Below are 72089 nucleotides of genomic sequence, written 5' to 3' on the forward strand. Positions count from 1 at the left end.
CCTGAAATATTCTAATGCAAATAGCCTCATAGGCACATACCTAGGCAACTTGAATGGGCATAATTCACATCCATATATTCTAATTTTAGTGTGATTCTGGTAGAGGTAACAATCACCTATCCTGTACTGTTTGGATAGCTGTAAAATTTTCCTCATATCACTAGAAATTCTAGGAAAAGGATCTCCTATCAGCAGAGTGGAGGCTAGGTGTACAAACAAATCAATGAATTCACCATAGGTATAAGGGGAGTCATAGTTATGGAAGACTGAGCTCCAAAAAATCATAGACCTCCGATTTCCTTTTGAGTCTAATTTCCTGATGGGAAATGGGAAACTGTCTGGGTGATAATATAACAATAGATGGTATATGAAAGATGTATATTTAAACACTCATTCCCTTTCCAAATTCATGAATTGAGTATGGATTTTGTCAGCAATGAAAGTGGCATAGTCATACTTGATAGCAGGGGGTTGTCCTGGAGTAAAGATAGATAACAGAACTAGGGTGATATCATCCACATATTCACTGGACCTAAATCCCAAGATCAAGGATATCATGTCAAGAATGAGTTTTCCAGTCTCAGTGAACCAGACATGAAAATAGGGAGGTGGGCCTTGGGGTTGATAGTTTGGTTTCATGAACATCTGGGCAATACGAGTTATTTCTGAGCTAGGAAATTGAGAGGCCTTTTCAAGAAAAAATCCCATGGAAAGATGAGTGAGAGGCTCAGTGGAATGAAAATGTATCATCTCATTGATGGATTCAGTAATTATGTAAAAAAGGATAGTGTTGGAAGGAGACATAACAGCTCTTTGAACAGGGTCATAATTGGCATAGCACTGGTGAATGATGTCTGGGAAAACATGGACTGAGGGCAGGAAATACATGGGAAGGTTTGATTCCCACAGTCCAAAAATGTCAAAGTTGCTTAAATAGCTATCCCTTATCTGGCAGAAGGTCTGAAGATGATTCCTGTCACCAGATGGGTCTTTTATTTGGAAATCTCTGTCGACCAAAGGTAGATAATTCAAGTCATTATGAGGTGCATTCACAGGCGCGACATTCAGGGCTATGGGGGCTTCCATGTTTGGTTCTTGTGTTTTCAAATAGGAATTTGGGCTTTCTGTGGTAAATTGGACTAAACAGTAGGTTTGGGAGTCTTTTTGTGGGCTAAACAGAGTGTTCTCAACTTGAATTTGGTTTTCACAGGTGGAATTTTCAGTGAAAAAGAGGAATTTATAGGGTTACAGGTAAAACGAGTAAATACCTGGATTAAGGACACAAATTGAGTAATTGTAGGTTGAATAACGGAGTATAGAGCACGTTGTTGGTGGTTTCCTCGGCCAGGTGGTAGTTGAAAGCAGGTACAATAGCTTTAGTTTTTATTTTGCATGGGAACATGAACAAAGATATTTTACAGCGAAAATGACATTTCGTCGCTTTTTAACAAAATTTCGGGTTGGCAGGTAATTTTTTGGCATTGATTGGCAGATGATGTCAGCATGACGGGATAGTTTGTTATTCAGCAGAGAGTACGGGATGGTGACGTGGCAGTGACGTTAGCGAGGGATCGGTGGGAGGGTGGTAAGTGGTTTTGGCCCGCACTGCTTATTGGCTAAAGTGGTTTCGGTCGAGAGGGCCGTGAGTAGCGTGGGAGGTTGACACGCGTCCATGGTACGAGCGCAATACTGTCAAACTCCCGGGCGTTAAAATGCAGCGGCAGAGGGGGTCGCGATATGCATATTGACCGTTGGATGAGCGGGCCCAGATCTGACAGTCGGCGCTCTGCGAAGATAGTGGAGAGTTAATGCGCGGGGCCCGATATAATAAACGTTAATTAAACATATCGGGGTTGTGTTTATTGGTTGGCGGGGTGATTTGTTATTAATTAACGTGGGGTTAATTAATCCCATGGTTTGTGCGTGGTGGGTTATGGTTCTTAACAGGTTCCAAATAAACCTGCTAATCCATATTTGAACAACGATTTAACAGTTTTATGGTTATAATAAACCGGGGCGGGGATATTAAAATATAAGGGTCTTTGTTATATATACATATTTACGGGGAAGGGTATTATTTCACAAGGGATTTATATAATAAAGTTAGAGTTTAATTAATGTGATTTATGAAATGGGAAGCGCTAAGTGATGAACTTAGGCTATAGGGAAAAGAGGGGTTTTTGTGATATTTGTACATTTTCCTAAGTAAAAAAGGTTTTACTTAGGTTTGTTATGAAATGAGATGGATGGAAGGAGTTGTTTTGTGATATTAAGAAAATCTTAATATCACTAGGGAAATTAGTAAATTATTTCAGGGAAACATGAGGGAAGTTAGTCATGCCTCTGCCATAGTACCTGTGATAATAGCAAGATGAACATCTTGAGAGAGAAGAACCTATCACAAGTTTCTTTCAGCAAGACCAAAACTTCCTACCCAGCCTATTGTACCTAACATTTTTTCTTCTTTCTTTTGTGGGTGCATTTAGACTAGCAAACCCTTTCAACTTTTCTTTTCTTTACCTTGTAAGCCTATCTAAATCTACACTTATTTCTTCCACGGGCTCAGTTTAAACAATTGAGCTCCTTTGCTTCTCTACCTATCTACTTATCTGCCAAGTTTAAACAGTTTGGACAAATTTTTATTCTCTATCTCTAAACAGGAAATTCAAACATGAACTGGCCAAGATTAAGCTTTTTGGCCATTCATCAACTACAGTATAAAGTTCAACAAACTGCACATGATACTTTATTTACAGAAAATGAAATAGTAGTGGCATTTGGACTTGCACACTTTCCTGGTCCTTTTTATTTGGGGTTCATTTCTTTTGATCTTTTCCTTTGACCATTTATATTTTCACCCTTTGATTTTTCTTTTAGGGTATACCCTCTTTTAATTTTTTAATTTTTTGACATCTTCATAATATGGAAACCTTTATAACAAGTAAAGGTATGAACATATTGCAGAGCTGATCAAGTCAATCATGAAATATGACACCTATTGGTATAGGAGCATAACACTTCCCATGGTGGGAAGAAGTTTGACAAATTGAAAGTGTGATGTTTTCATTGTCATGAGGTGGGCCATTTTGTTTCAAATTGTCGACTAAGGAAATCCAAGAAGGGATCTGGGGAAGGATCTGAAAGTGAGGCACTTGCTTCACAGTTCAAGTTGGAACACTCTTTGCATGCATGGTTTCATCCATGGTGGGAAGTGGTTGGTTTCTTGACAGTGGAGCTTCTTTCCACATGACCAGTGACAAGAGTTTGTTTAGTACTTTGGAGGAGAAAGATCTCCAAATACTCATAGCGATGGGTAATGATGAAAAGTATAGTGTCTCAGGTGTAGGCACGGTTATTTTTTAGAGGGAGCATGGAGCTCGCCTTACCTTGATCGATGTCAAGTATGTACCAGGACTGAAGAGAAACTTGGTGTCGATCACGATGCTGGAAGACAGAGGCTATGATGTAGTCTTTAGTAAGGGAAAGGTTTTCCTTAGACACATCATCACTAGACAGGTGAAGTAGATCAGTTCACAGGTCAAGAACCTGTCTTAAGGTTCAAGATGCATGCAAAGCCTTGAGCAGCAAGGCAATTGATGGAGACTTGGTGGTTGAGAGGGTGAATATATTACCTCTCAACATGCAACGCCAAAAGAAGTCTCAGACGATTGTGGACGAGCCACGATTGGTGCAATAGCTTCTGGAGGTTGTGGAGCAGCCACAACAGGGGAAGCTGAGTGGAGATAGAGTAAAGACATCTACTCATGCAAAGACCTCCAGTAAGGGGAAACTTCAAACCAGGTGGGTTGAGGGATCACATGCAACCATACCACTAGGTAGGAGATGGGGCGATGTAGAGTGATCGTCCCAAGGATGAGGGGCAGGATCCTTGAGGTACCCAACCTCTTGGATGAGACCTTGCTACGGAAGCCCCGATGGGGAGTAGCAAGAACTGCAGGGAAAATTTTAATAACCCCACCTAAATTTATAAATATAATAAATGGGCGAATCTCCATGGTATATAGGAAAAATGGAAGGCGATTTTATCAATAATATAATATGTATTTATAATTTTTTGGCGAATCTCTCACCAGGCATGGCGAATATTTTACTCAATTATAAAATCTTGTAAGATCTTGGCGAGTCTTTCACTAAATAATAAAACTTTGTAAAGTCCTCGTGAATCTTAGCATAGGCTACATGCTGGTTTAATTCCCCCATTTAAATAGGCTACATTCCAGGTGAATACCATGGGTCAATACCATGTGCCATTTTGGTGAATACCATGGGTCAATACCATGTGCCATTTTTATTTTTATTAATTCTAATATTAGGGTTAATAATGGTTTTTTGCATGGTATTAATAACAATCTAGTCCATGGTATTTGTCCCATAGTATTTTGGCCATAGGTTTCCCCTAAATATAACCCATTTTTTGAGTGTTCGTAAATATAAGATGACTTATGGAGTAAATATAAAAAAATGTTTTATTTGTTTACCATACCTCTCGTTTATTTATATTTTTATTAATTTACCATACCTCTTTTACAAATATGGTATTTGGCCCATAGGATTCACTTAAATAAAACCTCTTTCTTGAGCCTTCATAAATAGAACGAGGGTTATGGACTAAATATAAAAAGAGGTTTTATTTATTTACGATACGTCTAGTTTATTTATATTTTTGTTTATTTACCATACCTTTTGAGTAAGTATAAAAAGACGTTTTATTTATTTACCATACCTCCACTTTACTTATATTTTTATTTGTTTACACCCTTACATGTATATAAGGTGACTTATGGAGTAAATATAAAAAATGTTTTATTTATTTACCATACCTCTCATTTATTTATATTTTTATTAATTTACCATACCTCTTTTATAAATATGGTATTTGGCCCATAGGATTCACTTAAATAAAACCTATTCTTGAAAATGGGCGAATGGATTCACTTAAATAAGACCTATTCTTGAAAATGGGTGAATGGAAGGTTGTAAGTCCTAATTTCAAGGGCTAAATTTACCTTTTTTACCCTCTCCCTTAAAATAAGGTGGGCTATTTGAGGTGATTTGTAAAAATGTACTATGATACAAAATATTCGCCCACTAAAAATTTAAAACCCCTTAATTTCGCCAAAGGGCGAACATTCGCCCCTAAAATTATCCTTGAAGAACTGACTTCTTGGGTAGAGAAATATGTGGAAGGAGTGGCAAAGAGAGCTACAGTGCAGGGAATTCCAAGACAGCACAGAGCATGCTAGCTGCAGCAATGCGAGAGGCACAAGTGTGTTGCATAGTGCAGGGTAGCACAAAGAAGGGTGCAACGGTGCGAGATGCATGGAGATGTTGCAGTAGTGCAGAGGTCAGAGAGGGAGCACTTGTCAGTAATAGGTAGAGCTTCAACATCAGAGTATGTTTCTAGCCCAATAGAGAGGTCAGTTGGGAGTTGTTTTTGTTCTGAGAGTTGTTGGAGCAACCACACTTGGTAGATGTGTTGCATGCAAAACATTCCAGAGGTACAGGATGGGGTTCGAGAGGAAGCCTTTCTTGTTGAGACAAAGTGTTGAAAATGGCAACAAGAAATTTATAAAAATAGAAGTGCTAAAAATAGCATTGCTAAAAATAGCAGTTTGGGCATCAGTGCTTGATTGGGCAACAGGGAATGAAAAATGGAAGTGCTAAAAATAGAAGTTCTATTTTTAGCAGTGCAATGTGGATTCCTATTTTTAGGCAGTCCCTGGTCTAAAATAGGAAGTAAAATTCGAATTTGGCCTTACCAGCAGTTTGAATATTAATTAATTAGATCAGTTTGAGTTAATTAGCTAAGGAAAATCAAACTTGAAGTCTTTGTGAGAACATGCAATAATTTCTCCACTGATTGGGGAATGTGTCGTTGATTTGCTCCACTGATTAAGGAATTAAGGATGAGTTCTATATTGAGAGGATCAGTTGACTTAGTTTAACTTAGTCAAGTCCAGTTAGATTAATTTAACAAGTTGTTAAATTAATGAGATTCAGTTTGTTGATGCTTACATGCATGTGACAACTGGTATTTTCAGATAACTGAGTACTCACTCATGGATAACTGATGCATGATAGTTCAAACAAAGACCCAGTTGAGATCAGATGAGGGACAGTGTACTATCACTTGCTAGGATATTCCTAGTGAATATTCCTTGCATGAGGAAGGAATATTATTCCTTCTAGTACTTCATAATTGGACCTGAGGTGACAGCAGGTATGATTTGGCCAATTCACACATGTTATGTAATTGGACCCCAATCAAAACTGCACAAGGAAATAGGGGCTTGGAGGACTTATGGAGCCTATATATACATGCCTAGATAGTCCATGAGCTACATCATCAGAGTACAGAGAGAGCAGGATAGCTTTTGAGCTAATTCTTTTTGTATGTTGTTGAGGATTTCCACTTGATTGATAATACAAAGATGGGGTTTTAGGCTGGTGATTTTCCCGGATAAATTCTTCTGTGTTATGTGTGATTGATTCCTTCTTATTAGTTATATGTGTTCATGCTTGATGTTGCTCATGATTGATTAAGCTTCCACAAAGTTTATGGTAGATGTAGATGTAGTATTATGCTTTAGTACATTGCATATATCAGTTAGATCTGTAGGTGAAACATCTACATGATATCAGTGAGCTAGCTGATTTGTAGAGAAAATTCTACAATCCATATACCCATGGACTTGAACCTACAAACAATTCCTTTAAATGTGCTAAAATTAGCAAATAGAGGTCACCATTGGATCCAGAATGTCCAAAACTTGTTGGTGGACTTTTCTTTAGCTCCAAAAGGCCAAAAAATCACAAAGATATGGTTCTACAAGATCTTCATTTAGTTTTCTTGTTATCCATCCTACAAATCAAACCTATAATCTAACTATTCTACAAATACACCAAGTTTTCCGATGCAGAGGTGACAAATTCACTCGTCAAAGGTGCAACTCATTTCATACTTAAATTTCCTAATAGCCCTTAAAGGAAAAAAAAATTTCCACATGGGCCATGCCATCGGGGGTTAGGGCCAACTACCCGCCCTCATCTGCTTAGCCCCTTAAAATTAGGGCACTTGGTCACATTAATCAAATGAAGTCAAGGGTTGGGCCAACGACCTGCCCTAACCATCACAATCCTTTATTCCATCCATCAGGGTGATTTGAAAGGCCATATCGCTTGGGGATGGCCGCCTTCAGTAGCACCCACCTGTTGAATCCTTGCCACGATTCGACGGTGCCCAAGTGACCTAGACCTAGAGCTTCCATCGCGCCCCCTTTTTACTGGCACATTCCCAGTTATTCCTATGGTTTTGTGGGAGGTTGTGACCAGGGGTTGGGCCTAGTCCCTGGGCCCCATCCCTTCTATGCCATGGTCATATGCCGAGGTTGCGATCGGGGGCCAGGGGCTTAGCCTCAGCCCCTTCCCTCATATGCAAATTCAATAAAACTTAAATATAAGTTTAATACTATGGTTAATAGGAACCATCCATAGATCACTTAGTAGAGTTTGGCGTTGGTAGGCTTGAGGTTGGGGGTTTGATCCCACTCAGGCCTCTAGCCTAAACCATAAAATTTTAGTGTGCTCTAGAGGTGTCGTGTGGCAGACTAGATTGGGCCTCGTAGCATCATTCCATTAGCCCACACACAACCAATCAAATTTGACCACCTGCATGAATCAAATCTTGACACTTGAAACACCCAATTGGTTCGTACCTACGCAATCACCCTAGATGATGTTAGCTGTATAGAAGCCCAGTCAACAGACTTGCTCATTTTTTAGTCATTGCACCAAAGGATCAAAACACAATAACTTGAGCATATGGTGTCACATTGCGGTGAAACAAACATCGTTGGATTCAGAACAATGAGAAATTTAAATTGACATTGGTTTCAAGACTTTATGGACACTATTTTTTGAGCTAAAATTTGATCACCTGTTCACACCTCCCCACTAGGAAATTTTGGACTCCAAAAGTTTACTTCTCCTAGTAAACAAAATGAGGTTGAAACTAAAAATTACCCAAAAATTAAATCCATGCTATCTTTTCAATTGGTTCCCTTCAAGCTCCAATCAAGGCACTTCACCTATCTTCTTCATGAAGACCTACTGTCCTGTTAAAAATCGAGCCAAAAATTCTTATCATTGATGCAGGAGCAAAAATAATGATGAGTAGAATCTAAACATTCTCTCTAATATCATATTTGCATAGCTTAAAACAACTACATCTTCAAGTTAAACTGTTGAATACAAACTTGACTCCATCTTGGAAACCATAAGCAATATAAACTTGCTTTACCATCCTCAAACTGAGCTTGTACACAAAAGTACACTGCTGCAAAAATTGAATGACATAATTGACTTTGCCTATAAAAAATATAGACATTTTGTACAATATTAGAAAAATATTCTATTCACAACAAGTTTCATCCTGAATACTTGCATCGGTGAGTACATGACAAACATGGATGACAATTATACATTCCAAAAGTCCTTACACATATGGAATTATAAACAAGCTAATAACATCATGTCAATGAAACATACTTGTTTCACATAGTGACTAATATTGCTCACTTTACAAAGTAAACAACAACAAATAATTACAAATTTAGAAAGAAACTTTACAAACCATTAGCCAATCTCTACCTCTCCTGGGCTTATGGGTTCTCTTTTTGCATCAAATTTTCCTTGAAGGTTGCTTTAGGATTGTTGTGAGTCCTCTTTGCCACCTCTTTCTTTCCTTGCATTAGTTTTCATAATCTCTTTTGTCTTCTTGGAATGAAGCTCTGGATGTAATTTCCAAAATTGTTTATTTCATCCCCATGCATCTTGCAATGGGTACAAAAGAACTTTCTATTGCCTGTTGACAAGGAAGTCCTCTCATGCGAAGGAGATTCATCATGATTGATTCCTAGAATATGATCCATCCTTTTAACCATTACCATGCATTTCTCACAGATAGCTACACAATAGTCAAATGTATCACAGAAAGTACAAGGATACATATTCCACAAATAGTCAAAATTATCAGCATTTGGAAAACACTAATGAGATTTATGCTTGTCCCTTGGGTTACAGCTTTGACGATGTGGGGCAAACGATGACATGCATGGTCCCTTCAAGCATTCATCTCTCTTGAGAAACAAATGAAAATTTTCACCACCATCTTGGTGTGACATATCAGCCTCAGATGATTGTTGTGCCTCAAACTGTTTATATCATTCTCCAAACTCCCTTTGACCATATCCCAATCCTTAATACTTTGATCTCTCTTGTACCATGATGGCATTGGTGATCCTTTGGCCATTGATGTCAAGGCCTCCTCCTTCATAATGAATTTTATAAAGAAGCTTCATACCAATGCCTTTGTATGTTGCTCAAATGTTGCAAAAGAGGTGTTTTGAACATAAACAGAAGGAATTGTACTTGAAATGCTTATTACCTCCTTGAACTTGGCATTCATATTTTCATCTTCTGATGATGGTGATGATACTGCAGATGACTCTATCCACCCACTTTTACCAACTGGCATATAATGAGAATATTGGAGATGCTTGCAAAATGCACATGCATAAGTTTTCTCATATGGTCCATAACTACTGTGTGAACCATGCCCACATATTGGTTCCATTTTGGAGGTGTCTTTTTTTGTCATAGGAGTGGAACTTTTAGCAACTTGTTCCTCAACCACATGCTGCAACTGATGGTGCATGTGCCTCTTCTCCTCTTCAGCCATTTCTAGCATTCTTCTCAACTCAATGTTTGATACAAAGAGCCAAATATATCTTCTCTAGCTCTTGGAGACTCTTCTTGCCCATTATTTCAACTTGGTCAGATGAGGCTCTAATGCCAATTGATTTGAAAATGATGGAGGAGTTCAATTTAAGGGATCGTTCTCCAATGCTTTGCAAGGAAAAATGGGTCTTAACACAAAACAGGTTTTCCAAAAGGTATCTTCAAGTTATCAGTTAGTTTCCACAAGCAAACTTAAGCATAAGAAACACAACATCACATAACTCATACAAGAATCCATGAAGAGAACAAAGGATTTGGTAATGGATTTCACCCCTCCTATGCTACATCTTTGGTCCTACCAACATAGATAGACCGTACCATATATTTAGTGGAAAGGGAGTACATAAAAGTTTGTTAATAAAAGATGTGGTTATTTCCCCTTTAAGGAAATATTCTTCCGCAAAGAACTATCACACAAACATCATGAAAACCTACAATAGGTCATGCAAACATCAGCAACACAAGGTGCCTGATTCAAATACCATGTACTCCATCTGAAAATGAGCATACATGAGCATATAAGCACTTCAATTCCACATTGAAGGTTAAATAGAAAACTTTCCTCATCAAGACATAGTGAGAAAATTATAGATGCACTCAACCCTGCAAGTAATAGTTGTTGAAGTAAACTTTTGAAGGTGAGAAAACCCCTTCAATACCTTCTCCATGCTCAAACACCTTCAAGAACTGCTCCAAAACATTGATTGATCCATACACCCATGGAATTGAACTTGTAAAAAGTTCCTTTAGATGTGCTCAAATCAACAAATAGAGGTCACCATTCGATATAGAATGTCCAAACACCCCTAGGTAGACTTTTCTTGAGCTCCAAAAGGCCAAAAACTCACAGAGATACAGCTCTACAAGCTCTCCATGTAGTTTTGATGTTGTTTGTCCTATAAATCAAACCAACAGTTTAACTGCCCTACAAATTCACCATATTTTCCATTCTAGAGGCGACAAATTCGCCCGCCAAAGGTGTAATTTATTGGATAATTAAACTGCCCAATAACCCTTAAGGGTAGAATTTTTGGCCACATGGGCCATGCAGTCGGGGGCCAAGGCCAACAACTCGCCCTCGCGGGCTTAGCCCCTTAAAATTATGGCGTGTTGTCACATTAATCCCATGGGATTGAGGGTTGGGCCAATGGCCTACCCTTACTATCGAGCTCCTTTTCTCTTTGCATCGGGGTCATGTGAAAGGCCATATGGCCTGGGGATGGCCCCCTTCACTAGCACCCAACTACTGAGCACTTGCCACTATCCTATGGCACCCAGGTAACCTGGACCTGGAACTTCCACTGAGCCCCCTCTCTGTTGGTGCCTTACCGAATATGTCTGTGGTCTCGTGGGAGGTTGTGACCAGGGTCCAGGGCTATCTCTGGTCCCCATCGCTTCTACGTCATGGTCATATGCCGAGGTTGCAACTGAGGGATAGTGGCTTAACCTTAGCATCTTCCCCCATATGCGAATTCTATAAAACTTAAATATAAGTTTAATATTATGGTTAATAAGAACCATCCATAGAGTAGTTGGTGGTAGGCTTGAGGTCAGGGGTTCGACCCTGCCCGGGCCTCTAACCTAAACCATAAAATTTTAGTGCACTCTGTAGGTTCCACGTGGCAGCGCATGAATGGGTCATGTGGCACCATTCCATTGGTCCACACAAATCCAATCAAATTCGACCACCTGTACGAACTAGACCTTGACATTTGGAAGCACTTGATTGGTCCATACTTACATTGCCACCCTGCATGATGTCAGCTATATGGAAGCCCAGTCAGTAAACCTGCTCATTTTTTAGTTGTTGGGCCAAATGATCAAAATTCAATAACTTGAGCATATGATGTTGGATTGAGTTGCAACAAACATCGTTGGATTCAGAACAATGAGCACATTAGAGAACTTTTGAGGTCTAAAATGGGCCTCTTAAGAAAAATGTACAACCAAAATTAACTTTATAAGAACCAATAGGATTCAAGATGATGATGTCACCCATGGGGGAGGATTCACCATTTTTGGGGTAAAAAAGTAAAAGGATTAAAAATAATAAAATAATAAAACTATTTTTTCAACTTGTATTTTCAACTTATCACCCTAAGGTTTTACTCAAATTTCAAGCAGGAGTACTCGTTGGATGCAAAATTTAATTCCTCATCCAAGGAGTACCCATGTTGCATACTTTCCATGAACCCTACTACACGAAAAATGAGAAGTACATGAAAAATTGTGATTGCAATCATGTTTTTCATGTATTTCTAATTTTTCATGTAGAAGGGTCCATCAAAAGTATGCAACATGGGTACTACTTGGATGAAGAATTAAATTTTTCATCCAATGAGTGTTCCTCCTCAAAATTTGAGTAAATCCATAGGGAGATAAGTTGAAAATATGAGTTGAAAAAGTAGTTTTTCTTTATTCCCTCTAAAATTTGATGATCTAATCTAATCTTATTTTATTATTTCCACTATTATTTTATAATTTTCTTAGGAGGCCCATTTTATACCTCAAAATTCCCCTAATGCTTCAACCTGACACCGATTTCAAGACTTTATATGCACTTTCATTTTTGAGATAAAATTTGATCACCTTATGAGTCTATTGCATGGTTTTCTTCACAGACATATATACTTCTATGACATTCAATGGGCACTCATTCCTAGTGTGTCTCTTAGTGCATCTAGGGTAGAAGATAGTTAGTTCTGTTTATGCTTCCTCTCGATTCCTTTTAATTTTCATAGTATCCATTTGTATGGAAAATGCACGCAACATTTCACTCTTAAAATCCTCCAACATACTTCCTATCTCATATTTGAGGGCTTATGTAGAGGGAGATGAACTAACCAAGCCTTGGCTAGACCTACCCTTGGTCCTAGCATCCCTAGCGTGATTCCTGAATACTATTTTGATGTCATCATAAGTCAATTGGGAGATGTCTCCTCCAGATAGCATGTTGAGGGTTTCCATTACATCCTCCCTAATCCCTCAGAGAATAACTAGCTTGAGTGATTCAGGGTTAAGGGTACAATTAGCCCTCCTATAATTGAGGTTGAATCTTTACTCATAGTCCTCTAGGGATTCATTTGATCCTAGGGTCATCCTAATTATTTCATCATTTATTTCTTTGTACCTACAATAATCCTTGTACTTATCATTCAAGGTTTGTTGCGTTTGGGCCCAACTAGTGATGCTTCCTCTAGGTAAAGTCATAAACCAGTGTAAGGCTTCATCTTTGAGGGTAGGTGGACACAACTTCAACTTCGATTCATCCAAACAACAAATTCATAGGTCCTACAAACAACAACAAATTCAAACATGAAGGTGTTAGGATCCTTAGAGGTTAAGACATGGAAATGTGGAAGGGAACCAAGGTTTATATTCGTCATTCTGGCCTCCCCATTGGTTTCTCTTATAGGGAAAATCTCATGTTTTTATGTTTTCAGCCATGGTTTGGGTAGGTGAGATAGGTTATTCTTCCCCTCATGGGTTCCTCAAAAATTTCAAGTTTCTTTCCTAGAGGGTCTTCTAACTCCCTTATAGTCAGAGAGGGAAGTTGATAATCACCAAAGAAGAATGAAGGTTGACTACTTGAAGGGGTGGGTGTTTTTGGTAAGTATTTCCCTTGACTATCCCTACTCCTACTAGGCATGAAAGAACTAGCTCAGCTTTTTTTGTGAATTCTAATTCTCTTTTTTTTTTAAGATTTAAAATCAATAAGACTAATGCAAAGAAAAAAAAAAGTAACTCCTGAGTAGAAACAACACCTACTTGAACACTTCCCTGGTAAGAACATTAAAAAGTGATGAGCCCCAGTATTGCACCAAGGATGTTGCAACTCCCAAGGCTTCTCAACTTAAATTATCAACCCAGAGTTCATACAAACTTGGAGGTGATAGTGTTATATGAACAACAGGTTAAATTCTACTCATGTCAGCCTCAGTAATTAGATCAAATTAAGGTATTCAAAGACCACTCCTTCAACTAACCACAAAGAGATTTTCTTATGAAATCATATCATGATTTCAAGGAGATGAACATGATTCTAACGATAGAAATGTAAATTCCATTCATTAAATGTAAATGCTAATTGAAATTGCATGAAAGGAAGAGGCTATTCTAGTTGCAAAAGTAAACCATGTTACTATATTTTCACACTTAATAAAATCAATAGCCTACTTGCACGAATCATTTATCTACTTGTAACTTGCTTAACAATGAGGAATCCAATCTTCAACACAACTATGAAAAAATGTTAATTCTAATTCTACTTGTTGTTTTATGTTTCTAGTGAGGAAAGGATGGGGTTGAAGTGGTCTTAGAGTCTTCCTTAATCATGAAATCAAATCTTGGGGGCCATTATTCAGCATCAAAATGCAAGGGTCAAAGTTTGGATTGAATTTGGTTGAAGTAAGGGGGTTCGAGAGATTTTTGAGGAAAGTAATGGTATCTTAAAGGTGAAGGAAGGTGGATGAAGGTGAATGAATGGTTTTCGAGCCCCTTATCCAATCTTACTACCCCTTAGAGGCCTATATTGCACCAAAGTTTAGGTCCACGGTGTCCTTCATTTTCCCTGGAAGAGTGATCTCAGTGGGAAATTTTGGAAGCAATATGAAGTATCCAGGAGAGAGATGTAATGGGCTATGTGTATGTGGAAGAGTGTTCGCACCCTTTCAAGTCAAAAACAATCCCTACAAACTAATCAAGCACGTGCATCAAATGATTAATTTTACAGCAAAATAAATTTACATGGAAAAGATGAGTTCAATTTTATTAAAATCTACTCTACCTTACAACACAACTCTAATTGCCAAATCAATTATACTAACTTCTAAGTTTCAGAAACCAAACATGCAAAAGGGTTACAATCCAACACTTAATAATTTCCAAGAAATCATAAACACATGATTTTATGTTGTTGTTCTAGATCTTCCAACAACTCTTCCCATAATAGGGGTGATAGGCAAACATGCAACTACAAGTTTTGTGATATAATTCCTACTTAAACAAGAAAAGAATTGCAATGACTTGAAAAAGAACAAGGAAATAATACAAGAGAGGGAGTAAATCCCCTGGGTTGGGCCCAAACGCAAGGGTTTCAATCCTCCAAAACTAACTCATATGCAAGGCAATAATGAACTTCTCAGCAGCTACTCCTATTTTCCACAAAAAAATCAAATCCTAACGAGCCTTTAGGCTTGTTTATTTATACAAAAAGTAGATGAGGGAAAATCCCTTGAAAAGAGAAGCGGCTCCCTCCAAAATATTGAGATTGGTGGATCTGGTTTTGAGCTATTTGTGAGGAATCTTTGATCTCAATCCAAGTTGGAGAGTTAATACAGTGGACAAGCCCCTATATTCTCTCTCGATGTCTCCACCAAGCCCCTGCATAGTAAATATCTCCAAAAATGCTTCTATTTCTTTCATATTAATCACATTAGGCCACACAATACGATAAGCACCCTTTAGTCTTCTTACTAACAATATTATGGCTAAACATGTCAATTAATGTGAGAAAATGAGAGTTTTAAGGGCTAGAGGATAGCACAATGGATGGTAAAATATACCTATTGATTGGACCCATCAACATCATATGAAAATTTACATGTACAACTTATTCCAAGTATGCAAGAACAATCGAATTAAACTTGTAGTGTTGGTACATTGCATATAACCATACACACAACCATGTAAGCAGTCCAATAATTAAAGAAATGAAAAGCATCCAATGTCACAACAATAGACTATCCAGACTTCAAGATGCAAGATAGAAAACACATGCAATGTTAATGCATTTTCTAAATAATTCAAACATAATAGAAACATTATTGCAGTCAACATGTAATCCACAATCAAATGCTATAATTAACACACAATCATATTGACATTCAACTACCACACTGAAAGCTTGAACTACACTCATCTCCAGAGGTACACATCTTAAATATTTTGCACTTATACCATTCTGTATTGCTCCTTCCCACTACCCTAGCTTCAAACAACTTAGTGGAAGGTGTTACTTTCATTTAAACCAACCTCCATAGTCCTGTCATGGAAATGAGGTCTTAAAAATTCCTCATTTTTCCACTTCTTCAAAACCTAAATTAAACACTACAATCATGTCCAACTCGTCAAGATCTTTCCAACAAGATAAATTTATTGTGAACCAACTTCCATATCAAAATTTATGGCCCTTTTTAATCTTACTAAATCATCCTTCTCCACCACGTGATATCCCACGTGGTGCTCAAGTGATCACTTCACCATTCCTAGTGGTCCACGTCATTCCAATAACCTGACATGTATGTCCATGCACCACGTTAGTTGGATTTCATGGGGAATTTACACACACGCATATATTATTATATTCAAAGTTCGAGCCCCTATTTCCAAAATCACTGAGAAAACCATCTCAAGACTCAAACACTAAACCCCCAATTAATTCAACCCTTTGATCATCTCTACATTCAATGCACCATTAGGCCTCGAACATGCCATTCGAGAGTTCGGGATCGAACATGGAAAAAACCAACCAATCACTCCTGACCCATGAACTCTTTACACTAGGGATGACATCACCTCGACCATGTGTCTCGACATTTGAGCACCACATGTCATGTGTTTATAGGTTATTTGTACTTCCAAAATTACCAATAATAATCGCCACATGGCAAGCCCTCTACTTTCCATGTCAACCTTTGGCGACATCATTGAGGCATATACGATATGATTGGGGTCCCACCTGATCGATCCTTAACCAATTTTACGATAATTTCCCATTATCAGAAATCATGGCCCTCAACCCATTTCCTTGGTACATCGTGGTCACTTGTAAAACAACCCCCATGGCCAAGATAAAATCATTCTTGTTAACCATCAGAATAATCTCTATCTCCCTTGTCCTTTATTAACCTTGGCCTTACAACTACCCAAATTCACATACTATGAACACCCTGAGATAGACTTATTTTTGTCAACTTCCACGAAGTTTCATGTCAACATAGGTCGACAATCTTGGCCTTGGCACTCCTTACACACATTATGACCCTGCTAATGCCCTGAGATGACATCAACCTGAGATGGGATATTTTCCATCCGCTACTGGGAAAATTATTCTTTACCTTGGCTGTCAATCTCAACCCTTCCTCCATATCCTAATATGATGTCACTCCAACATTACCCTAAGATGAAAGGGTTTTATGTTAATTGCTAAGGACATTTTTGTCTCCCTAAGTTGTTTAACGTCTACATTTCTCCTTGTGCACACTTTATGCCACCCCGAGGTCCGACACCACGAGATGACATTATGCCAAGACAAGGATTTTACCACTTCTTACCAGGGATATCGCCATCAATATCAGTCACCAATCCTAGCCCTTTCTCCTCAATGCCTATTTCCAACCTTTCTAAGGCCGTGATATGACACTTAGTCGATTTTGCTACCCCTCCTAAGATTTGGGTATGGGTAAATGGATATCTGTGTGAGCCTTCATAGAGGCTCTTAGTGCTTGGTGATGCTTATCCCTCATGAGCTTAACAATTCCCACACCCAACACTTAGGGAATTTCTGTGCTTTATCTCTTGAGCTTATCAATGCCCATTCTCAACACTTAGAGAATTTTTGGGCTATCTCTCCTGAGCTTATATGGGATTTGATGGTCTGGTTGCAGGTGTAAGGGATAATCATTCAAAATCGGAAACGATCTCCTCAAGCGCAGGTGGAAGTTCTTCTTCAATTTCCTTTGGAGTTTCAGTCATCCGCCTTCAATTGTAGATATGCTGCTAAAACAGTAGAACTATTAAATTTACTCAAAATATAGCAGAACTCCCGTTACCATGGAATCAAAAGGAAATAAGCTATCATTCATAAACTTCTTTCTCCCGCCTTTTCCACAGTCCTTGATTTTTCCGTCGAAACCAAAAATAAAACAAATTGCAGTTTATAATTTCCCGAGTCCGAACTTTGAATTTACTCGTGCGCACCTTTACCATGCAATCACTATCAGATCGCATCCTTCACAACAAACAACCCCAATCAACTGAGTTATTAACTCAGTTAAATATTTTCTCACATCTGTTTTCTAGGTTAACGTTCACACTTGCGAGCGCGCGACCACCGTTAGATCTGTGCCAATCGATCAGACAATTCAGGTCGTTTCCAAAGGGTTTTCACAACTTTTATCGGGTTTTCCTCCGCTTCACCCAGTATTTTCTTTCCGCCAAGTTTAGACTGTGTATAAATTATATTTCTTTTAAACACATCCTGGCTATCTTAATACATAGAAATAAAGATTTAAATGCGATAACACATGATTATACCAACCTCTAAATTTAAAGGACTAAACTGAAAATCAACATAACTTAGAGAATTTTTGAAGGAAGTCAACCCTCCAAGATTGACCATTTATACGCAGAATACACAAAGACACCGAGATATTTCAAAATTTACAAGCTAATTCTTCATAGCCAAATCCTATTACAATGCTTCAAAACTTACATAAATACCTTACATTCAACAATCAGATCCTTAATCAATGGATCAAATATGCCTAATCCTAAATAACACCTACTCTGCATGATATTCTCCTCGAGAATCTCAACTAAGTATAAACTACTTGAATTTATTAAAAATCATTCAAATCCCTATATTCTAGCCCAAATCCTATCTAGAAAGCTTTGTAAATTGATAGCTAAAGTATCCCACTCCTTTGCTTGTAAACTTTTTTTGGATTTTTGGAATAAAATCAAAGCCTTTTGTCTTCAAGCCTCATACTCCTATATCAGACTCCTGAGGAAAAAATTCTTCATGGGCTCCTATCCATGATCTCTTCTACAGAACTGCCCAAATTCTGTAGCATGGCCTCTGTCATCCAAGTAGCTTCAGCAATTGGTTGATCCCTCCATTTGACCAAACACTGAAAATATTCTTGTCCCCTTGTTCTTTTAAACACTCTCTTGTCCAAAATCGGTTTTGGCTGCAATGCCTTTGCTGTAGGTAACTGTTTTACCCAATCAACCTCTAGTTCTTATTTATCCTCTGTTGTATCATCTGCATTTCCACCTTCGTACCTGTACAAATCATCAACATTGAAAATAGGAGCTATTCCAATATCAGGGGGTAATTCAATTTCACATGCATTTGCACAAAATTTCCTCAAAACTCTGCATGGTCCAATTTTCTTAAACTTTAACTTGTTATACTCCCTTTTTGGAAATCTTTCCTTCCTCAGGTATGCCAAAACCAAATCTCTAACTTCAAAATTAACTTCTTTCTTCTTCAAATCTGCTCTGCCCTTATACTTTATGTTGTTGTCCTATGATTGTTGCTTTACCTGTTCATGTATTGTTTGAATATCTGAAGCATAATATTCTCCTATTGCACTTCTGATTCTAGCTTTTCCCAAGTCTCTTAATTCATACACTCCTCTCGAGTTCATTCCATAAACTATATGGAATGGACTCTTCCCTGTACTCTTGTTAGGAGAATCATTATAAGCATATTTAGCCTATGCCAAACTTGATCCCACTGTTTTGGATGTTCACCTGCAAGACTTCTCAGAAGATTACCCAAGCTTATGTTTACAACCTCAGTCTGCCCATCAGTCTGAGGATTATAAGCTAAACTGAAACTCATTTTAGTACCAATTTTCTTCCACAAGGTCCTCCATAAATAACCAACAAATCTGGTATCTCTGTTTGAAATAATGCTCTTAGGTAACCCATGCAAGCTTACAATTTCTTTAAAAAACAGATTAGCAACATGAGTAGCATCACTGGTTTTATAACATGGAATAAAATGTGCCATTTTTGAAAATCTGTCAACTACAACATAAATTGAATCATGTCCTCTTTGAGTTTTGGTAAACCCAAAACAAAATCCATACTTACCATATCGCAAGGCCTATCTGGAATAGGTAATGGAACATACAAACCTATGTTTTGGCTCCTTCCCTTTGCATATTGACAGACTTTACAATTCTTCACATACTTCTCCACTTCTGATCTCATCTTTGGAAAGAAATAAAACTGGTTCAACTGCTCATAAGTCTTGTCTACACCAAAATGTCCTCCAAGTCCACCACTATGTTTCTCCTTGATCAAATTTTCTCTCGTAGAACAATTTGGTATGCACATCTGATTTCTTTTAAACAACAATCCTTCTTGCAAGAAAAAATCAAGCCACTTAGTTTTGTCTAACAAAACATAATTCTTACAAGTTTCAAATGCCTCTTTAAAATCTAAATCTTTCTCATATAATTCCTTAATAAAATCAAAACCCAACACTTGAATTTGACTTTCCTAAACTAAAATGCTTTTTCTACTTAAGGCATATGCTAGTTTGTTTGATTGGCTAGTTATATGCTTTAAAACAAAATTGAAACTTTGAAGATATTCTACCCATTTTGCATGTTTCTGACTAAGCTTTGGCTATTGCATAATGTACTACAATGCATGGTTGTCTGAATAAAGTATGAACTCCTTATACATCAAGTAATGTCTCCACTTCTTCATTGACTGCACAACTACATAAAACTCCTTGTCATAAGAAGAATATTTCTTCTTTGTTTCATTCAGTTTTTTACTGAAATACGCTACAGGTTTGTCCTCCTGACTTAATACAGCTCCAATGCCTTCTCCACTGGCATCACATTTCGCTTGAAAAGGTTTATTAAAATTAGGAAAAATCAAAATAGGTTTCTCAGTAATCTTTCTCTTCAACAGCTGGAAGTTCTTTTCTGCTTCAACAGCCCACTTAAATGGTTGTTTATCCTTATTTATAGCGTCAATAATAGAAGCATTGATCTTACTAAAATTCCTTATGAATTTCCTATAAAAACTAGCAAGACCATGAAAACTTCTTACCTAAAAAACACTTTTTGGTGAAGGCCACTCCATGATTTCCTTTATCTTCTCTGGATCCATCTTTAAGACATCAACAGAAACAACAAAGCCCAAATATACCAACTCTTCCTTCATGAATGAACATTTCTTTAAATTTAATAGTAACTTTTCCTGTTGTAGCCTCTGTAAGACATAATTCAAATGTCTCATATGTTCCTCTTTAGATCTGATGTAAACTAATTTATCATCCAGATATACTATTATAAATTTACCAATAAATTATTTCAAAACTTCATTCATGAGCCTCATAAATGTACTAGGAGCATTTGATAACCCAAAAGGCATTACCATCCATTCGTACAATCCTTCATTTGTTTTAAAAGCATTTTTCCACTCATCTCCCTCTCTAATTCTGATTTGATGATAACCACTTTTTAAATCTAGCTTTGTAAAATATCTTGCTCCACTTAAGCAATCCATCAAATATTCAATTCTAGGTAAAGGAAATCTGTACCTGATTGTTATTTTGTTGATTGCTCTTGAATCAGTGCACATTCTGCAACCTCCATCTTTCTTTGGACTAAACATTGTTGGCACTGCACAAGGACTCAAACACTCTCTAATCAATCCTTTATCTAACATTTCCTGAACATATTTCCTAATTTCTTCATTCTTTGTGGGAGTCACCCTGTAAGCTGCTTTATTTGATAGATTTGCTCCTGGAATCAAATCTATATGATGACTGATTTTTCTAATGGGTGGTAACTCATCAAATCATTTACAATGATATCACAATAACTGTCCAGCATCTCTTGAATTTCAATTGGAAAATCAAAAATTTTAGTGGAAGTAATTATTACCTTGGGTTTGCAAATCAATGCAAAGTTTACCTCATACTCTTCAATCTGCTACAAGTATTCTTTTCCACTCAATAGTAAAGTCTTTGGATCATATCTTCTTGATGCATCCTCTACTTCCATAGGCAACAATGTATGATTGACACCATCTTTACCAAACTTGTATGTGTTCTTCTTCCCATCATGCATAGCTCCTCTGTCATACTGCAAAGTTCTTCCCAGCAATATGTGACACAAATCCATGGGCATCACATCACACAAAATTTTATCTTTGTATTTGCTCAACTGCAATTTTACTTCACAGTGCTCATCCACTAATAATTGATGTCCTTTTTGAAGCCATGACACCTTGTAAGGTGTTGGATGTTTCCTTGTCTTTAATTTCAACTTTTCCACCACTTCTATAGAAACCAAATTATCTGTGTTGCCACTATCAATTATCGTCTGACAGAATTTCCCTTGAACCTTGCACACAGTCTTGAACAAGGTCTTTCTCTGTGCTAGTTCAACAACTTCCTTTGCTGGCTTTAACAAAACTTTGTTAACTACCAAAGATTCCCCTTTCTCTATTACATTCTCCTCTTCTGTCACCTTTATTGCTTCCTCTTCAGTCTTAGCAACAATTTCGTTTCTCTGATTCGTTCCTATGTTCTCTGGGCACTCATAAGCTCTGTGTCCTAGCTTATTACACCAGTAACATCTAACTTCTTTTCCTCTACCTCTGCCTCCTCTTCCTCTAGAAAAACTCCCTCTGCCACTGGCATCACCTCCTGTGGGTGCATACTGACTTGAGTTGTTACTAGCTCCACCTCTAGGTGTTGTAGATCTTCCTCTACCACCTTGACTTCCCCTTTCTCGGAAAGTACCTCTATTTTTGGCATATTGCTTCCTCAAGAGGTTTTCTCCAGCCTTCGATACCATCTGATAAGCTTCTTCTATTGTTTTAGGAGACAACACACTTATCTCATCTTGAATCTCCATTCTGAGACCATTTACATATCTTGCAACCTTCCAATTTGTATCTTGAATTTATCCAGCTCTTATGCTCACTTTATAGAATTCCTCTATGTATTCACTATCATAGACCTCTGTCTAGGATTCTGCATCTGTCTAAATAATCTCTGTTGATAATCACTTGGAAAAAACTTACCTCTCAACTTTTCCACCATCCTGTTCCAAATTTTAATTGGTTGTTTACCAAGTCTCCTTCTTTCTGCCTGCACTCCATCCCATCAAAGTGTTGCATGCCCTTTCAATTTTGTAACAGCAAACTTCACTCTATTTCCTTCTTCTATTTCTTCATAATCAAAGAATTTCTCCATATCATTAATCCAGTCTATCCACTCCTCAGGGTTTAATCCTCTCGTGTAAACTGAAACCTCAAGTCTAGGTTTAGATGTGGATCTCAACACTAATCTAAATAATCCCATTTCAAGAGTAGGTTCTATAGGTTCCTCTTCTTCTACAGCTTCAACTTCAGGCTCACTGACATCTCCATCTGCATCTCTTCCCATTTCCACTGCTTCTAATCTAGCTTGCATCTGTTGCACAGCTTCCAACACTTCAACATTTTCAACTCGTCTTCCTCTTCTTCGACCACCACCTCTTCCTCCAACTCTGAAAGCCATGTTGGACTTCTTTTTCTGATCTTTGAGGACCTGTTTAGTGTCAATAGGTTGCTCTGATACCACAAATGATGGTCTGGTTGCAGGTGTAAGGGATAATCGTTCAAAACCGAAAACGATATCCTCAAGTGCAGGTGGAAGTTCTTCTTCAATTTCCTTTGGAGTTTTAGTCATCTGCCTCCAATTGTAGATATGCTACTAAAACAACAGAACAATTAAATTTAGTCAGAATATAGCAGAACTCCAATTACCACAGAATCAAAAGGAAATAAGCTATCGTTCATAAACTTCTCGCATCCACATTTTCCACAGTCCTTTATTTTTCCCACGGAACCAACAATAAAAAAAATTGGAGTTTATAAATTCTTGGGTCCAAACTTTGAATTAACCCGTGCGCACCTTTACCACGCGATCACCGTCAAATCGCATCCTTCACAACGAACGGTCCCAATCAACTGAGCTATTAACTTGGTTAAATATTTTATTGCATCCATTTTTTGGAGTAACGTTCACGCTTGCAAGTGCGTGACCACCGTTAGATTTGTGCCAATCGATCGGACGATTGAGGTCATTTCCAAAGGGTTTTCACAACTTTTGTCGGGTTTTCCTCTGCTCTGCCTAGTATTTGCTTTCCGCCAAGTTTAGACTGTGTCTAAACTATATTTCTTTCAAACATATCTTGGCTATCTTAACACGCAGAAATAAATTTTTAAATGCGATAACACATGATTATACCAACCTCTAAATTTAAAGGACTAAACTGAAAATCAATAGAACTCAGAGAATTTTCGAAGGAATTCAACCCTCCGGGATTGACCATTTATACGCAAAATACACAGAGACACAGAGATAATTCAAATTTTACAGTCTAATTCTTCATAGCCAAATCCTATTACAATGCTTCAAAACTTACATAAATACCTTACATTCAACAATCAAATCCTTAATCAATGGATCAAATCTGCCTAATCCTAGATAACACCTACTCTGCATGATATTATCCTCGAGAATCTCATCTAAGTCTAAACTACTTGAATCTATTACAAAATCATTCAAATCCCTATATTCTAGCCCAAATCCTATCTAGAAAGCTTTGTAAATTAACAACTAAAGGATCCCACTCCTTTGCTTGTAAACTTTTTTTGGACTTTTGGAATAAAATAAAAGCCTTTTGTCTTCAAGCCTCATGCTCATGCATCAGGATTAAACCCATTCTAGGAAACATATATATATGTGTGTGTGTGTGTTCTACTTGTTGCACTTTTTACAATCCAATATGAAGCACATGTGTAACCATTTCCATGCTATATATATATATATATATATATATATATATATATATATATATATATATATATATATTCATGCTTCTTATAAGAAATTCCACAGTATAGGGCCTGTTATTATAATCATTTTCATGCAGAAATTTAATCAACAACATATATTCACACATCTTATGCTAGTAATTAAACTGAGTTCATAATCATTAATAAACACAACAGTTACCCATTCTTTAGCAATCATACATGAAATAGCATTCCTCGTCATTAGTATATGCATTTTGATAACACAATAGAATTTACACAATAAACACATGCAAAAATATTTATATAGGCACTTATCTATGATGTAAGGTCTAGAAACTGAGATTAGGACTTCAACTCTCGACCCAACCTTAGATTAGTTTGCACTGCAATCTTTCTTGCAGCCAATCACCTCCCAGCCATGTTTTAGAGCTTGAGGAAGGGTGATCAAAGGAAAATTATCATACAATCAACACCATTGGGAGTCCAAACATTTGCCTATTTCCACCCAACAACCAAATACTTTGATACCCTAGTGCCTCTACCCTAAACCAGAGAAACCAGAGGACACTGAATGTTATGAAACCATCTCACAAAATATAGAAAAGATAGATGAACTCCTTACAATTCAACCTCTTCGAGGGGGCAACCTCCTTTATATTACACAAATGAACAATTCTTGGATGATACAAATGACAAAACCTCCTTTCTATATATAGGAGTCCAAGGGGTCACAATATAACCAAGCCGACCTAACAATAATAATATAAAGGCACAAAAATAGCAATAGAGGGATTCTATGGGGCACAGTAATAACAATATGGGGACAATGGGGGCACAACAATATTAGTAAGGGATACAACTGCGATAGTAATGGGGGAATCACTAGTATTATAGGGACCTAACATGCCCCTCTCCTTCAAAAAAGTGTTTTCCTCAACGCTTGAGTAGTTCTGGATGCTTCTGTATAAAATTCTCATCCTCCCATGTGGAATCTTTAGCGGATAAGTTCTTCCACTTGATGAGATACTCCGAAATTGATCGATTTCGTAGCTGTCGAGTTCTTATTTTTGTGAATGCTTCCGATTCCAATATAGTTTTTCCTTCCTCATCAAGTTCTCGCAATATTGTTTGAACTGGGAGATTGTCACCTATAACCTTCTTTAAACATGAAACATGGAAAATTAGGTGCACTTGAGAAGCTAGAGGAAGCTCCAATTTGTATGCCATAGTACCAATCTTTTGGAATACCTTGTACGGACCATAATACTTTGGTGATAATTTATTATCCTTCTTATCTTGATTGAGGGACAATTGTTTATATGGTTGTAGCTATAGGAATACCCAATCACCTACATCAAAACTTATTTCACTGCGATGTTGATCTGCCTATTGTTTCATTCTATTCTACGCCAACACGAGGTTATCCTTTAAGAGTTGGAGAACTTGTTGTTGATGCTCGATGTTATGTTCCACTGCTTGAACCTTAGAATTTTCTCTTAAATATGATGTGATGTATGGTGGATGATATCCATAAAGTGCCATAAATGGGGTCATTTTTGTTGCAATATGGAAGGAAGTGTTATACCACCATTCAGCCAAAGGCAACCGCTTGACCCATTGTGTATGTTGATCAGATACAAAGCAACAAATATATCCTTCCAAACATTTGTTTACTATCTCAGTTTGCCCATTAGATTGAGGATGATAAGATGAGCTATGAGCTAACTGAGTACCAAGACAAGAAAATAGTTTTGCCCAAAAATTTCCAATGAAAATGGGATCTCTGTCACTTACAATAATCTTTGGGTTTCCATGTAGCTTTTGAATTGTTTCCATAAATGCAGTAGAAACTATACTGGATTTAAATGGATGTGATAATGCACAAAAGTGTGCATACTTGGTAAGTCTGTTAACTACCACCATGATGACACTCTTTCCCTCAGAATTGGGTAAACCTGTGATAAAATCCATTGAATACTCCTCCCAACATTGGATTGGAATGGATAAAGGTTTTACTAAACCTGGGGTCTTAATTGTTTCAACTTTATTTTGTTGGCAAACCAAACATTCTGCCACAAAATTTTGAATATCCGATTTAAGGCCATCCCAAAAAAATTCCTTCTTAACCCTGTGGTAAGTTTTTAAAAATCCTGAGTGCCCTCCTAAGGGAGAAGTGTGAAATTCCATAAGAATCTCTTGTTTGAGTTGGGAATTCTTACAGAGGTATAAGAGCTCTTTGTACCATAACGAATCATTTTTCCAGCTAAATGTATCAGATGTATTGGAATCTTGTTGTAACTTTCGAATAAGTTCCCACACTTCTTCGTCATTCTTCCTTTCCCCCCTTGCTTCGTTTATCCAATCTGGTTGGATAATAGAAATGTCACACAACAATGCTTCCACATCCTCATCCTTTCTTGAGAGTGCATCTGCCACAACATTTTTCTTCCCTTTTTTGTAGATGATTTCAAAGTCATAACCCAACATATTTGTGACCCATTTTTGTTGCTCTTCAGAGGATAATATTTTTTCTAAAAAGTATTTAAGGTTATCATGATCCGTTTTTACCTTGAAGTGTCTTCCCATTAGGTAGGGTCGCCATTCTTTAAGTGCATGTAGTATTGCCAACATTTCCTTCTCATAAATAGCTTTGTGTAAATAATTTCCCTTGATTGGATGACTTTTTAAAGTAATGGGCCTTTCATCTTGCATTAGAATAGCACCAATTCCATTTCCTGAAGCATCACATTCCACAATAAAGGTTTTTGTGAAGTCTGGTGTAGCTAAGACTAGTGCTTGGCACATTGCCTCTTTAAGATGTTCGAAGGCCTTTGTTGCTTCTGGAGTCCATGAAAATGCATCTTTCTTCAATAATTTTGTTATAGGTGATGCTATTCTCCCATAATTCTTAACAAACTTGCAATAATACCCTGTCAACCCGAGAAATCCTCGCAGATGCTTTATGGATGTGGGGATTTTCCATTCCTTAATGGCTTTAATTTTGCTAGGGTCTACCTTAACTCCTTCATGAGATACAATATGACCCAAATATTCCACCTCTTGTATTCCAAAGAAACATTTGGATCTTTTTGCATATAATTGTTTCTCCTCCAATAGTTGTAGCACCTTGTCAAGATGTTCAACATGATCCTTCCAAGACTTGTTGTAGATTAGTATATCATCAAAAAATACTAACACAAATTTTCTAAGGAAGGGTTTGAAAATGGAATTCATCAAACCTTGAAATGTAGAAGGTGCATTGGTAAGGCCAAAAGGCATGACCAAAAATTCGTAATGACCCTCATGAGTTCTAAATGTTGTTTTCGAATTGTCTTCAGTCTTCATTCTGATTTGATGATATCCTGAACAAAGATCCAACTTGGTGAAGTAAATTGATCCATGCAACTCATCCAATAATTCATCAATGACAGGAATGGGAAACTTATCTTTAATAGTGAGCTTGTTGAGCTCCCTATAATCCGAACACATGCGCCATGATCCATCCTTCTTGTGCACCAATACTACTGGAGCAGAGAAATAACTTTGACTAGGTTGAATTATACCAACCTCTAGTATTTCTACAACCATACGTTCAAATTCACTCTTTTGGGCATAGGGATATCTGTACGGCCTGATGTTTGGAGGAACACTTCCTGGAATCAAATGAATAGCATGATCATGATCACGAATAGGTGGGAGACTTTTGGGAGTCTCAAATACCTAGGAATGATTGTCCAAGACTTTTTTGAGATCTGGAGAAATATATGATTTCGATGTGGAAACATCTAGCGAACATAATTGAGTAATTACACCTCGTTGTTCCTTTTTTACAAGCTTTGTCATATCGTTAGAGCTGATTATCTTTCCCGGTTTCCCTGCAATACCCCTTAATTCAACTTCCTTTCCTTCTGCAGAAAATTTCATGAAAAGTTCTTGAAAATTAAAAGCTATTGTACCCAAGGATTGTAGCCATTGGACTCCTAGTACAGCATCAGCACTTCCCATTGGAATGGAAAGCATTAGGCTATTCAATACATATTCTCCCATGGATAGCTTGATATTATGGCACTTTCCAGAGAAATTTATGGTTCCTCCACTTGCAACTATCACTTGACACTCTGGTGCTAGATATAGGAAGCAATTCAATTCTTTTGCTATCTTACAATGAATAAAATTGTGGGTACTTCCTAAATCAATCAACACTATTACCTTTTTCTTCTTGATATATCTTTCTATCTTGATAGTTTGAGGAGTGGTAATTCCAGCCAATGCATTACAAGATACGGTCGGATACATTACTTCTTTATCTAGGGTTTGTTCCTGAAGTATATCCTCTTCTTTTGACATTTCTTGTTCCTTTTCTTCCTCCTCTTCACAATCTATGTAGAATAATTTCTTCTCAGCACACTTATGACCTTTAGTGTATTTGCTATCACAACTGTAAGAAAGCCCTTTTGCTCTCTTTTCTTCCAATTGTTGTGGTGTCAACCTTATAGGCTGTGGAAGGCTAGGGGCAACAACACTTCCATATTTATAGTTGTCAATGGTAGGCTTCCTGGTTGCCATAATTTTTCTTTCCATTTTTCTTGCTAACCTGAATGCCTTCTCCAATGAATTAGGTTCCCAAAGGCAAACCTCATGTTGGATATTATCCTTTAGAGTCCCTATGAACACATCAATCCTATGCTCCTCTGGAATATCTTTTACCCTTATGTTCAATTTTTGGAAGTCCTCAATGTGCTCCATCATTGAACCCTTTTGTTTGAGACTTATCAATTGGCTAAAAAAAGGTGTTGCTTTTTGTATCCTCATAATGTGCTATCATTTCTTCTGTAAAAATTGCCTAAGTGACAATTTGTTTACTAAAGAAAAGCCATCGATACCATACAAACTGATTTGGTTCCAAATATAAAGTTGCAATGCGTACCTTTTGTGTGTTTTGCACATTATGGAGATCGAAAAATTGCTCCATCTGTACTATCCATTGCGGGATCCTTGCCATCAAACTTCCTCATATCAGTTTTTAGAATATGGTGGTTCTTCGATCCAATGTTAGAGTCTATGAAATCATGATTAACATGTATTTTTTTCTCATCATGAGTTTCCTTTACTATCCTTTCACCATTAGTAATAATTTCTTGTAGAAACTTTGTCAAATCTGTCTTCAAATCTTTCTTCAAATCGTCCATCTTAGCTTCCACGTCATTCATATTAGCTTCCACACCATATATCTTAGCTTCTACATCTTTCTTTAAACCATCCATCTTAGATTCTGTTACTTTTTGTGCGAGTGACATTTGTTGCACTTGGTCTCGTAATTTTGATATATCATGTTGCATTTCTTCCTCTTCTTCATGAGTTATGCTAGAGCTTTTAGGTTGCTTACTAGGTGTTTGCATTTTCTTTCCTCAGGGCATCAGTTACTGATAATAATGCTTTACTATGCCCTTTGAATTCCTTCAAACTAATTTTTCAAACCAAGCTTATGCAAAAATTTAAAAAAACTACACACCTTTTTTCACTTTGTAGGAGCTTGAAATTGAATCTAATGTATCTCTGTAATTTTGAATCATCCAGTTCTGAAATTACAACCTGCAATAGCCCTCTGCATCCTCTTTCCAATGCCACTAGTCTCATCAAATTTAGATTCTCCAAGAAAGAGTTATGCACAATCTCCCAAGATGACCTGATTATATACCTTTTCAAAAGAGCAAACTTGTACGAAGTGCCACGTGTCACTGTTTTGAGCTTCAGATCTAAAAAATACACATAGGAAGCTACAGTCTGTCCTCTTTCTGTAACTTCTTATGAAATTTTAGTTTGATGCTCAAAAAAAAAGTTATGAAGATTTTCCCCACGTCACCTGTTTGGAATGTAATTCGAGAGTCTGCAAAAAGTCCAACTTCCTCAGATCATATTTCCGCAAATATGGTGCAAAAAGCTCTGAAATTCAGACTCGAGGTTCAGAATGATTTTGGCCCAAATAGGTTTTTTTTGTAGCATTTGAAACGTCAGAGAAAAAAATTCACAGCGCAAATGCCACGATCACCTATTTGGAGCAGCGACACCCTAGAATCCAAAGCTCTGATACCAAATGTTATGAAACCGGCTCACAAAAGATAGAAAAGATAGATGAACGCCTTACAATTCAGCCTCTTCAAGGGGGAAACCTCCTTTACATTACACACATGAACAATTCTTGGATGATAAAAATGACAAAACCTCCTTTCTATATATAGGAGTCCAAGGGGTCACAATATAACCAAGCTGGCCAAACAATAATAATATAAAGGCACAAAAATAACAATAGAGGGATTCTATGGGGCACAATAATAACAATATGGGGACAATGGGGGCACAAGAATATTAACAAGGGATACAACTACAATAGTAGTGGGGGAATCACTAGTATTATAGGGACCTAACACTAAAACACTGCAAAACAATAGTAAAACCTTGAAACACACAAAGTGATTCTCATAATAAGTACTATGGATCCAAAGTGAGCCAAGGCCTCTACCCCAAACCGAAAAGGTGAGATTCATGAATTTCTTAACTTGAGATAATGTCTCTTATCATTGTAGGCACTATAGTAGGCTTGTCCTAGCCCATTTTGCACTTCCACATTGCTTAATTCCTTGTTATATCTTTGTGCACACCTCTTTGATGCCAAGTGTTCTCTTCATTTTTGTTTCCCACACTATTCATTTCCTCCTGTACAGAGTGATCTCGTCCCAAGCATGTGGTTATTTTCTTTGTCCTTTTGTTGTGCACCCCCTTTCTAGTGCTACACCATTTTTTCCTTGATGTTCTTTTCCTGTGTGTTCTCCTCCACATGTTTTCCACACAATTCTACTCTCCCCTTTTTCTCTATGAATATTTGTTGTCTAGCCAATGGTAAAAACACATTTTCTCCTACTCTTAGAAGTCTTCCCCCCAAGAAATCCCTCTTGCACTGCTCCTTGGAATTCCCTCCCCCTTCTTAGCGTTGAGTCTCTCCATTCATTCCTACATTTCCTTTAGCTCTCTCTATTTTTGTCCCCATGCCTCCTTTGTTCCTCTTTTACTCTCTAGTGCAACCATGTCGTAGAGTGATTGCATGGAGGAATCTCCCATCACCTCCTCCATCATGATATTCTAACTATTTTATACCAGCATGTTGTCAAGCCATTTTCCTCCAATTGCAATTGCATATGTTCATGGGTGAGCTATCATGCTATCTCCCCATACCACTATGTTATGGCTCTTGCCAAAACTATTTCATTTCATTAATTTTTTTTGTCCCTTTTCTTGTGGAATTGCCCAAGAAGAGTATGGCCTCGTCCTCTCTTCCTCTAACTCCTTAAATGTGCAGTTGACTCATTTAATGGCTCACCAATCAACCCATGACTGGTATTAAATAACCACTTCCATTCCCAAGCAATCTCCTCCCCAAGCTTTGAAATTTGTGTCCCATCTCTCAGCCAGCATAAATTTTCATTACAACAATTTTTACAGAAGGGTTTTTCCAATGAACTAATCACAATATTAATGCAATGATTATATAAAAAATGCAACCATTAAAATATATAATCATCATTATTATAAAAAATATTTAATTTTCTAGTTAGTAATTAAAATATTAGAAGAAAACTAAGAAATTACATTTGCATACTACAAAGATATTAAATTACACATAGGGAAACTTGACACTGCAACATGTCACTATGTTGCATTCATTTTTTATGTCCTAAACCATAATATACATTTCCGCGCTAGTACATTGAAATCATTATTACACAATGGTGCATTTTTATATAATTTTATGCACTAATACACTGGAATCATTATTTTGTACCATTACATATTCAATATATAAGCATCAATATGCACGAGATTACATAGCAATGTGCTTTACATGTATTAACACTCTAGTGATAAGAACTACAATAAACCCATCAAAGGTTCCTAAATATGACATCGACATTATTACCTTTTATGGCTATTACCATTACCATTATGGTTACCAATATTGTTATTGCAACCAAGATTTGTGGTATATATATATATATATGAACAATATTGGTGAGAAAAACTATGCTAAAATCTATGTAAAAACCTCTTGTTTCTTTAACAAGGTTTTTTATACGATAATTTGTATAATTTTGCAACACTACAAACATCTAATAGTTAGAGTTTTCCTTGTTGTATATGGATGGTTTGTTGGAGGATAAAAGCCATTATATACATTCTCGTTATAAGGACGTCTTGAATTAATGGGTCTCACTATCATTTAGGATGTGATTAGTGAAATGGAAGAGTAGACCTATTCTAGATAATTGTCCCTAGATATGTTCTCCTACATTATTGGGACTTACCTTACAAAATGGTAATGTAGGGAATTACATAGTGCATAGTTGTTTGTCCAGCTTAAAAGATCCTAGATCATCTGACGTTCAATTAAGTGAGAAGATAGTTGACTTTATAGTGCAAGGGAGTTTACCCTAACTTATATTTACGGAACATAAGTAGCATTGTTGCATACAATAATGATATACAAAGGTTAATACATAAATTTTCTTCATTTCAACGTTCAACCCACACATATTTATGGGTCAAATTTGTGCTCGAGTTGGATTAATGGTTGTATTTATAAATTATGGGCACCTTGTCATTTATTGGGAATAAGGAACTTGAATGGAATTAGTGACTTAGTAGGTGATGTACTTAATGATTTGTGTAGTGATGTGGGTAATTAATTAGAAAATTTAATGTTTCCACTACAAGAACTATATTAGAAAAGTTTTTAGGGTGCCTGAGGTTGTTATTTAATTATTGGGAAATTATTATTCAATGTATCACTATAGTGGATGAGTGCATGATAGTTTACACTTTAAAGAGAATCTTCCACTTCATTTTCCATGAGTAAAGGGGGTCTTTATATTTTCTTTATGCAGTTTCTTATTATTTAAAATAAGAATAAATATTTTGGCCATGTCATATGTTTTTTTTGTGTTTTTTTTTTTTACTATTGAATTTGTAATTCGTTAATAGAGGAATGTGTGATGGATTTCACTTGGCACCTTTCAACATCTTTCATAATTAATAATATGGCTTATAATTTCCTTCCATGAACAAGTGAAAATAGTTTCATCGAGGGAATATCGATAGAAGAACTTAGATTTTGATGGACATGTTTGCCTCCACTAGGATGGGTGTAAAACATTCTAATAAAGGGATGACTGATTTCTCTACTTCAAAACTCAATTAAGTTATCAAGATGATGGAGATGATGTTTCTCTTTCAAATTTGAGTGATATCGAAGGTATTCTTTTGGTTATTGTGGTTTCATTCTTATTCTTGATAAAACAATATAGTTAATGGGATTTTCTGAGTACTTTATTTGTTTGACTTAGAGGTAGTTTTCCAAAAAGTTATTTGACAAAAGTTCTCAATAATACATGAGTGTAATAATGAACATGGTGGGTTGATTGATGCAAATTTGGTGTATTTTCTATTTCATTCATTGGAATCAAGTTTATATGCATTGTCAATTATTATAAGCCTCTCTGAAACTATTTTATTAATGGATTTGTTATCTCTTAGTGAAAATCAAGAGTCCATGCATTTCAATGTTTTTTGTGCTATATGGCTTCAATCTTCCTATATTTATGATGAAATAGTGTTTCCATCTTCCAAAAGAATGTTGTGTTGGTATGTTTTAGTCACTAGTTAGTTGAGATCCTTCTTGGTGGGTTGACATGCTCTTATGTGATGGACTAATATGATTTTCTAAGATGCTTAGAAATCAGCCAATGGTTTGACCTTCAAGAACATGGGGAACTTATAAGACATGTGATGTGTCATGGGAATATTTTACGTCTTGTATGCATATTGCCACCTAAAAATTACACCCCTTATGCATAATGCAACTTCTTATTGAATATGCCCACAAGTCCATTGTGAGAAGCATGTGACAGATTCTAAATTAAAACTTACATGATAAAGTTTATGGTGAAATTACATCTAAAAACCATTGAAATGCAACGTATGAGGATTTAGTTGTTTTTGCAAACAAAAAAATTGAGCTTCTTGGACTTGGAAAAAAATGTGGTCACATGGATATGAAGAACCTAGGGCTAGGAGTGATTGAATATATTAAAAATATTTAATTTCTTAATCACCCAATTTTCTATCTTCTCCTTGCACGGACATAGGAATTATTGAGAAAACTTCATATGTGGATATTACATGAACCATATTGTAAATGAAAGCACTATTTTGACCCATTTGAGATCATTGTAAAGAGAAGCTACATCAAAATTTTCTCATTTAAAGAGACATGAAATGGAAAGGAAAGATCCTTAAAGTTTTCCAGCTTCACATGCTAATACTTCTTGAATATGAAAATGAATGGAAACACCTCCAAAACCCATTTCAAGTATATGGGAATAAGGATGATACAACCATATTTTGGAAAATAAAGGTAGAGTAAAATGAGATAAATTAATTATCGAAATGGTTTGTTGTTTAAAGGTCAACCATAAAACTCTAGAACATTAACCATCAAAAAAACTGGAAATTCATATGGGAAGATTTGATAATCTTACACAATGAAAATGACTATGGTTGAAATATTGATGTCCAAAACACAACATAACTCCTACAATTAATACAATTCACAAGGATGATGTGTTTTCGTAAGTTTGATTTCCCCCTAATCGATTCCCAAGCAAGGCTACATCACATCTCCTCTACATCAACCATTCAAGGATTCATGTTCTTACCCTATGGTGGAACCTTCAACATCAAATCCCAAGTGCATCTCCACTATTCCATCGTGCCAAAGGGCAGCAACTTATGGTGGGCCCTCCCCTCTTAATGAATGACGGTTCACAATGGTGAGTTTTTTTATCACACAACTGGATGGTTCATGTAAAATACACTTTTATAAAATACTAATTTGTGAAGTATTATTTTAAACTGATTAGAGTATTATCAAAAGTATTAAGCGGTCACAAGTTTAAAAACTCCCAGAAATCGAATAGAAAGTTACAACTAACATTTATCTCAGGCGAAGTTGGTTATGTTGAAATTCTATTGTTTCAGCTTAATCTTTACAATTGAGCTGAAACAGCAGGAGAAAAAACCATATGTCCCCAGAATACTTCGTAATATGGTTTCGAATAATAGAAATATATATGAGCAGGGCTCTTCTTCATTCAATCCGGTAGAAAAGGAAGATGGAAAATTTTAATAGAGTTGAATCCGATAGAAAAGGAAGATGGAAAATTTTAATAGAGTTGATCTTCAAAGCTTCAGAGATTGTGAATCCACCAAAGAATTCTCCTGCACAAACATGATTCTCAATGGTAATTTATTACTTTTCTTTCATGCAATATTGGTTTTGTGAACTGCACGTGACGTGCATGATATGATGGCTGAGGCGGATGGCTTTCGCACCTCAGCCATGTTCGATTCCTGTGGGAGGCGTTTATTTGTTTCGTTGATGACCCCCACGCTATGACGATATTTGTAACGGCTATGCTGTAAAAATCTGCTCGCTTCGGCGATATGTAAAAAAATCTGCTGGCTTCGGCCATATATGTTGTATAATGATCTTTCAGCAGGGATGAAAAACTCCCTCACTGAAAAAAAATATTGGTTTTGTGAACTATATTTTGTAAGACCATGTAGTGAGAAACTGATGAGGAATGTGGAACTTGTCCCCTCATCTTGTTTTCTCCATAATGATATATAATTTGGGAACTTGAAAATTGTAATTGTATTCAGAATTATAATTTATATGATATTTTATTTATAATATAATTTTGGAAGAAGAATTTCTCTTGTGATTTATGGTTCATTATTTTTTTTGGTCTGCCCGGATGTATGTGGATTCATGTGTTGCCATGCTTAATTGTTAACCCAAAATGGAAATGAATGAGTGGTAGTTTTTATTGGCTCCTAAAATTGTGCATATCTTTGTGCTATTTTCGGCTTTATTTATTACATGTTTTTGTTGTTATATGGAATAAGATTGATGGCGCTCTTTGAGAGGGAATTCCATGACTACAACACTTCTTAATTTTTAAGTTTCTCTCGTTTAATTGAAAGCAAATATCTTTAAATCTTTTGTGACAATCTAGAGCCTAAAATGAAAAATATTTTATAAAATTGAAATTTAGAGAAAGATTGGATGGAGTGGTTGACACTCTATGACCCAGGAAAATTTTAGGGGCTATTATTTTTAGGTGGGCTAATTTTCCATACATTTTCCAAAAAAATAAATTGCCAATTTCTAATTTTTCTAAATGTAATTCACCCAAATTTTATAGTATAAAATTATTTTACCTTAAAAATTACCAAAATTTTATAGAGACTATATAAAATTATTAAATTTTAAATATTTTTACAAAAATACCACCAAACATTTTTAAGGTTTGCATATTAAGGACTTGCAACATTCACTAAGATTTCTAAACTTTAAGATAAAGATATGAAAAACTGCATAATCAACATGCTAAAATTCTGTAACCCACATCTCTATTCACCTAGCTAAGAAAAATCAGATCCAAATCTACACATATTCAAGGCTCCAAGAAAAAAATATTTTTTATATTTATTGCAGTTTCATCTTTTACTATCCCAAGTTGATTTGAGATAAAGTCCTTTGAAGTTGTTTTCATTGAGATTGCCATACATTTTCCCAAGGTGTCTATGAATCATCTTGTCAACCCATGGGTGGCTTTGACTTACCAAGCTTTAATCCTGTCTAAAGCACTTTATCCTTTTCATGATATATAACTAAAATCTAAAATGCCTTCCTAGGTTAAATGGTAACAATTTTGTTACAATTGAATATCATACTTAAACCTTTGAATATTGCAGTCATAAGCTTGTTGTATAAAAGGATGATATATTCATAAGCTTATTTGTGTATTTTCTAATGGGGTTTTGGATATTGGTTTATAAATCTTCTAGTAAAATCCATCGCGTCCTAGGAGGAATTTCATGATGTGTTTTCACACTATTTGGGATAAAAGAGACATTTCCATCATTACTTGCGAGGAGTCCAACTCTCTTCGAGGAAAGTTTTGCAACATTTAACATTTTATTTAAATCATACATTGGACTTTTTAATGTTGTTATGCTTTCTGAAATTGTTGTTTGGTTGTACATGTTGTTTCTTATGATTCATGTATTTCCATGTTACAAGGAGACAGACAATCCCTTGCACATATTTATCTACTTTAAAATTAGAGAGGAATATTTCTTCTTCTGGTAAGGCAATTCAACCTCGTCAAGAGTCTTCCACAAAGAAGGAACATAAGGAGAAAAGTAAAAGTCAAATACTCTTTGCCTCTAGAAAGAAGGTTTGGATGAGAGATAGACATGAGAGTTGTTTTCAAAAGAGTTTTGAGTTCATGGAAAGGGATTGAATGTGAAGCAGGGCTTATCTTCCCTGTATTGATTTAATTATAGATAATGGAGGAGGAACTTAATAGTGAAAATCTGAAGCTGACTCTAAACATGAGATTGTTAGTTGTAATCAACTTGTCAAGAATTATTATGTTCAAACAACAAATTTAAATACACATTCATTGAAAAAAATCCACCAAACCCAATAGATGAGTGGGGACATGATGTCGCCCCTCGCATTTTATCAATAAATCATCTCCCTATTACATCTATATTTATGGTACAATATTTCAATCTCTAGCAAGATGAAGGGAAAGGGAATCAAGAAGCTAGTAATTCTCTTTTATAGGCCAATATCTATGAAGTTTCAGTGAATGCAAAGTGCTTGAACATGTTCAAAATGTGAAGGTGTCTTCTAAGAGAAAAAATATTGTAGTCAAATCACCCTTTTTTTGTTTTTCTCCAATTTTATTTTTGATATGGTGGATGAGGTCTATAGCTAATGATAATTTCAAAATGAAACTACATATTCTATTTTGTTAATCATATTTTTGTGGAAGATGACAATTATGAGGACAACCATGAGCTAAATTATGTCGATAATGGTCCTATTGATCAAATTCATGTCAAAGTGGTGTTCTAAGTTTGAAGAAAGAAGTTGTGAATGTTGTTATGAGTCCCAAAATCATCAAGAGATTGGAATCTCTAAGCCTTCAACCATGTTAACTCTTAAGATACAATTTTTTGAGTAGAAGGATTTAAGTTCTTTACTAGTGGTGAAGTGGTTGTAGTTAGTTTTCTATGAGAGTGGAAAAAATCAACAAAGGTTACTGAGTGTTTGCATTCTTTTTTTTGGAACCTAATTCCATGTTCAATAATTGCATAAGGATAGTCTCCTACATTGATCATATCACTTTTTTGATGGAAATGGCATGCCATAAAGTATCACACAACTTGGTAATTATTCTTATCATGTTCATACAATTATTGGCTCAATTGCTTGTGGCAACTATCAACAGGGATTTTTGGTTTATTTATTAAGTAGATAAAATAATGTCAAGGAATTGACCAACTCCATGGATGGCTCCACTAGTTGTCTAACTACTTCATCAATATCTTGAGATGAGATAAATTAGGTTAAGCCAATTTAATCCGTCTTCAGTGTTTTCCATATTCCATGTAGCTCGCTGATTTTTTTTGTGAGTCTATTATGCATAGAATTTATTTTCGTTATGCATTTTTTTATGGAAAATCAAGAATCCTAGTTGAATGGTAATGGATGCAATGAAACTATATTCCACTAGGTAAGGAATTTGTTTGCTACATCCATTAATCTTTAGGTTCTCATTTAGCTCACAGGGTGGTAAATGTTGTTTTTTGAAAATGACATCCATTCAAATATTTCATCAAAGACTTAATTTATAATATTTTTTGTTAATTTAGCTTAAAAAGTTAGCTATGTCTTCTTTGATCATCTTATTCCTTTTCTACCCTTTTCATGTCATTACCTGCCTCAAGTCTTAATTATGAATTGGCCATGTCATATTATGCCCAAGTATAGTTATAGTTTGACCTATGCAAAAGGTGGGGCCCAACTAAGAAAAATGAAAAATGAGGTTTATGATATGTGTTACATATGTTTAGAGGGGGTTACTAAGAAATACCAGGGAAATAGAATTTGAAATAAAATTCAAAGAGTGCAAAATATCTTATTTAGAAAAGTTGTACAATGGTGTATTTAATCATTTAATAAACAAAGGGTATGAAGAAAGAAACAAAAGTTTTGTGTCCATCATTTGAAATTCCCTTGATGCTACTACGTTCAAAATATGATACATTCCAACATGGGCCTTACATGCCAAAGTCATGGAAAAAAATATGTTGAAAAACATTTGAAAAGAAACATATGAGGACCTAATTAATTCTAAAAGTGAAAGATTTTAGCTCCTCAAACATGAAAAAAGGTGATCACATGGTTTTGAAAAACGTACAGCTAGCGATGAATGTATAAGAAATCATGTGTTTTAGGTAACATATCTGGCCTTCGTTTATATGGTGTCAATCTTCCTATCATGCATCAACAATTTGTTGATGATGTGGCCCTCTTTGTGCCACCCACTTTGAAAGAGGTAAAAGGAGTAAGGAAGATCATACAAACCTTCATGGACGCTTCCAAGGCAATTGTAAACAAGGACAAAATGACTATCATTTTCTTTAATTGTTTGGAGGCTATTCAAATGTGTTTTGACTCAAAGTTTAGGCTTTGAAAGGGGCCACCTTCCCTCCAAATATTTGGGTGTGTCTCTTGTTTTATATTTCAACCAAGTGTCAACTTAGGAAGATCTCATAGAAAGGACTCAGAGAAAGGTTAGCAATTGGGATTTTCAGACTCTGAATTTCCCATGTTGCTTAATACTCACCAAGGAAGTGCTACAAGAAATATCAAATTATCAATTAGTACTAATTCCCATCCCAATGATAGTTTTCCAATGTCTCCGCTTATTATGGAGACAAGTTTTGTGGATAGGAGCAGTCAAAACACGAAAGTGGGCCCTTGTAGGATGGGACAAGTTGACAAGATCTAAATTGGTGGGAGGACTAAGCCATCGAGATCCAAAATTGATTAGTTATGCCTATGGTATGAAATTATGGTGGCTTTGGATTCAGGGAGGGCCTCAAATTTGGAAGCAAATATGGCTCAGGAAGTATTCAGCTTTGTACACATGGGAGGAGTAGTTACCTTTTGATGTCACCATCCATGGCTTTGGCATTTGGACTTGGGTGCAGAAAGATAAAGATATTGCTAAAATTTATGCTTTCTAGAAGGTAAAGGGAGTACATATTACGTCCTTCTGGGAGGATTCTTAGCATCAACATCCTTGCTTGGGGGAGATTGAAAAGTTACAATTTATCCAAACTCTATCTATAGCCTTGGGAGTCAATAAGATAGTATATTTTTGGAAGCCACTAGACGATAGCCAATAGTGGAGATGACAGAAGGATATAAGTGATTATCCCCTGACTGATGCCACCTACCCCAAGGAGGACTTCCAGGAGATACTTGGCAGTCGAAAGATTTGAGTTTCGCAAAACAAAAATATTTTACAATGGAGTTAATGACAAGAAGGTTCTTTTTCAGTCAAAGAATCATACTCCTTACTTTTAGGTTCCCAGGTATAGGATAATACAATGGTATGAAATCATTTGTGGGATGGTTCATGGTGGTTGAAGCTCTCAGCCTTCCTCCATCTGATCATTTAGGGGCAGACATTCATCTGAGATCATCTTTGTAAAAAGGGATATGAGGGACCATCACTTTGTCAACTATGTTTGCAAGAGGAAGAGTCAACATATCACATCTTCATTACCTACCTCTTTGCAGAACGCATTTGGGAACTCATCTCATAGATATTTAGATGTAGGCTACCTTGTTCGGATGATGTAAAAACTCTATTGGATCAATGGTTTGGCTGAAATTTTAAAAACCTGGTTGTATTACAAGCTTGGTAATTGGCTTTAGGCTTCATACTTTGGAACTTGTGGAAGGAAAAAAACCTAAGAGTTTTTGAAATGAAGAAAAGGGAAGAGTCACCATTAAAAGAAATCATCCTTCTCAACATTCGAGAGACTATCCTAGTGATGCAGCCCAGCCTGCTCCTAGGCCGCAACTACCAGGATCATCCCAACATCCATCCATACAAACCATGCATTCAACACACCCCCAGTGTACACTTAAAGACAATTTATAAAAACCATGACCCAATTCATAACTCAACAAAAGGTGCGCCAGGCCATTATTTTTAACTCAAATAAAAACCGTCCATACTAAAATTCGAATCTGGAACTCTTAAAAGAAACATTGTCACCACATAAGTTCTCACTTTTACTTGATGCCGCCACTGGTTCTAGCTTGTATGCATATATGGCACTGATATACCATACACCGGCTTACGCACTATATATATGCTACCATATATATATACCCACGGTATCCAAGTTCTCCACTTACGCCGCTGGTGAATAATAATGCTGGTTGAATTCTTCAATTAATCTCCCACAACAGAATGAAGATATATATGTGCCGCACAGGCTTGCACTGACTCTGGTTATGCACGGTGTTTATTAATGGCAAATCTTCAACCATTCAACCACGCAGATCTTCAACCATTCAAAGATTGTATTAACACGCAGATCTTCAACCTCTCACTGGCAATTTATCAACGCACACAACGTGGACATATGCTTTCCCCTTACGCTCCTCCGCAATATCTTTGGGAAGGCGCAACGCTTTAAACCTGTCATCAATTAACATTTAACAACAGTTATCATTAACATACGGGCGTGTGATCGCAGTTACACCTTCAGTCATCCACAAACGAAGCGTATATGCGTATGTGGGACAGCTTCAATATATTGGGTGCACGAGGTTTGTGGAACAGCTCTCGGCTATACCTCAGGTCGTATACTCTTTGAAACCTTTGGAATGAAAAGGAAAGCTAAAGTTCGATATATAAACGTAAGCCATTGCTTTGTATATTCTTAAGTCGTCTTTGGAACAGCGCAATATATGACGTCATAAACTCCACAATCCAAGATTCATCAAATATAGGCATGAATGTTCTCACTCACGCACATAAACAATCGAACTTAATGGATTTCTCATTACATGTATCATTATGGCAACCACGACAAGACTTCAACTCGGTATGTCCTCAGAAAACCACCAGTGTAACTTCAGTGTTGTTCACACGCAGAGTTACCATGGCAAAGCCATGTATCTCCGCCATTCTCTATATACCTATCCTCTGGACCGATATATATATATATATCTTTTCTCACCATACTGTTTTCGGTCAATGCGCATAAACTGCAATCGCCAAGCACAACCGGACCGAACTATAGCAGTTTTAAATTGAATCTTCAAACTGATATCCCCAAGTCAGTCAAACAAAGGATTGTCATCTATTTAGAATGCACAGTCAAATAACTAAGCAGAGAATTAAAAAGACCATCAACGCCTTCCAATCCACAGTTAAATCAACCATTGGATAAATGCATAGATCATATCTCAAAATTTAATAAATGCACCCATGATAATATCAACTGAATTCAACCACTCATATTTACATAAACCAACCATGCATAACAAATACATTCATGGCCAGATATGCAAATCCATGGCCCTTTTACAAACTGCCGAAGGCTCCCAACGAGAAACCTTGCTCACTCTTCACTCACTCCTCACTCTCATCTCTGCCTTCTATGCTTATGAGGCTCCATAATTTATTAAACTTAACATGATAAAAAAATCCCAAAATCACTCAACTAAAAGCTCTAACTCTACATGCAATGCATACACATGGAAAAGCATCTTTTTGTCTTTTTCCATCTTTTTCCTATTCTAAAATAGAAAAGCTATCCTTATCACTTAATGATCCACATCCAATCCTTTATGCCTAAAAGCTCTCCTAGTTTTATTTGAGAATATCTAATTAACTAATGCATGACCCCTATTATTTACAATAATTTCCCTTTGGGTTAGATGCTCCCGCATCATACTCCCAAGGTAGAAAAATTTCATGATCTCCTGATCATGTGTTCAGCTCTATGTTTCAGCTCCATGTTTGCCTGGATCCCATATCTTGTATTGTAGCTTTGCACTTGCCGCTACTTCTGTCTGTTCTTCTCCAGGTCTCCATATCTTATGTTGCCTTGCTCCACTAGCTGCACTCTTGCAATCTTCTGCTGTCTTCCTCTTGCTGTTTTTATTTTGTTTCACTACTGCTGGTCTTTTTTGGAATTCCTTCATCATCATCCGCCTCATCATTTCAATTTCTTTGTCTAGCAGATTTTCTCCAGCTTCTTCAATAAGACCTGTACTCACAAAACAATTGTTAGAATACAAAATATAAGGCATCAGTGCCTCTTTTGCTGCTAGTGTCGCTCCACATGTTGCTCTAGCTCTTTCTATGAATGTTGCTGCCTCCCAAACTTCTTGTCCCTCTGCAACATTCATTTGTTTATCAGCTGCAAGTTCATCTGTAATTTCATCTGCAACATTTTCCTCAGCTTTCTCTGGCAACACTTCAGTATGCTGTTCTGATTTTCTTCCCAGCTTCTCTGTCAGCACATCAGTATGCTGATTCGTATCCACCATGAGACTGTCAGCTAGTCTCGCCTTCTTATCATTTATCTCCAGGATATCCTTCTTCTCTCGTGCACTGTACTGAACTCTTTCATCTGCTGCAATCTCCTTGTCATAATTTGGATTCTCCAACCAATACTCTAAGAATGCAATTTCTCTGTAGCATTGCTGAAGCATATCATCATCACCTGCATTCATACATAAACTTTTAGTTTTAACAGACTCAACTGTTGCTTTACTTATCCGTGCTACAGACTCATCCACTTCTTCTGCATCCACACGAACTTCCTCTTGTGCTGTAACAGTTGCACAAGGTTGCACATCCTCCTCAGTAAAACCTCCACTAGTGGTTGGCCAATCATCAGCTGGTCCTTCTCTTTCTGCATCAACATCCTGATTAGGCTCCTTCTTCTCCATCTTCTTCTGAGATCTTGCTAACTCATTATCGATCTGAACAGCTTTCAGGTTCAACTCTTCTTGCACAGACTCTAAAGTTTGTTTATCTTCCTGTTCTGTACCTGCAAACATGTGCAACTCATTAGTTTTAAAACCATGAGACTTCTCAGTCTTGACTGCTTCCTTCAACCTTTTTCTTTTAATATATCTGCATGCGGGAATTTCAAACTCCAACTCTGGCGCAAGAATTCTAAGTCCCTTTTTCAACAAGGCAATCACAATTTGTTTCAACCTCCTCTGCAACTGTCGCCAAATCACTCTCTTTCCCTTCAGTGGAAAGATCCATTTTCCTTTCTGATCTTTCTGCTCTTGCAGCCATTCTTCCATTACCTGCAATTGTAACTTCATTACTGCAATCTCTCTTTCTCGAACTCCTGCAGTCATCCCATCAACTAATTTTCTTTCACCTGCAAACATCCACAAATTGTCAGATTTAAAATCATATGACCCTTTGGTCTTACTTGAAGTTTCAGTCTTCAAGCCTTCATCTTCACTATCTCCCAGAAATTCTCCTTGTTCTGGTTCACAAATGTATTCTTCAACTTCAACTTCCTTTCGACTCATCTTCTTGCCATTTACCTTGGCATCCTCTTTCTTATGTCCTCTACCGTGGCTTTTTCCTGAACCTCTGCTATGACTATCAGTAGTCATCTTCTCCTTCGCCATAAGTTCCTCACCTATGCTTTGCATGAAGCCTCTACCACAGCAAACTCTCTTGCTGCCATTTACCTCACCAATCCTTCCCTCAGGATCTAGTCTTTTGGTAATCACTGGTCCTCTGCTGGAACCTTTCGAGCATTCTCCGTTGCTCTTTCAGGCTTCTCTTATCTGCAACTTTCTTCAACCTCTGTTGAATCTTCTTTGCAACAAGCCTCTGCAACAGCTAGTCCTCCTAGCTGCAATCTTACCTCACTAAGCTCTCCTCACTTAGTCTTTTGGTAAGCACGGTCCTTTGTCTGGAACCTTCTACTGAGCAACACCTTTGCTCCCTCTAGGCTTCTGCAATCTCCTTCTCTCTCCTGAGAACACTTCAATTGTCCTCTTTATCCAATTCCTTATTGGATTCTTCAGGATCACTGCCACTTCACTCTGCAACCATAAACTTCAATTCATAAATTTCAAATCAGAAAATTATCTCACCTCTTAAGACCTTGCATGATCTTGTCTTCTGTCTTCTTCTGCAATCCTGCTCACTTGTGGAGTTTTCATATCAAATTTAAAAACCATTCATCACTCATTCAAAGAAACATACTTTAGTTTTCAACTGCACTAACGAAAAAAACAAACTTTCTTCAACAAAATATTCCTGCTCTGATACCACCTGATGCAGCCCAGCCTGCTCCTAGGCCGCAACTACCAGGATCATCCCAACATCCATGCATACAAACCATGCATTCAACACACCCCAGTGTACACTTAAAGACAATTTATAAAAACCATGACCCAATTCATAACTCAACAAAAGGTGCGCCAGGCCATTATTTTTAACTCAAATAAAAACCGTCCATACTAAAATTCGAATCTGGAACTCTTAAAAGAAACATTGTCACCACATAAGTTCTCACTTTTACTTGATGTCGCCACTGGTTCTAGCTTGTATGCATATATGGCACTGATATACCATACACCGGCTTACGCACTATATATATGCTACCATATATATATACCCACGGTATCCAAGTTCTCCACTTACGCTGCTGGTGAATAATAATGCTGGTTGAATTCTTCAATTGATCTCACACAACGGAATGAAGATATATATGTGCCGCACAGGCTTGCACTGACTCTGGTTATGCACGGTGTTTATTAATGGCAGATCTTCAACCATTCAACCACGCAGATCTTCAACCATTCAAAGATTGTATTAACACGCAGATCTTCAACCTCTCACTGGCAATTTATCAACGCACACAACGTGGACATATGCTTTCCCCTTACGCTCCTCCGAAATATCTTTGGGAAGGCGCAACGCTTTAAACCTGTCATCAATTAACATTTAACAGCAGTTATCATTAACATACGAGCGTGTGATCGCAGTTACACCTTCAGTCATCCACAAACGAAGCGTATATGCGTATATGGACAGCTCCAATATATTGGTTGCACGAAGTTTGTGGAACAGCTCTCGGCTATACCTCAGGTCATATACTCTTTGAAACCTTTGGAATGAAAAGAAAGTTAAAGTTCGATATATAAACGTAAGCCACTGCTTTGTATTTTCTTAAGTCGTCTTTGGAACAGCGCAATACATAACGTCATAAACTCCACAATCCAAGATTCATCAAATATAGGCATGAATGTTCTCACTCACGCACATTAACCAATCGAACTTAATGAATTTCTCATTACATGTATCATTATGGCAAGCACGGCAAGATTTCAACTCGGTATGTCCTCAGAAAACCACCAGCGTAACTTCAGTGCTGTTCACACGCAGAGTTACCACGGCAAAGCCATGTATCTCCGCCATTCTCTATATACCTATCCTCTAGACCGATATATATATATATATATCTTTGCTCACCATACTGTTTTCGGTCAATGCGCATAAACTGCAATCGCCAAGCACAACCGGACCGAACTGTCGCAGTTTTAAATTGAATCTTCAAACTGATATCCTCAAGTCAGTCAAACAAAGGATTGTCATCTAATTAGAATGCACAGTCAAATAACTAAGCAGAGAATTAAAAAGACCATCAACGCCTTCCAATCCACAGTTAAATCAACCATTGGATAAATGCATAGATCATGTCTCAGAATTTAATAAATGCACCCATGATAATATCAACTGAATTCAACCACTCATATTTACATAAACCAACCATGCATAACAAATACATTCATGGCCATATATGCAAATCCATGGCCCTTTTACAAACTGCCGAAGGCTCCCAAGGAGAAACCTTGCTCACTCTTCACTCACTCCTCACTCTCCTCTCTGCCTTCTATGCTTATGAGGCTCCATAATTTATTAAAATTAACATGATAAAAAAATCCCAAAATCACTCAACTAAAAGCTCTAACTCTACATGCAATGCATACACATGGAAAAGCATCTTTTTGTCTTTTTCCATCTTTTTCCTATTCTAAAATAGAAAAGCTATCCTTATCACTTAATGATCCACATCCACTCCTTTATGCCTAAAAGCTCTCCTAGTTTTATTTGAGAATATCTAATTAAGTAATGCTAGACCCCTATTATTTACAATAATTTCCCTTTGGGTTAGATGCTCCCGCATCACCTAGCATCTTCCTTCACTACAAATAATTGGAAAGTAGAGCAATCTGAAGAATATATTTTAAATAGCCTTGTTTTTCACCCGTATATGCTTACCCCTTCTCCATATATTCTACAATATTCTAATCATATGATTGAAAATTCATATGCTCCGCCCCAAGCTCTTTCTTGAAATTGAGTTTCGATGGTGCTTCCAAGGGAAACCTTGTAGCAACTAGCTTTAGCGGGATCATTCGAGGTGAAAAATCCTCTACTTTGTGTGTATATGCATACTCATGTGGTGTGACAACAAATAATCTAGTATAATTCCTCTCTATTGAAAAATGTTTACGAATTGCAGTTAGAGAGGGCTACTAGTTGATTCAGGTTCATGGAGACTCCCAAGTGGCCATACAATGTATACACAAATTTTTGGAATTGGCACCTTGTATAGAAAATTATTCATAGTTAGAATATACAGGAAGCAGTCTCAAGCATTCAAAATTTTTTATTAAAATTTGACTACATTATTCCCTAGCATACAAAGTGGGAAGGAAATAGGGTAGCGGATATATTGGAAAATTTTGGTAGTCTCGAATGACACTTGGCATTAGACAAGCATTGGATGGTTGCGTCACTAAGAGAAGATGCCCAAGAAATAAAGCAGTGGGTGGAACATGACAGATTAGCAGCAAACGCTAGTGTCCCCAATGGGGGTGGTTTTTAAGCATCATAACTTCATCAGGGAGCATGATTAACATGTCAAACAAGGGAATGGAATATGAGTTGGAAGCCCTGGGATCGAGAGACATACTCTCCACATGTCCCCTCCTTGTGCTCATGTGGCACCTTTATTGTTCATAGTTTAGGGCTTACCTACCCTAATCTCATTGATTTAAATGCACGAAAATGGTCACTTATGTTGTGGAGTACGACATCTCTTTGCTATCGAGTTTCATACCTTAGCAGTTGCAATGGTTATTCTCTATCATGGTAGATTGATTGTGGGTGGAGAAGATCCTGGCACACTGTACATAGAGCTCATTCATGAGCATATGATTTATGGGCATTTTGTGCTTGTTAAAGAGTGTGCCCGGGCATACACCTGTCCCTCCATGAATTTAGCATACTCTGGTTTTTCCTTTCAGCAGCTTAGTCCTCTCACGTCCATGCCTCATTTTAAATGCATGGGCAACTTCTCAGGGTGGCAACATAGATATGTTATCTGTGTTATTGATGAGGGTTTCAAATTGTCACGTTGTTCCTGAATGCATTGGTGGGTCTCTTTTGGGCTAATAGGAGGTTCGTTTCTTCGCTATTATCCTTCCTATTGTCGCTTTTTTTCATGGTTTAAGCTCTAAGCTTTCTGGTATCCTCTCTGTAGTTTTGTGAGTTTGCAAATTGTTCAATTTCTTTCGTGCCTTTTCTCCATAATATAGGTTCCGACCCTTCTTTTGAATTAGTGTCCATTTTACTTACCTTGTCACCTCAAGTCTATGATACTATCCAAATTTCTTTCACCTGCCTATTATTGGTTTGTGTAATTTGGTACTCAGGTACCTTTTCCATTTGGTTTTAATACTATCATTTGTTCATTTAGTATCAAAGTAGGTTCAAGGTTGTCGAGCTTTGAGTGTCTATGTCTCTCACATATTGCGGTTTGCTGGGAGTTAGGGTTTGTATTCCTATTGAAATTTTGTTGAATTTCTTTATATCTCCATTCCTTTGTCCTTCACATAGAAAATGATGTCCTCTTCGTTTGGGTGTTTTCTCCACACATAAGAGTACATCTCTCTAACTTCTTGCCTTTGGCTTCACTCCATTCATTCCATTACCCCATTTCCTATGTCATTATGGCTCCTCAACAAAGATTGCCTAGTCGTTGTTGTGGCGCTCTCGCTTCATCTTCCTCTCGTCAGTAGCATTTGTTTGCATGGCATTCAATGGTGAACCACTTTGATTCAATTTTTCCCTATGTGAGGAATGAAATTCTCCATCTTGAAGCTAAGGAGTTCGGTGGCTACCTATATTTTTTTGATTTCAAGATTGGAGGCAACAACCTCAAGTGGGTTCTTGATATGAGGAAATTCAAGAAGTGTAGGCTTCACTTTCTTCACTCCCTCTCTTTGCATAGACAAATGTAAACATTGCTCCATATGGCTATTCGTGACAAGCAAGGCGAAAACTACAAACGGTTTGCAGGTCAGGAGGATCTCAAGAGAACTTTACGAGAGATTCGCTACAACCTGGATGACATCGTGGCTAGACTAACAAGGGTGGAATGGTTTGTGGTATCTCATTCAGGTATGGAGTTTGATGAACCTCATGAAGCATCAACAATTATTAATGCTCTTGCTGGAAACTCTCCTCAAGCAAACTCCTCTCCCCTCTCTCTGGTTATCATTTCTGACTAATGGCCTTTGTTGCTTAGCGTACTTATCTCAACAGCTGGATATTCCTTGGTTTTGACTAGTGTTTGCAATGGGTTTACGACATGGAACTATGGAACATAGTTCATTTTTTGTTTTTTGTTTTCAGATATAGTTTGGCATGGCACTTTGGAACACAATTTGTTTTTTGTTTTCTAGATGCATTTCAAATGTTATCGCTTTGTTGCTATAACATTAGCAGACATGTTTTATCACTCCCTTGCCTCTATATAGTCTTCCCAAATTTTGTAAAACTCTCAATATATCAGTGCACATGTACAACAATTATGTAAAGGTAGCCTTGTCTCTCAGACAATCAAAAATATATATCCTAGATTTCACTAGCAATAATGGTGTCTTTTGGTTACCCTTAATTGAAAGGATAACCTCCCAAAATATCTTCTTGAGAAATATGATCAACTATCAATATAACATCTTTTAACATTAATAGAAATCTTTTGACTAAACTTTAAAAAGATATATAATTAAAATCCATGTAATTTCCTATTTCCTCAATTTTATCGATCCTCCGTTGCATGGATGTGTGAATTACAAAGCAAACTTCAAATTTAACCATATGATAGTCGAGGTTGATCCTGTGGAATCATGGAAAAGGAAAGCCATAAGTTAGTTAAACGAAGCCATAAAGGGAAACCAGTGTTTGAAATAAGGAGGTCTAAACATACGATAACTCCTTAAGTTTGTTCAGAAATCCGAATGGGGAAGGTGTGCTTTCACAAGTTTGACTTACCCTTCACGAATTAATGCTCATGCAAATCTGTATGTATCATTCAATGGTTGAATGATTAAGATTATCGTAGGGTCGTGAGAGACTATCATTCAATGGTTGAATGGCCCATGTACCTTTTCATCGTGCCAGTGACATTGGCCTTACGTCACATTAATAATTCATAAAATATTCAATACTTTATACAAAGGTTCTTTTAATAAAAGCGAATATTCATTACTTTATATAAAGGTTCTTTTAATACATTTTATAAAGTATCCCTTTTATAAAGTGATTATAGCTTTACAAAAAGTAGAGAAAGATACAAAAAGTAGAGAAAGATCAGGAATTCAAAACTTCGTAGTAATCAAAGAGAGAGCCACATTTTAACACTTCCCCTGGGAGAAGATAAGTGTTAGAATCCTCCACAGTTACAATAAAATGTGTATGGTTTAGAGGAGATAATATATTTTTTCCCTAAGAATATTATAGCATTTTTGGAATAAAATTTGAACCACACAAAATTATAGAAAGGGTCCTTTTCATTTAGAAGACCAATTATTTAAAAATCCAGGGAGGGCAAGAAATTGAAGGAGAAGAAGGTTTTATTTGCAATATTTTAAAGATTAAAGATTTAGCAAAGAATTAACTTTCAATATCGTGATTTTTTAAAGTAGGTTATCCAAATATTACAAGGTTTTATTTGTAATGTTTTAAAGATTAAAGATTTAGCAAAGAATTAACTTTCAATAACGTGATTGTTTTAAGTAGGTTATTTAAGATATTATTTAAACTATATGTCAGGTAAGTTGTTATTTATTTTTTTGTTTTTATGTTATTTTTAAAATATTATTAGTAATTAGTGTAGTTGTATAAATTAAATGATTGGTAAAAGTAAATAGAAATCCATAATAAACATCAAAACATTTATTTTATGATACATTTTACATTATCAAAATTTTCAAAATCATAAAAATTAACTAAATTATAACTTCATTTTAAATTATTATTATTATTATTAATTATAAAAATAATTTTATATATATATATAATCACATAACAGTTTACCATGGATATTTTTATTTGGTAAATATGATTTGTTATAATATCATTGGGCCAATGTCATGGCTTACCAATACTACAAGGCCAAAAGACCATAACTCATTTCTTATGGCACTTGTGCATAAGGATTTTTTTAATTAATTGATTTGATTAAAAGGGTAGAAAGAGCATAACTACTTTTGAAATAGATCTTATCCTTTGATCTATTATTACTACTAAGAATACTCTAGAATATTTTGTGAAGGTTAACTCCCTACCATCCACCTAATAATGATTAATAATTAAATTAAAATTTTGGAAGAATTATTTCAAAATAGACATGTCTATCAGCGTAACAAAATATGTAATAAAAAATTAATAGAAAAAATGGAACTTGTCTCCCTCATCTTACATTTTAGCATATCTTTTTAGAATGAGAGAATTATAACTATATTCAAAATTTTATATTATGTGACTTCACATTTATAATATATTTATGGCGGAATAGTTTCTCTCTTTCAATTTATGATCCATTATCTTTATGGTGTGCCTTAAATTATATGAATTCATGTGTTCTCATGTCCAATTAATTTTTAGTTTAAAATGGTAATGAATGAGCAACAATTCCTATTATCCACCAAAAGTTGAGAGCACTTGAGGAAAAAAAAGACGTCTTTCTAATCAACTAGTCAGCGAACAACCCTATGATGATTCATAGATAGCTTTACTTCAAAAAGCTCCACCTATGCTCTAGTTAATACTTTCTCCCATTTAACACCTTGAAGTAAGGTAGGCCATCTATCAAAAGGTACACTTACCATTTATGTAATCATGAGTTTTCATTTAATATTAAGGGCGTACTAATATGGATCATAGGGTATCTAGACGGTTGACTATTATTGATTGTATCCTTGTTCCTATACTACATCTGGGAGATTATCCCTTAGCCCCTAGTCTAGAGTGACCTCCCCTAAGGCCTTTTATTTCCCTTGCTCATGATAAGCATGAATATGAGACACTAATTGATGTAGTGTACCCAAGGTAATCCATACTCATCATTTTCCATCTATCCGTAATATTCATTTCCATTTTTTGGGTTGATTTTCATTTTCTATTGGTATTGACACCCTAGCTCCACATCTTTAAGTCAATGCCCAAAAGTGTTTCCCTAACAGGTTGATGTTGCTAAAGAAAGATAAAAACATATAAAATGAAATTAAAAAAATGCAAAAGATGGTTGGGACAAATAATAAGTATGTGGGAAAAACCCTAACATGAGTTGTAACCTCCTCATTAACCATCACCTAGTTCCTAAACATTTCATGCTTTATCTAAATAAAGGAACTTGTGAATATCCAAACCTCGATGAATGATAAACTATCACATCATTAAGGGCTATTGGAAAAACATAAAACAAGAGAGTCACCCAAGCTACGCAAGACAAACATTGAACTAAAAGGTGCATTAGAGGGTTGGTGAAAGTAGGTATAGGAAATGGGTAGCTTATGCCTCCATGATTACTCCCACTTATCATCATTACACTCAAGCTGTTGGACCTCCTTCAACTAGTATTGTGGCTATGTCATCTTTCCTAAAGTATTTCTCACTCCATGACCACATTTATCACATGCATATATGGATGGATGGGCCTACCTAGGAACTAAACCCTTCCTTTGACGTCAAAAACACCTAATAGAGATAGTTTCATAATCATACCTAACACAAGTGCGATGACTTTCTTACAAATCATTAGTTAGAAATACATTTGAAGGACACGTTTGTGTGAAGTATTTTTATACCCCTAACATTGAATATGGTCCACTCTAATACTTCAATGATTTATGTCTCTAATAATATTGATCTCACTCGATGTTGAAAGTATGTGTCAGGTGGTTTCATATATATACATTGGATGTCTCTTGAGGGATAGATTGACATCTTTCCAACACATTAAGGAGAATGTCTAGCCCAACTATGAGAGCACATGTCACTTTGTAGCATTACTTTTTCCCTTCCAGGGATCAATGTTAGGCCTTGAGGAGCCTTAGATGGTTGTATGCCCACCTTGTACACCTCCATATGTTGAAACATTGACACAAGAAGCCAAGTAATTAACTTAATGGATGATGTGTCTGAAAGGACTGAGGACATCTCAAGGATGGCCTTATAGTTGTTTGATACGGATTGCATTGTTCTAGAGCCTAGATGAGGATGGATATCCCTTGAGATACTTTGGAAGGGTTAGCACATGTTGGTAGCATGGTTCCAATCAAGTTGGCGTTGATGTCAATAGGTTGATAAGCTTGTTCATGATGATCAAGTTGTTGCACGGTTCTAGGAAAGAAAAGTTTAATTATCCAAGTGTTATAGAACTGTGCTACTAGAATTCCATACTCTAGTACTACTGAAGTTTCATACTCTAGTACTACTAGAATTCCATACTCCAGCACTACTGAAATTCCATGCTTTAGTAATTCACTAATGTTGGAACATGTCAATCTGTGGTTATCATGGATATGGGAAAACTCTAACGGATCGATATGGTTTTGGAATGTAATGAATGCAATAATCTGGTAAAGAGAAATTATGTTGCAGATTATTGTTAAATGTAAAATAAATCATGGTCTGGGTGCTCTTCGATATTTTATAAATCATTAGAATGAATTAGTCACATGTGATGATCCAAAATTCGAGGAAGTAAATGAATTGGTCATCGATGGTTTATGGCTATGGAACATGGAGTGGGCGTTATAATTAAATATTATTTTAACATTAATCTAGTAAAAAATTGATCAAAGTTTATAGTCGATTATGCCCATGGTAAATCTCATCCATAAGCTTATAAATGCCTCACCAAAATCACATTTGATGTATGGATCATTGCAAGAAAATGTGTTCCATTGAGATATCTAGAGTATGATCTGGAGTACAATCTGAAGTGTGATATCGAGTGCAAGTTGGAGAGCGATCTGCACAAGTCTACAATTGGTTTTCTTTTTCTTTAGGTTATGTCCTGGAACATGTACACGTATTTGTAAAGATCGCAATGTGCTAATGATAAATTTGTAGCTGCAATAAAGAGGAGCATATATGTGCATGAATTAACATTGTGGAAGATCTAAAGAGTGTGCATTGTGCTCTTGGAAAGGTGCAAAATTTGGTGTGCACATGACAAAGAAAGAGTGTACATTGATTTTCGGTAAAAATCACATGATAATTTATGTGTCAATGCGTTTCTAACCATCCAGTGTCGTTCATTGCCATGACTAAGATGAGAAGTTTGATCATAGCCAAATAATAAATAATGAGAATGACGTAGAAAAAGTTAATTTCAACAGTTGAAATATAACGGTAAAATCTTGAATAAAAATTATTTTAATTAATGCTTTAGACATAATATTTAATAAATTAAAAGATGAATTCAAATACTTAAATAAAACTATAAAGAAAAAAAATTAAGAAAGGAAAAATCAATTCTATTAAAATTACTAAAAATTATGGTAAAAATAGAAATAAATATATAATAATAAATACAAAGAATATATCATACTCAATAACAAAACTTAACTAATACACTAAAAACATTTTTCAAAAACTAAAAATCTAAAAATTAAAAATTAAAAAGAAATTAAAAAAATGTTATATAACGATCGAAAACTAATAAATTAATTCATTATATTGAGAAAAATATCATTTTATTATAAGTCAAACAAAAATTATAGTAAAAAAAATTAAAATTATATTAAGGTCAAAAATAAATTAACTAAAACCATATAAACTAATCCTTAATAAACAATAAATCTTAAGAAAAAATAAATAAATAAGTAAAAAATTTAACGAAGTTTCAAATATCTAAATAAAGCAATAGACAATTTTGTAAAAATAAAGAAAATATATAAAAATAATATACTATAGTGTATAACAATAAACTAACTCATCCGATTAACACTAAACTCTAAAATAAAGAATAACAAATTAGAAATAATTAAAAAATTATATATATAAAAGAGATCATTTTATTAAAAGTCAAACAAAAAATATGATTAAATATATATGAGATCATTTTATTAAAAGTCAAACAAAAATATGATTAAAAATATATATATAGATTAAAAAATAAAAATTATAATAAGATAAAAAAATAAATTAACTAATATCTTAAAAACTATATCTTAATAAATTATTACATAAAATAACAAACTATAAAATATATAGACAAGTTGTAAAAATGTTGACGAGTGAAAGTATTAAAAAAAAAAAAAAATTATATATATATAAAAATCTAAAATTTCACAAGCAATTAGAAAAGTAAAAGAATACTTACGATGTAAATAATAAAAGGGAAAAAGAGTCCTAAAATTCAATGAAAGAATATGAAACTATGATAAAATGGGAGATAAAATTAAAGAAAGAATTGATACATGATCATAAAAATAATAAGAATTAGTAAAATAGAATAATTTTAAGGAAAATATTATTAGTACAAAATTATTAATTTATTTAAAGAAATTAGAAACAATTAAGTATAAAAAATAGAACAACACGAGGATACAAACAAAGAACGAAACAAATGTGGGAGGGGGGAGACGAGAGAAGAAATAAAAAGAGGAAAATCCTAAAGAAGATAGCGCAGGGATCCAACAACTTCTAATTTTCCATCCATCACTTCTATTCAAATTATTAGGCCCCCTTTCAATCTCTATGGCTTCCCTAACTTTCGATGATGAAAATGATCAATGCTTGCAATGACCCGGGCTTCTTTGATACAAATGTGGTTTCTTGTCTTTTCCGCATGTTCCATCAATGCTATGTAACGAGTCCTACCATGTTTGATGTCGATTGCGTGCTCATGAATCCTTTTGATTTATTGAGCGCCAGTTTCACCAATGTAGGGAGTCCCATAGGAACGTGGAATTGCATAAACACATTTCATATTCTTAGGGTCCACCGGGTCTTTGAATCGTCTTAGGGAGCTTTGAATGGTGTTTAGGGGCCTAAAGGTTGAAGGAACCTTGAGCTTCGTCAATATCCTAACAATCTTGTCAGCGGTCCCATGGATAAAGGGAAGATGTACCCCATAAATCTGATCTATGGGTTCTCTTTTTATCCTAGCATATTTTGTTGCTTTAAGGAAAGCCTTGATACACTGGTGCCTACTATAGCCATTATTCTCAAAAACCTTAAGGAGATGGGTTGTCTCATCATGAAGGTGCTTTTCATCATAAACTCTTAAAGCACAAGTGCCTAATGTGTTGAGAACTCCCAACTTTTGAGAAAGACAATGATGGGAGTTAGCATGAAGATATTGCTCTATGTGAGTCTTTTGATGAAAGACCCTATGGGAGAAATAACCGTTATCATTTTTATATATAAGAACATTAAGGAAAGGTAGCCTCCCATTGATTTCATGTTCCATAGTAAACTTGATTGAGATAGACTGATTGTGAAGATGTTGAAAAAATAGATACAACGTTTCTTGTCCATGAGGCCAGATGATGCAAGTGTCATCCACAAACCTCTACCAAAGCTTTGGTTTGAATTGAGTTGAGGCAAATGCATTGGATTCAAATTCCTCGATGAACAGGGTTGTCATGACAAGAGAGAGAGGATAACCTGTGGAAACACCATAGGTTTTTTCATAGAATTCCCCCTCAAGCCTAAACAAAGTAGAGGTTAGACAAATTTCAACTAATTTAGTCGTATTAGGATCTGTAATGTGAATGATAGCCTCAATGGTCTCATTAATAGGGATGTTAGTCTAAAGAGAGACTACGTCAAAACTTAGTAGAATATCCCTAGAATCAAAATTTATACCCTTTCACTCATCAACAAAATATGAGGAGTCTTTGACAAATGAGTTCGTAAGGCTAATAAGGGGTTTTAGTTTTTCGGCTAAATACTTTGCTAGAAGATAAGTTGCCCAACTATTATATTGAAAATGGGTCTAAGGGGAGCCACCTCCTTATCGATATTGGGAAGCTCATAGATCCTAGGAGTAATAGGGTTACTCTCAATGAGTTTATGGCTAATGGAGCTACTTTATTTTATAGCAAGAGCCACAATTTTTGATAATTTCTTTAAGGATTTTTATTAAGCCTCATGTAGCTCTCACTATTACAAATATGATCCAACATTTTTCTTCGGTAATCCTCCTTATCTACGATAACAACATCCCCACCCTTGTCATCTTTGATAATAACGATGTCCTCGTTATTGTTCAAAGTCTTTAGGGTGTTAGTGTCCTATATTATAGTAGTCAGAAAACAAGTTTTGTCTTGCAAATCATTTTGGCAAAGGTGTAAAGGTTTTGCTATGATATTGTAGAGATCAAGATATGGATCTTATTTTTGCATAAAATTTCATTATTGAATGTAATTATGTCAAGGTGTATGAAGGGTCATGAAAATGGTCATTAATTTCCTAAGAAGTTGAGTTAAGTAAGTCTAGGGTCATGTTTCACAAAAAATCATGAGTGAGGTTACAATGTCTTGTCTTATTGTCATTGGCACCGATTTGTAGGGTCAGTTTGGTCAGTTAGAATGTCAAATCCCATTTACCATGACATCACATTGGTACAAGGGTTAGAAGATGCACAAAACTTATGACAATTGTTGCACATTCATCATTCAGGCTCAAGATTGTAACCATCTCCCTTGAAATTTGCATTTAACCACCTTGGGATTTTAAATGCTTGGTTAACCTCCAAAAATACCACAGAGCCATTATTTTTTCCATCGAGATCTTGTTCGACACCACTTAAGGTTTGTTGCGCAAAGGTTGTAGCTAAGGCACTATGCTCACATATAGGTGTTGTGTTCACATAACACTTACTTCGTTTTCCAAGCCAGTGGTCAATCACTTTTTCCAGGGGCTAATTCTTCATTTTTTTAAAGCCTTTGTCTTGCATGTTGTTGAAATTTCTCTTATTTGTTGATAAAAAAAGAATTAGAGACTTTGCAAAACTCAAAATTTGAGCTTGCTGCGTTCCCTGTAAAATATGGTGTGCTTTCCCTTAGTGTCATGTTTTCATCTTGTCACCCCCATCAAGCACTCACAACTTCGTTTTCCACCATGATATTAGAGATATACATTTTTTTATGGTCAGAAGCCTTGTATTTAGCTATTGTTTCTCTCAAATATTAAGAATTGTATTTTCCCCATGCGCTACGCTTTTGCATTGCACTTGTGTTTTTAACTTTTGTCACTATGAACAAGCAACATTTCGGCTACTGTTTTGGGATTGAGAGATCTTTTTTGGTTTTCTAAGTCTTCCATGCATATTTTTCATTCTTAAGTGCCATAAACCATAATCTAAAGCTCCATTTCATTGTTGCTACCCTATCTGCTACACTTAATTGATATACACTAATATTGCATTCAAGAAACCTTAAAGTTCATCTCTGTTGGGAAAATCATGACAACCTTAGATAGAAAGAAGAATAAGGGAGGAGACATTGTTAGATTTGAACCCCAAGACCTCACCTTAATCAATTCAGACCCAACAAGAAGATTTGCAGTTTTACATGTTGGCTACATTAGATTTTGTGAGAAGATCCAGGGATACAATGTACAACTTACTAAGGAGTTTTCTTTGAATTTCAATGGGCTAGAGTTTAAGATTGGAGAACTCAATTTTCTAGTGTCAGATGTCATTATCTCAGCTGCAACAAATATTCCTCTTTAAGGAGAGCATTGGTTTAAGGGCATGCCTCTTGACATAGCTAACTACAAATATTTCTTGAAACCAAAGTGGAAAAGAAACGGATATGGATCCATTGTACCAAGCGAATACCTACTTGAACCCTATAATAAAATTTTGAATGTAATCTAGAGGAACTTTACTTGTGAGTGTAGGTTTGGGAGGATCTATCAGTACCATTTTAGGATTTCGATGCATTTCACAAGGAAGAGATCTTTGAATTTGCCCTTCTATTTGTTCACAAGTATTAGCAAGATGGAAGACACGATGCAAGGAAAGAAAATCCAAGTGGAACCTAGTATTTTCCACTTCTCTTTGACCAAGTTGTTGTTGGTTGAGGAACTGAATAAGAGGAATCAAACATGGCAAGAATTTCTAGACTCATCAAAGTTGACAGTTGACTTACCAACTAGCTCTTGCAGTAAGAAGGACACACCATCATCTGTGGAAAGAGACATACAATCACCAATTGGAAGTTATTTTAAAATACCATCAATTGTTGTAGATCCATCAGAAAATAAGAAAGGTAAAAAGTTGCAATTTTCTCCTGAAGTAGTGGAGGTTTCCAAGAAACCAGTGACTAGATCCACTACAAAGAAGCTGACCTTGGAATAAACACTTGAGCAGTCATTTGAAGCTTTAGAACCATACCAGAGGATGTTTTTATTAATGATAAAGGCAAGGATATTTTAGAACTACAAGAGCAACTGAAAAAAGCACACATGATGATTACTCAATTACGACATGACAACAGGGAATTGAAGAAGATTGTTTTAGAAAGGGAACCTAAGACTAGTGAAACTGAACTAGCAACAAAAGAAGCTCCATCTGTCACTAAGTCTAAAGGAAAGGAGAAGATAGTGAGAGAGGACATTCAAGAGGTAGAAGCTCCATCAGCTAGAGTCACTAGATCTTCAGCTAGAAAATTATAGATACATGAAGAAAAATCAGTATAAGAAGAGAAGAAAATAAAGATAGACGAGGGACAACATACTTTTAATAGGTTGAGGAGGCAGTTGAATAAATCCTAGAGTGAAATTTCTGAACATAAGGAGCATGATGAAAGGGCTAGGAAAAATATTTATGATCTTTTGAACATGTATGAGCCAACAATGGAAAATGCCAAGTATATGCTGAAAAGGACTCTTCCTTTGCATAGGAAACTCAAAAACATCTGCAGACATAACCTCACTTTGAGGAAGGATCTAAGAGCTACCAAGAAACAATTGCATGAAATCCAGGAGAAGGATAGAGGTAAGCTAGATTTGTTGGCTAAAGCAGCCAAAGTCTGAATATTGCAACAGGTAAATCAAAGCAGTTTTGTTTTTTTTTTTTTGGGTTTTTTTCCCAAGTGTGTTAGCTGAATGGGGTTGGATAAAGAGATCGAGAGGAAACATTTTTCATAAAGTCCATCTTGAAGCACAGTTAGTCAATAATTTTTTCAAAAGAAGCATCTCATACAGTAATTTTGTGCTTTTGACAAGACATTAGGGTTTTGATGTAAGGGTGGATTTTTGTCATTTTTGGTAAATGGGGACTTGAAAGGGGTTTTTACATTGTCAGCACCATGTTAGCATCATCAGAAGAATGTGTATTTTTTTCAGAGACCTTAGCACTGATCAATACCACGAAGGATAGGTTGTGCTACGGTTCCTTACAGGTGCTACGCTTTTGGTTGTAGGTGGAATTTTGAGAGATGGAAGCTTTGCATAGTGAAAGGAGGCTTCTAAATGGGAAGTTGACAATGTCTAGGAAATTTCACATGTGCAAAATTCATCAAGAAATCTAGGGAATGACCAGATCTATATCAACCATTGATTCGCTACGCTTCTCTGCTGCATTTCTACTGAACACAGTCAGCCTTTTGACCGTGGAATCCATATCAAAAAATCATGTAATTTATTTCTATGTTTATGGTTAATGTTTTGAGGCATATAAAGACTTTGAAGCTCAATTTAGATTATGAATTCAATGTAAATTTTCTTGAAAAATCCTTGGTCAAACAATTCCTAATTGTTCAAAAAAACAATTATATATTCATTGTATTAGGTAGAAACATAAATCCCTTTAGGGAATTTGGTTCCTAGAGGTGGGAACAATTTTTTTTTGATCTATTTATGTTGTAATTATGATGAAGCAAAGGGTTGTTCAGGATTTAGAAGAAGAGACATTGTGTATTGCATTTTTTGATATATTTTTCTAGTGAATGAAAAGACAGAGGTATGATATTTATCGGGATTCTTGTGTCAGTTTCTATGGAGATATGCTTCTTTGTTTTGTAATTTATCTTCTAATATCAATCATGCTTTGAATGTGTATCTTATTGTTTAGCTAAACAAATATTTATCTGAGAATTCGCTTTAAAAGCGATTTTATGTAGTTTTCTAAACTATTTATGTTTTCTTCTTAAATCACATTTAAAATTCATCCCATTGTTTCATGCTATATATGTCATTTCCACCTTTAGTCTACTCACCATTCTACAACAAATTTAAATGAAAACTCTAGAAGAAATTCCTACCTTGACCCTATAGAATATTCCTCATCTCTTTATCTCCTCAATGGAAAATCATCAACTTAACATGAATCCATGCCCAATGGATCTTTCTTCTCCCCTGCCAGCAAAATTTTGAAACATATTTCCCTCTGAGAATCATTCCTAGCCTAAGATATAAGTGATTGAATATTTGGACAGAAAATTCCCTCTCTGAAGCTGGAAGGGCTAGATTCCAGCTTCTAAGTGGTTTATGGTTACCTTTTGATTCCTCTCCTCAACCTGGAGGAATTACAAAGTGCTAACAGAGGGCATCAAACTCTTGTTTTCTAATGTTGTTCTTGGGGGGATTTGCATTTCTAAGGGAAAATGTACAATATTTCCTGATGATATCCTTAGTATTATCGGGTAAGTCCTTTATCCCATATTCAATGTCATAAATAATCTCATCCACAAGAATTTTTCTTGGAGCAAGGGTGAAATTTAAGCCTTTCCCTTAAAGACTGTAGACAGGAAGATAAAAGGAAAACCTAGACAAATTAACAACTCTTTTTTTATTAGGAGAGGGATAAAACTTAATATTGTTATTAAAAAGAGGAGGAAAATGAAGATTATTAAAGGAGTTAGCCATAATAGGGGAATTTTTGGTGTTTGAAAAATTGTTGTCAAACAGTGGATTCGAGGGAAGGTTAAATTCGATGTTAACCTTGAGGAAGAGGTGAGACCTAGAGGGGGGTGATTCTGACGTCGTGTTGATGGTGAATACCTCTCACTTGGTCAACACACTTAGAAAGGTTAGAACAACTAGTATAATATCTAGTGAACATGGATTGGAATGATAAGGACGGTGAGTTTTCTGAGGATGGTGGGGGGGGGTTTAAAAGGCAGACAGTGAGAGGGCATGAGCCTTCTAAATTGGTAGAAGAAGTCAAACGAACTTGATTGGGGAGGTCAAAGGATGTGGTGGGAGCCTTTTCAAATTTGGAAAACACTTTGTAGGGTGAGTGAAGAAACGAGCTCTATGGAGCATGCTCAATAACTAAAAATGAAAACTGATGAGAGGAGCACGATAAGGTAAGATATTCATAAGCACATAAAATAACACAGGATCCATTATGACTGCAAATGATGTTGGAGAGAGAGGGTTGGTTGAGAGGAAATGAAGCAAGTGGAAGTACCCATTTAAAATGATGAACCTTTATTGTTATGGCCCTAGGAGAAAGAAAGAGTGATCAATTGAAATCTAGAAACCTAGTGCATGAACATGTGCATATACAAACATGTAATGCACTTCAAAGATAAATCTATTAGATTAAGTGTGTGCGCATCTCATGGGCTCACGATTTGTAGCAAAGATTGAAAAGTGATGAAGAGATACTAGTGTATAGTGCACAACTTATGTCTGTAGCTATTGTATGCTTAACAGTGTGTTTTGCAAGGTTATAGTTTATTGACAGAGGCAGAATTTGATCATGTGATTTGTATGGATGATTCAATGTATGGTGCTGGAATGTATGCCTTTTAATATGGTTTTGAGGTTGTTTCTAGTGTGAAAACATAATGTGTTTCCATGTTGTTGGTGAGATAGTGTAATAGTTAACTACTAATGTATTGTTGAGGGTTGTTTGTTGGTGAGAGGCTATTTGTTGGTGAGAGGGTTTGGTTTTGGGTTATATGGAGGTTTGTTGTCCTGGTGACATAGTATTAAAGTATGCATATTTTGTATGGCAATGTAATCAAGAGAGACATTAGTGCACAAAGAAGTTAACAAAGTCATATAAGCATCGATCTGAGAATCAACTGAAGGTACCTACGGACAGTTCAATGGGTTTTGCTTTAAAAACACATAAAACCAGAAAACAATAGGAGAGAGGCCACTGAGGTGAAAATGGTGGTTGCCTCTTTGTTTCCTTAAGAAGTAGGTTGTCTAGTGAGGCTTTTCACTAGACAAATAATTTTGTGGTAACAGTTCTTAGAAGGTTTATTTGGTAATAATTCCTCGAAGCTCCATTTGAAATTGTGTGGGGAATTGTAGCTGATGCATTTTAATATTGACATGAAAAGGGTTAATAAGCAATCAAAATCTTTAGAAATGAAAGATAAGCACTAGCAAGGACCAATTTATAAATATGAAAGAATACATCTGAGGTTGGAAGCTCAAAGTAGCTAATATTTCCAGAAGCATGGTTGTACTCATATATGTTATTGAAAGAAATAACATTTAATTTTCAATGAAGCTTGAATCATATTAAGAAACTAGAATATCATGAGGCGAGAAGGAAATAGTCAAAGGAAGCATACAAGCTCTAAAACTAGAATCCATTTGTAACTAGCCTAAGATCTATTAAAAATAAAATTAAAGGTATAGATTGAGCCATACAAAGGTGAGGTATATGCACTTAAGATGAATGATTATTGTTGAACTTAAAATTCTATTTCATTACGCATAATGTACAATAGCAGCAAAAATATACTTTGCTAAACTAAATCTAGAAGGCCATATATGATTTTGGTGTGAGAGGTACATTGAGGTACTTAGGCTAAGGGATACCCACTAGTAAATGAGTGGGAGGTATTCAAGGAACTCATCAAGTCCTATATTTTCCATATTAGGTAGGAAGAAGACTGTAGAATTTGTGGCACCATTGCCAATGAAGTTAATAACAAAATGCACATTAATACAGTATAGAGTTCTAAAATTGATCCATTTAGATGTAGATTAATCCCAAGGACTTTGTGATTATTATAAAGTACCTCAATGGCCTATATAGTCACATAGGGAGACGATATATGTTATTCAATCCTGAGACCATTGATGAAGCCTATTTGTAAGCCTAGTACATCGAATTTGGTAAGAAGAAGAGTAAAGCATATGGTTCAAAGTAGTGAGACCAATATGAAGCCTCTGAAAGGTGATAAGAAGAAGGGAAAATATAATTATTAGAATAATTTCCCACTACACATGTGCAATAGTGCTAATAACCACTATGATGATTGCAAAAATGATTGTGGCACTAAATAAAATTACATATACTACATGTAAAGTTAAATCATAAAAATTGCAAATGGTGGGCAATCCAAGAAGAAGGGTATTATAATGAAATCTAGAAAGAAGATAGAAAGAAGCTCATGTGCGGATGAAATTATTGTAATATGTCTAATAGTGTAGAAGTGAACCTATGTAGTTTTCACCACAAAGAGAAGAAGGGACAACAAAGATTTTCCATATCAATATTCAAGTCAAGAAGAATAAAATAAATGCTCTATTTATTTCTAGTTCATAAGAAAACTTCATTAAAGAGTGTTGGGAATTTATAATGCACAACATAGACAACATTCATAAGCATTTACTCTAAATAAACCGTTGACGGGGAAATTCTATTAAATCAAGTCATTCCTAAGTGTATAGTGATTATACAATTGGTTTCTTTATATACGTTAAGATTACCATAACAATGTGTCATAATGAGATATTTAGTTTAGACATCATCATAACTGTTCCATAACTATATCCACAAATATCTTCATGTGTCACTAAAATTGATTCTATGAAATATTCATCCTAAATTTTCTCCTTGCCCTCATTCATAGTGTTATATGTAGAGATTTAAGCTTAGTCATATACATTACATTTATGCAATCACATACTTTAGATGTTTTTATATTCACAAGTATGAGTTATTCCTTCATCCTCCTCCTTAATGAATACTTGCAATTTCAATATCTAATCCTCATACTCTATCACTTGAATTGGTCTTTTTAATTGCTCCAATCTTCATATTCAACTTCTATCCTCTTCATTTTCAATCTACTTTAGTAGTCAAGATTTATCTTTTGTTTTTTACAACTATCGTCTTAGGCTTCTTTGTTCTTTGTCTTCATTAATCTAGATCTTGTACATGCACAATATAAGCATTGTGTTTATTGAATTCCATATAAAAAAGTCACATCCACTAGAATACATCAGTTGTTAGCCATTCTATCCACCATTTATCTAGGCAACTTCCTCTTGTACATGGTTGATCAATTATTCTTGAATCACAAGATTTTTCCACTCCCACTTCATCATCATCAATTTTCATCCTAAGATTTCTTTGGCTAACTTGTAACCATAAAATATTAGATATTACAGTAAACAATGCATACATAGACTCTTTATAAACAAAAAAAAGAAAAAATAGAAATCACTCATAAAAATTAGAGGATTACCAATCCTCATCTAAGAAAACAACAAAAGTGTTTAGATGTGCACCTCTAGTTATATCAATAACATCATCATTTACAATACAATATATTGGATCCCAGGGCATCCAAAACCTCTAATCCATTGAACTAGATAAAATTGCAACTTTAATTTCTTAGTCAAAATAAAAAAATATGGGTTAGAGATCCTTCCACCACCATATGTTGAAAACTAGCAAATAAGAAAACAAAAAAAAATGAACTCTACTATCCCTTCTAACTTAAAAAAACTGTTTCAATTTTTTTTCATCATATCTCATTTTTTTTTTTTTTTTGAAAATCTAGTCTATTGCTCATTTCCTGATTTATTATTGGCCCCAATAAACATTTTCTTTTGAACGTACTAAATGATATAAACATATCTACACCAAATATAAAATCCAAAATCCAACTTATTAAAATATTATCATAATTTAACTCTTTTCCATTATATACTCCAACATACATTTTATTTAACCAAAAAAATAATAATAATTTTCAAAGGTAAACTGAATTACAATTTTAATTAATAGGGAATATTACAGTTAAATTGAATTAAGATTTTAATTAATAAGGAAAATCAGAGGATTTAAAAAATATTGAAAGATTAAATCTACATAGCTCTGCTCATCATTTAAATATATGAGCACATGCATAAACCTTTTAAGTCACGAAAAAATTGGCCCCAATCCAAGTTAACACTAATTAATTTCTCAAGTTTAATATGTCAAAAAGAACAAATGAAAACCATGTCGTACATTCCATTGAGCTCTGAGTTTGATAATGATTAGATGTCCATAACGTTTTTCGTGAATTATGGATTTGTGGCTGCGGGTGTTATTGGTAGTGCAATTGTAGTATGTCGTATTCTATTGATGAGACTACGTACAGTGCCTGCAATGGACGTAGATACATATTAATTTTTCAGAAAACTGACAGTTGGAAAAACCAATGAATAAGTTAGAGAAATTAAATTAATTCAAAATTATGGTTGTTATGTCAACCATATTGTATATTGGAAATGTAATTATATAATAAAACTGAAAAAGAAATGGATTTATAAATCATATAGCCATATAAATTAAAATACTTATTTCATTTTTAGAATATTTTTAAAATTAAAAAATCACAAAAAAAAATTACATATGGTTTATTATTATTGATAAAAAAATCAATATAAAAGATAAATATATATATTTAAAAAAATGAGAATTTTAAACATAGAGATTCACCTAATTTTATTATAAATATTTTTAATTTATAAATAGGTTTTATTATAATATCAAGAGTAATACTATGGCTTATTAATACCATATGTTAAAAACCATGCTTCATTCCATATGACTTTTGTTTATATGTTTTTTTCTAATTCATCATTTTATTTAAAAGGGAAAAAGGGAATAATTACTTTGGAAATCCCTCTCAACTTTTGATATGTGAATACTACTAAGAATTTTTAGTTAAAATTCTAGAACACATCCCAAAATAGACATGTCTATTAGCATAATTAAATGGCTTGTAAATGCTAATAGGCATCGATACAATTATCTCATAATACATCTCATATTGCCTAAAAATAAATGAAAATTATTAAATCAAACTTTATTTTAAATTATTATTATAATTAATTATTAAAAAAATTTAATATATGAGTTAAATATATATACATTTCTAAAAATATGTAACATCATTCTTAACCATGGAGATTCAACCCCATTTTACCATGGATATTTTAAACCTATAAATATGTTTTGTTATAATCCCATGGGTCAATGGCATGATTCAGTAATACCACATGCCCAAACAAACAAAACTCATCTTCATATAAGACATTCATATGACATATTGTTTTAATTGTTAAATTCAATTAAAAGGGTAGAAATTGCATAACTACTTTTGACCTGTAAATATGCTTTGTTATAATCCCATGGGTCAATGGCATGATTCAGTAATACCACATGCCCAAACAAACAAAACTCATTTTGTCCTACCAGCTTGATTTTTCATTATGTTCCTTTAAATGTTACAATAAATATTTATACATGCCGAAGCATCCAATACCATGGACCGAAAACCATTGCATCCAATACCATGGACTAAAAACCATCGCATCCAAAAAACATGTGCGAAAATCATGCACAAAACCATAAGTGGGTCTGCCCAACCTAACATAGGGTCCAAAACCAAAATTTTACGGGGCACTGCCCCAGACCCCATAAAGTGGGGTTACGAGTGCCCTTCAAACCCCTTGTTAACTACGTGGAAAGAATATAACACAACCCAACATTTTCCCACTTGTTGTTTTCTTTCCATAGGTGGCCACAAGAGAGCTTAGTCATTTTCCCAGCCCTGAAATGCCCATTGTCTCTCTACACCAAGAGAACTTCTCAAAGCTCACAGATTTTGTCAATGCATCTGCAGTATTCTTCAAAGTGTCCAACTTTACTAGCAACACCTTTTTGTCCTCTATCATATCCCTCAAAAAGTGATACTGAACATCAATGTTCTTTGTCTTTGAATGATATGCAGGGTTCTTTGCCAAGAAAATTGCACTTCGGCTATCAGAGTCTATCCTTATAGCTTCCTGTACTAACCCCATACTTGAACACAATCTCTGCAACCAAACTGCTTCCTTGCTTGCATGAGTGGCTGCCATGTATTCTGCCTCTGTAGTTGATAGTGCCACTACAGATTGTTTCTTACTCATCCAACTGACTACACTTCCAAATAGGTTAAACACATACCCACTTTTAAATCTTCTCTCATCCAGATCTCTAGCCCAATCTACATCAACAAAGCCATGAATATCCAACACTCTATCCAATCCTAGTCTTCCTTGGTAGCACAAACCATAATCACTAGTGCCACGCAAATACCTGAAAACCTGCTTCACTATTGTCCAATGCTCCTTTCCTGGTTTTGACATAAACTTGCTCAATACTCCCACTGCATGTGCAATGTCTGGTCTAGTACAGACCATTGCATGCATCAGGCTACCGATTGCACTTGCATATGGAACACGGGACATGTCCTCTTCCTCTTCTTGTGTCTTGGGACACTGTTCAGTGGATAAGCTCACACCTACAGGAATAGGAACCTTCACCAGTTTACTATCTTGCATATTAAACCTCTACACTATTGTCTCAACATTCTTCCTCTGGTTTAACTATAGCTTCATCTTTGTACGATCTCTTTTAATTTCTATGCCCAAAATATAGTTTGTAGCACCAAGATATTTCATGTTGAATTTGGAGGACAATTGGGTCTTCAAATCCCGGATAATTTCTTTGTCATTTCCAACTAGAAACATATCATCCACATACAAGACCAGATAAATAACACGGTCACCAATTAATTTAAAATACACACAGTGATCTACTTTTCTTATGGTGAAGCCAAGTCCCCGTATAAATGTATCAAATTTCTAATACCACATCCTTGGTGACTATTTTAACCCATACAGAGACTTCTTTAACTTGCATACCAGTTCTTTCTTACCCTTCACCGCAAAGCCTTCAAGTTGCTTCATGTATATTTCCTCTTCCAGATCCCCATGAAGAAATGATGTCTTCACATCCATCTGTTCTACCTCAAAATCAAAAGCAGCAGCAACAGTTAAAAGTAATCTAATAAAAGTTACCTTGGCAACAGGAGAAAAAATATCACCAAAATCAATTCCCGGCACTTGGGAATAACCTTCTGCTACCAACCGATCTTTGTATTTCTCCACCTTTCCTTTTGCATTTTTCTTCTTCTTGAACACCCATTTGCTGCCAATGGGTTTCCTTTCAGCCGGAAACTCCACCAGATCCCAAGCCTCATTTTTGTGCAAAGATGCCATTTCATCAACCATGGCCTCTTTTTGTGCAAAGATGCCATTTCATCAACCAACATATTATGAGTGACTAATCCTCTCTATAGCATCTGCTCCTAGTTAGGTCATTCAACACCTAGGAAACCCCTCCACATGGATGCTAATAGACTTCTCCAAGTGTCTAATACATCAATGAATGATAATTGTAGAAACTGCCACTAGTTAGGGCATCTAACCACCAAGTCTACCCTTCCACTTTGGCTACTACAAGCTACAAATAAATCCCATCCAAAGTGATCCAAAATCATATGGAGAAAACACATACATTTGTACTATTGTTTATGGGCATAGTTTTGGTCACTAGTTAGGGCATCCTCCTGTAACCTACAACATCTCAATGATCATGTTAAACCCCACATTAAATTATGCAACCTCCTTTTCTTTTAAAGCTAAGTGACCTCGTTGTTTGGGAGGCACCTACAACTCCATGTATATGGTTGTCTGACCCTCAAAAAAACACCTACAGGCTTGTGACCTAATCATCATAGTAAGATCCCTTACTCAGCCTATCACAGGGAGTATTCTTCTTAGTTTTCTTTCCTAGAACAACCTTCTATGAATGTGGCCTTCACACATACCTTGATGCCACTTCAAACAATCCTTAAAGAGAAAATACAAGCTCCTTTCCTTTGCGCCTGCACCAAGGTAACTTCACTCTCCAAAATAGTCACAAGGGTGACCTTTACCTCTCCTCTCCTTTGTTGAAGTAGCCTCTGTATTGCGGCCTTTTAGCTCAACTCCTTGACCCTCCTAACAAGAGCTTTGTCACCCTAACAAGACCCTAAAACAATCCTTTGTTACCTCATTGTTCTTTCCTTCTTGCTACAGCTACCGCAGAGGTATTTTTCTCCTCCTTTATGAGCTTCTTGTTGTCCTTTTGTTTCCCAATGGATGTGTTTCGAATGATCAGAATCACCTCCTATATATACACAATAGAAGGGCTTCTTTCAATGTCTTCCATGGGCTTGTCTAGTTGTCAAGGAGGTATTTAAATCAAGCTGACCTTAACTCATATAGTGCAAACCCACTCCATAAGTTAAAAAATGCATATCTCCATTTATACGAATTAGAATTAGGTGATCTTCGTTATGTCGAACCCATCTCGACAAGTGTTATTATCCTCATCCATCACATGTAGAAATTTTCTCATGTTTTTGGCCCAAATCATGATGGGTGCTAAACCCCAAGCTTGGGTTTTAAGTGCACAAGGCCACTTGTGGAGCTCCTTCCTCCAAACCCTCGATCCACAAGGCTTGGAGTACCTCCCAAGCTACAAAAATAAACACTCCCTCTTAGTGAGAGAGGTACTTCCAAGATTAGGAAGTAACCATCATCCGATGACACTAGCCCATCTGGCATCCATCACTACAACATACCCTATAGAATGAGCCTGTCAATCTTGGTAGTGCCTATGCCTCATCATAACTGAACCTGAAGAAAAAAAATCCTCCATAGGGTTTCTCCCTCTGAGCCTACACGTTCTCCACTGTCTTTGTCTTGCACTGACTCATCCTCCTGGATCAAATACCACTCGTTTAAATCCCTCCAATCTTGGATATGAAACATTACGATATGATGAAGAGTCTAGCCTTCCAATCTGTAGTCTATCACATGAAGCCATCTCAATCAACTTGATCTCATCCAAGCCAAAGAACCTCGAGTTTTCCAAACCATCCATGACAAATCAACGGAGTTCCATGATAAAAAATATGTCCTACAACAAGTTTTTGTTCACCAGGCTCATCATCAATCCACCAGAACTCCCATCCATTCTCGCTGCTAAGCTAGTCAAGACCACAATTCCATGTCTTCATCTGAAAAATTTTCTCCATGATCTAGACACCCACAACTCCCTCTGGTTTTCTTCATTGTGCACACTCTGATTCATTGTCCCTCAAAGTAGCTAATATATTCTTTGATACCATGTTGAATTTCCAC

Source organism: Pinus tabuliformis, chromosome 3_2, assembly GCF_031772625.1.
Source record: "Pinus tabuliformis cultivar Carrire ecotype Pingquan chromosome 3_2, CPIR1, whole genome shotgun sequence".
Classification (NCBI taxonomy): Eukaryota; Viridiplantae; Streptophyta; class Pinopsida; order Pinales; family Pinaceae; genus Pinus; species Pinus tabuliformis.